We start from the raw sequence: 72,089 nt of genomic DNA, 5'->3' as shown, positions 1-72,089 counted from the left end.
ACACCTTGTAACACAGGTAAGAACCCCTTCTTAGAATGATCCATATTGAACTTCTTCAATATCTTATCAAGGTATGTGCTTTGTGAAAGACCTATGAGGCGTTTTGATCTATCTCTATAGATTTTGATGCCTAATATATAAGCAGCTTCTCCAAGGTCCTTCATTGAAAAACTCTTATTCAAGTAGGCCTTGATGCTGTCCAAGAGTTCTATATCATTTCCCATCAATAGTATGTCATCTACAATTAATATGAGAAATGCTACAGAGCTCCCACTCACTTTCTTGTAAACGCAGGCTTCTCCATAAGTCTGTGTAAACCCAAACGCTTTGATCATCTCATCAAAGCGAATGTTCCAACTCCGAGATGCTTGCACCAGCCCATAAATCGAGCGTTGGAGCTTGCACACCTTGTCAGCATTCTTAGGATCGACAAAACCTTCCGGCTGCATCATATACAATTCTTCCTTAAGGAAACCATTAAGGAATGCCGTTTTGACGTCCATTTGCCATATCTCATAATCGTAGAATGCGGCAATTGCTAACATGATTCGGACGGACTTTAGCTTCGCTACCGGTGAGAAAGTCTCATCGTAGTCAACCCCTTGAACTTGTCGATAACCCTTAGCGACAAGCCGAGCTTTATAGATGGTCACATTACCATCCGCGTCTGTCTTCTTCTTAAAGATCCATTTATTCTCTATGGCTCGCCATTCAACGGGCAAGTCAGTCAAAGTCCATACTTCGTTTTCATACATGGATCCTATCTCGGATTTCATGGCTTCTAGCCATTTGTCGGAATCCGGGCCCGCCATCGCTTCTTCATAGTTCAAAGGTTCACCGTTGTCCAACAACATGATTTCCAAGACAGGGTTGCCATATCACTCTGGTGCGGAACGTGTCCTTGTGGACCTTCGAATCTCAGTAGGAGCTTGATCAGAAGTATCTTGATCATCATCATTAACTTCCTCTCTAGTCGGTGCAGGCACCTCAGGAACATTTTCTTGAGTTGCGCCATTTGCCGGTTCAAGAGGTAAAACTTCATCAAGCTCTACTTTCCTCCCACTTACTTCTTTCGAGAGAAACTCTTTCTCTAGAAAGGACCCATTCTTGGCAACAAAGATCTTGCCTTCGGATCTGAGGTAGAAGGTGTACCCAATAGTTTCTTTTGGGTATCCTATGAAGACGCATTTTTCCGACTTGGGTTCGAGCTTCTCAGGTTGAAGTTTCTTCACATAAGCATCGCATCCCCAAACTTTTAGAAACGACAGCTTAGGTTTCTTCCCAAACCATAATTCATACGGTGTCGTCTCAACGGATTTCAACGGAGCCCTATTTAAAGTGAATGTGGCAGTCTCTAAAGCATAGCCCCAAAAAGATAGCGGTAAATCGGCAAGAGACATCATAGATCGCACCATATCTAATAGAGTGCGATTACGACGTTCGGACACACCGTTACGCTGAGGTGTTCCAGGCGGTGTGAGTTCTGAAACTATTCCACATTTCCTTAAGTGTGTGCCAAATTCATGACTCAAGTATTCTCCTCCACGATCTGATCGTAGAAACTTGATTTTCCTGTCACGTTGATTCTCAACCTCACTCTGAAATTCCTTGAACTTTTCAAAGGTTTCAGACTTGTGTTTCATTAAGTAGACATATCCATATCTACTCAAGTCATCAGTGAGGGTGAGAACATAACGATATCCACCGCGAGCCTCAACACTCATTGGACCGCACACATCAGTATGTATGATTTCCAGTAAGTCGGTTGCTCGCTCCATTGTTCCTGAGAACGGAGTCTTGGTCATTTTACCCATAAGGCATGGTTCGCACGTGTCAAATGATTCATAATCAAGAGACTCTAAAAGTCCATCTGCATGGAGCTTCTTCATGCGTTTGACACCTATGTGACCAAGGCGGCAGTGTCACAAGTATGTGGAACTATCATTATCAACCTTACCTCTTTTGGTACTCACATTATGAACATATGTAGCATTACGTTTGAGACTCAATAAGAATAAACCATTCACCATAGGAGCATGACCATAAAACATATCTCTCATATAAATGGAACAACCATTATTCTCAGATTTAACTGAGTAGCCATCTCGAATTAAACGAGATCCCGATACAATGTTCATGCTCAAAGCTGGCACTAAATAACAATTATTGAGGTTTAAAACTAATCCCGTAGGTAAATGTAGAGGCAGCGTGCCGACGGCGATCACATCGACCTTGGAACCATTCCCGACGCGCATCGTCACCTCGTCCTTTGCCAGTCTCCGTTTATTCCGCAGCTCCTGCTGTGAGTTACAAATATGAGCAACGGCACCGGTATCAAATACCCAGGAGTCACTACGAGTACTGGTAAGGTACACATCAATTACATGTATATCAAATATACCTTTTGTTTTGCCGGCCTTCTTGTCCGCTAAGTATTTGGGGCAGTTCCGTTTCCAGTGACCCTTCCCTTTGCAATAAAAGCACTCCGTCTCAGGCTTGGGTCCATTCTTCGGCTTCTTCCCGGCAGCTTGCTTGCCGGGCGCGGCTACTTCCTTGCCGTCCTTCTTGGAGTTCTTTTTACCCTTGCCTTTCTTGAACTTAGTGGTTTTATTGACCATCAACACTTGATGTTCCTTCTTGACTTCTACCTCCGCTGATTTCAGCATTGAGAACAACTCAGGAATGGTCTTTTGCATCCCCTGCATGTTGAAGTTCATCACAAAGCTCTTGTAGCTTGGTGGAAGCGACTGGAGGATTCTGTCAATGACCGCATCATCCGGGAGATTAACTCCCAGCTGAGACAAGCGGTTATGCAACCCAGACATAGTGAGTATGTGCTCACTGACAGAACTATTTACCTCCATCTTACAGCTGAAGAACTTATCGGAGACTTCATATCTCTCGATCCGGGCATGAGCTTGAAAAACCATTTTCAGCTCTTCGAACATCTCGTATGCTCCATGTCTCTCAAAACGCTTTTGGAGCCCCAGCTCTAAGCTGTAAAGCATGCCGCACTGAACGAGGGAGTAGTCGTCAACACGTGTCTGCCAAGCGTTCATAACGTCTTGGTTCTGTGGGACGGGTGGATCACCTAGCGGTGCTTGTAGGACATAATCTTTCTTGGCAGCTATGAGGATGATCCTCAGGTTCCGGACCCAGTCCGTATAGTTGCTGCCATCGTCTTTCAGCTTGGTTTTCTCTAGGAACGCGTTGAAGTTGAGGACTATGTTGGCCATTTGATCTACAAGACATATTGCAAAGATTTTAGACTAAGTTCATGATAATTAAGTTCATCTAATCAAATTATTAATGAACTCCCACTTAGATTAGACATCCCTCTAGTCATCTAAGTATTACATGATCCGAGTTGACTAGGCCGTGTCCGATCATCACGTGAGACGGACTAGTCAACGTCGGTGAACATCTTCATGTTGATCGTATCTTCTATATGACTCATGCGCGACCTTTCGGTCTTCTGTGTTCCGAGGCCATGTCTGTACATGCTAGGCTCGTCAAGTTAACCCCAAGTGTTTTGCATGTGTTCCGAGGCCATGTCTGTACATGCTAGGCTCGTCAACACCCGTTGTATGTGAACGTAAGGATCCATCACACCCGATCATCACGGCGTGCTTAGAAACGACGAACTTTAGGAACGGTGCACAGTTAGGGGAGAACACTTCTTGAAATTGTTATGAGGGATCATCTTATTTACTACCGCCGTTCTAAGTAAACAAGATGCAAAAACATGATAAACATCACATGCAATCAAATAATAATCGTGACATGATATGGCCAATATCACATAGCTCCTTTGATCTCCATCTTGGGGCTCCATGATCATCTTGTCACCGGCTTGACACCATGATCTCCATCATCATGATCTCCATCATCGTGTCTCCATGAAGTTGCTCGCCAACTATTACTTCTACTACTATGGCTAACGCGTTTAGCAATAAAGTAAAGTAATTTACATGGCGTTTCTTGATGACACGCAGGTCATATAAAAGAATAAAGACAACTCCTATGGCTCCTGCCGGTTGTCATACTCATCGACATGCAAGTCGTGATTCCTATTACAATAGCATGAACATCTCATACATCACATATAGATCATTCATCATTCATCACAACTTTGGCCATATCATATCACAAACCACTTGCTGCAAAAACAAGTTAGACGTCCTCTAATTGTTGTTGCAAGTTTTACGTGGCTGATTTAGGGTTCTAGCAAGAACGTCTTCTTACCTACGTTAAAGCCACAACGTGATTTGTCAACTTCTATTTACCCTTCATAAGGACCCTGTTCATCGAATCCGCTCCAACTAAAGTGGGAGAGACAGACACCCGCCAGCCACCTTATGCAACTAGTGCATGTTAGTCGGTGGAACCGGTCTCACGTAAGCGTACGTGTAAAGTTGGTCCGGGCCGCTTCATCCCACAATACCGCTGAAGCAAGAAAAGACTAGTAACGGAAAGAAAGTTGACAAATCTACGCCCACAACTGATTGTGTTCTACTCGCGCAAGAAGAACTACGCATAGACCTAGCTCATGATGCCACTGTTGGGGAACGTTGCAGAAAACAAAAAAATTTCCTACTCGTTTCACCAAGATCTATCTAGGATTTCATCTAGCAACGAGTCTCCTCCTTCTTGATCCAGCAAGGGGGAAGGAGAGGTTGATGAAGATCCAGCAGCACGACGGCGTGGTGGTGGATGCAGGGCGTCACAGTAGCAGGGCTTCGCCTATACTACGCGATAGAGACGTAACGGGGAGAGAGGGAGGCGCCAGGGGCTGTGGTATGAAATCCCTCCTCTCCCCCACTATATATAGGAGGGCCAAGGGGGGGTGGTGCGCAGCCTAGGAGATCTGATCTCCTAGGTGCGGCGGCCAGGGGAGTGTTTCCCTCCCCCCCAAGGCACCTCGGGGTGCCTTCCACCACTTGGACTCCTCCTTGGTCCATGTAGGCCAAGGCGCACCCCCTACAGCCCATGTGGCCCTCCGGGACAGGTGGCCCCACCCGGTGGGCCCACGGGACCCCTCCGGTGGTCCCGATACAATACCGATAACCCCGAAACTTGTCCCGATGCCCGAAACAGCACTTCCTATATATAATTCTTTACCTCCGGACCATTCCGGAACTCCTCGTGACGTCCGGGATCTCATCCGGGACTCCGAACAACATTCGGGTTCCTGCATATACATATCTACACAACCCTAGCGTCACCGAACCTTAAGTGTGTAGACCCTACGGGTTCGGGAGACAAGCAGACCTGACCGAGACGACTCTCCGGTCAATAACCAACAGCGGGATCTGGATACCCATGTTGGCTCCCACATGCTCCACGATGATCTCATCGGATGAACCACGATGTCGAGGATTCAATCAACCCCGTATGCAATTCCCTTTGTCAATCGATATGTTACTTGCCCGAGGTTCGATCGTCGGTATCCCAATACCTCGTTCAATCTCGTTACCGGCAAGTCACTTTACTCGTACCGTAATGCATAATCCCGTGACCAGACACTTGGTCACTCTGAGCTCATTATGATGATGCATTAACGAGTGGGCCCAGTGATACCTCTCCGTCATACGGAGTGACAAATCCCAGTCTTGATCCATGTCAACCCAATAGACACTTTCGGAGATACCCGTAGTGTACCTTTATAGTCACCCAGTTACGTTGTGACGTTTGGCATACCCAAAGCACTCCTACGGTATCCGGGAGTTACACGATCTCATGGTCTAAGGAAAAGATACTTTGACATTGGAAAACTCTAGCAAACGAACTATACGATCTTGTGCTATGTTTAGGATTGGGTCTTGTCCATCACATCATTCTCCTAATGATGTGATCTCGTTATCAATGACATCCAATGTCCATAGTCAGGAAACCATGACTATCTGTTGATCAACGAGCTAGTCAACTAGAGGCTTACTAGGGACATGTTGGTGTCTGTTATTCACACATGTATTACGATTTCCAGATAATACAATTATAGCATGAATAAAGACAATTATCATGAACAAGGAAATATAATAATAATGCTTTTATTATTGCCTCTAGGGCATATTTCCAACACCTTCTTCTTCTCCTGTAATGGGACCGAGTTCTGCTCACAGACCGCCTTCTTGAGTGTGTTGGGGCTGATCATATTTCGCACCTCGCCTATCTGAGGCTCGGTGAAGTCGGCAGCTGGAGGCGTCTCCTGAGAGCTGAACTGCAGACGACGCCTGTTGCAACTTGGCTTCTCCGCGGTACCAGCTAGATCACGCACGTCTTTTGTTGGGTTGGGTTCTTGAGAAGGAGGCCCCATGAAGTCGCCACCGTACCCATGATCGGCAAAGTACTGATCGACGTTGGCAAATGTATCTTCGTCGTCGTCGTTCTGATCCTGTGCCATATGCATGTTTGGATCCAGTGGCATAGGGATGTCCGGCACCGTTGTGGCGGTCTTGCCATGGGGCCGACTTGGCGCCGGCACGACTGGCGGTGTTTTCTTTGGGGTGGTGTCCCCAGCCCCCAAACGAATCTGGCTCTTTGGCCAAAGCAGGGGCCAGCTCAGGCAGGCGCTGAGGGTCATCACGTCATCATCGTCGGCCCCGACGGGTCGAATCGGAGGTAACAACTTGTCGCAGCCTGGCAGCATCCGAACCAGTTGAACCCTAAACAAGTTGGGTGGCATCTTGGTACCGTGGAACAAGGGGTTGCCCGGTTGAACGATTTTGCCCTTGGCAACATCGACCAACTCGTTGTTCACGAAGTGTAGGAGAGTGCACGGAACGTCGGCGGCGCCCTGCGAAAACATTTAGGGCGTCAGGGATGCCCAGTCAAAGGCAAGGAGATGAAGTCCTCGGCCGAGAGAGGCTTAATTAGTTACCCTGATGATGGCATCGAGCTCGGCTAATGTCGAGGCACCGCCAACGGCGGGCGTGCAGTTGACGGAGGGGCCGCTTGCTGCAGAGGTGCCGGCCGACGAACACCTGGGTGCATTAAGCTCCCGTGCCGGCGTCGGAGACACCAATGCCGCCTCCGCCGGAGACACCAATGGCCCCGCCATCGCGTTCTGCGAGTTGCTGGCCGTGAAGCTAGGAATCGGGGGCGGCCCCTGTTGGCCGCCCGCAATCCATGCACTAATCCCCTAGATCAAGGTAGGCACAATGGCGGTGATCGTCGCTCCGAGTTGTTGTTGCACTTGCTCTTGGAGAATCTCCATAATCCGCGCCACGTGTGCCCTGAGTTCTTGAACCTCGCGCGCCTGACTTTCCGAGCTGGTCTTTTTCTCCTTTCGCCCACCAGTGTTATAGTATGACGACCATTTTGTCGACAAGCCTTTGCCGGCTACACGACCAGCTGACGTCGGCTTACTGAGCTTATCCTTGTTCTTCATTACATTCAACGCCCTATTTAGAGTGGTGTCCCAAGGGTTGCTCTTAGTCGACCCCGGGCTACTGCTTTCAGTCGCCTGCGGAAGGAATGTGAACCATTTAGAAATTTGGCTTCATTAATTAGAATGCAACCATATGGAGCTAATTACGCTTGGGTGTATTCCTTACCAGAACAAGCTCAAGCGCCCTGGTCTTGGGATCCGTGGTAAGCTCGTTTGTTTTCGGGTCCTTGTACCGGGCCCTGACAAAGTTCCTGGTCTGCTTGTCACCGTATTTATCGAAGAGGGGCGGTAGGCCTTGCTCGGCACGGTCCGCCTCCTCCTTGTCCCATATATGCTCCGCCACTCTGTAACCGCCGGGACCGAGTGTGTGTTCCCCTAAGCTCAGCTCCCGCATTTCTTTCCCCCACTTACTTGATTCGGAGCTTGCGGTGCTCGAGCAATTGATCTTGAAGTCGTTGTAGTCATCTTCGGTGATCGAAGGATTTTTCTCCTTGATCTTCTCATAACTCTCACCTTTCTCGATCATTCTTTTCACATTGCTTTTCCAAGTAGACAGGGCCGTGCTCATCTTCGTGAGGGCAGCATTGTTCACTTTATTCCCTTTGAGGCTTGTGTTTTCAAATTCAGTGGGGAACTTGTATCGTTCGTGCAGCTTCGTGAAGAGGAGGTTGCGCAAATTCCCTCGGTCAGGATGCCTGAGGTTCTCGGTGTTGATCGAGACGGTGCTCCGGAGAATGCACCCGAGCTGAAGTGAGTACCCCTTGACTATTCGTTCGGGCGCCGTTGGATTCCCGTTGGAGTCCACTTCAGTAACTTCCTCCTTGAGGGTGCGGAGCACGGTCGGGCACCGGTCCTTCCGTTGCCTCTTCGGTTGGCTGCCATCTGTGCGTGCGCCGCCATCATCAGTGGTGGCATCCTCGGCGGCACCATTAGTGGTGGCATCAGTGGGGTCATCCTCCGCGGTACCATTAGTGGTCTCAGGATCGGTGGGGAAGGCAGCGTCCTCATACAAGTGAGGTTGTTCCTCCATCTCCTGGGACAGCTCCCAGAATTTCTTGCCGCCCGAACCCCCGGCCTCATCGTTGTTGGCCATGTTTCTCTATAAATAGGAACAAAGTTTGGTCAAAAAGTTGGTTATTGTCAAGGAACAAGATCATGGTCTCATCATTTAGGGTTTGTCGACACCGAGGCATCCTAAAAGCTAAACTTTTATCATTGAGGGTTTTTCGACGCCGAGGCACCCTAAAAGCCTAAGCTTTCATCATTTTGGTTTTTATCGACACCGAGGCACCCTAAAAGCCATGCATTAGTCACAAGTACGCCGGGGCACTTGATCCTACTTAATTAACTACTAAGATACCCCAGCCCATGCATTAGTCACAAGTACCCCATATGTCCTATTTTTAGCAAAGTCATGCTAAAATTCACGGAAAATTTCAACATGACCTTTGCTGAAAATAGGACATATGGAGTACCCGAATTTGCCGGAACGGAAGTTAATCGACATTCCAGCAAACTCAAGGGCCTCCCAGGGTACCTGCAAAAGCATCACGACACGATGGTCGGAGACATGACCTTTGCCTAACAGTTCTGAACTCCTGCCAAAACTGAACACAACATATATATACCAAGCATCTTGCCAGCTAGTAGACCATCATTTGTCAGGCCAAATTGAGGCCAAACAGAAAACAAATGTGGGCATGGCACAAAGTCCATGACCTAGAACAGGAGACATACCAAGCACTAAATGAGGACAGAAACAGACATTTAGAACAATTAGTTATTAGCTAAAATGTCTTGCTTGAATGCATCACAATTTATTCACTACTCCAAGGAGTACTATTTCTCACAATCCCAAGGAGAATAACTGGCAACAGAAAACAAAACACTTATGGTAGTATGTTGATGTCCAGCCAATGCACAGAAGTTAAAGGCACCCATTTAACACCGAAACAACATTTTTTTGGACCAACACTCTTAACACTGGAGAATGAAAACTGAACTCAGTCATTACTCATTAATACAACTTTTTTGGTAGCAAAGTAGATTGACAGCTCTTGCATAAGAGAACAGGAAAGTAGTGATTGTATAATAAATCATATAACTTACAGGAGGGGTTATCCGATATTCTGGCTTTATAACAACTTGTATGCCCACTGCAGCGAAACAATGAATTACGTTAGTAACCATGAACTGTTCTCAATAACAGTACAGAAGGGCATAATATTGGGCAATTTGTTAGTCTGGCATGGTAGCAATAGTAAAATATATACAAGCAGGCACTCCCTTCTCTGTATACCAATTCAAAGTGCAACCAATGTCTCACAATATTTTTCAATTTTCAGCATGACCCCCTTCTTCGCGAGGAAGCATGCTCTGACAAGCTAAGTTATGTTACACATGTAATGGCCAAATTGGGGGAAATTACTAGCTAAACAAGTTTAAGCGCACACACATGCTGGCTACAAGAGAAATGATAGGGTTAAAAGACCAACAAACAAACTCGTGTAAAACTACCTCAGTTTCAGGTCTAGATTGTTCAATTCCACTTTCCACTCACGAAACCACTCTCAGTTCGATCGAACGAAAGATCACTAGTGGCCAAAACTGAAGAAAAAACTGAATAAAAGCATGACTTGCATACAGAGCACATACCAAGCAGCGGCCTAAAATAGCAAGCATCAAATTAGTAGCAGTATCAAACTGGAAAAAGTACATCCATCGATTTCTAAGAATCGGTAGCATTACCAAATTATCAACTAGCACTAAGCAGCAAGCAGCAAGAAGCAAAAGGGCACTGATTTAGTACCATTGACAGTTCACAACAGCAAAAATCTGAGACGTACTAACACGAGCTATCAATCACAGTAGCAAAACAAATCCATTCGTCCATCTATTCAATATGCAACAGCAACAACCACCCATCCGGCTAACAAACAGAGGGGTGGGAAACAGGGAGATGAGAGGCACCTGTTCTCGAAGGAGATGTGGGCGGCTGGTCGAAGCATGGGTGATGGGAGGGCCGGGGGCTTGTCGAAGCAGAGCAGCAACGATGGGGGGGCGGTGGGAGGCGGCCAGGCAAGGCCTAGCGCTGGCGATGCTGAGAGGAAGGGGCCGGCGATGCTGACCGGGCCGGCGAGGCAGGATCGCCCTGGCGGCGGCGTGGATCCTCCCTCGAAGGCTCGAACCCTAGCCGCTGTGGGAGGGAGGAGCGGGGTGGCAAAGGAGACGACTGTGGGGGCGTGGGGACTGCGGAGCGGGAGGAGGAGCCCGACGAGGTGGACGGGGCGGTGTGCGGGTCACCGGCGACGAGGGGGAGGAAGGGGAGAGGGAGGCGGCGGGGCGCGGTGGAGGGAGGGAGAGGGAACTGGCGAGGGGGAGAGGGAAGGGGGGATCACGCGAAGGGGGAGAGGGAAGGGGGGATCGGGCACAATACTAATGGCGCACCACCCCTCGGTGCGCCATAAGTACATCCATACTAATGGCGCACCTCACCGTGGTGCGCCATTAGTATTTTTTTATAAGACAGCAATAATTTTTTAAACTTGTTTAAATCATAACAGTAATATTTTTTTATAAGACAGTAACAGTAATATTTTTTTTATAAGACAGTAGTATTTTTTTAAAAAATATCATCAAACAGTAATGCTGGTGGAGCAGGGGAGGGTGCGCGGGGTGCGAGGGGTCGGCGGCGGCGTTTGAGTAGGGGAATCGAGGGTGCGGGGGGTCGGCGGCGGCGGCCGGTGGACCGGGGGGTGCTCGGCGGCGAGGGGGACCGGATCTGGCGAGGTGGGATGCGATCGAAATGGAGGGGGATCGAGATCGAGTGTCCATGAAATTTAAAAATATTCATGATAGTTCAAAAAGTGCCCATGAAATACAATCGAGAAATGAAGGCTACGATTTAAATACAATCGAACTTAGCTAGCTATCTGTTCACAATCTTCTTGCCCTTCTTTTTCGCAAATGGAGTTCTTCTGTGGAACGGAAGTCCTTTAGGTAGGGTGGTCCTGCTTCTTCTTGTGGTGTATGCTGCTACTTCATCATCGTCATCATGTTCGATCCTCGGGTCGTCGTACTTTTCGAAGTCTTGCTCATTGGCTACTCCATCCATTCCGATGATCTTCCTTTTGCCTCTCATCACGACAACACGACTGGGCTTTGACGGGTCGGTAGTGAAGAAGCATTGGTCCACTTGGGAAGCCAGTACCCATGGCTCATTTTTTGCGGTGACGTTTGCGCCCACGGTCTTGGATTTGGCTTCGGGTATAACCATGGTGGTGAAATACCGGTCTTCTTTTAGGACGCTCTTGGCCCATCTGACACAGAACATCGGGACCTTCTCTCCAGCGTAGCTCAGCTCCCAGATCTCCTCGATCCTTCCGTAGTATCTGTCCTTGTCGTTACCGGTGTAGGATTCCATCGTTACCCCGGAGTTCTGATAACCATCGCTCTTCATGTCCTTGGCCTCGGTGTAGAATGTGTACCGGTTGATATCGTACGCCTCATAGGTCATCAGGTTGTGCTCGGCGCCCTGTGACAAGGCGAATATGAGTTGTTCTTCCGCGGAAGAATGCTCATGTAAAGGGTACGACAGAAGCTTCTGCTTGAACCAATGAGTGAAACATGAGTTGTGCTCTTTGAGTATATCTCCGTCCGTCCTCTGTTGGCCTCGGTCATTGTACGTCTTCTTAATAAAGGTTTTGTGTTGTACCACCCAAGGATCGACCACGTCTATGTGTTGTAGCGCGACTAGGTTTGCTCTTTCAAAGTCGGCGAGTCGACCCTCGAAGTCGACATGCATTTCGCGACGACCCTCACGGTGACCCAATCCAGCGACCCTGTCGAGGTGCCTGTTGACGGGCAGGCCAACGGGGTTCTTGATGCCTAGATAATTCGTGTAGTAGGAGATGCACTCTTCGGTCAGAAAGCCCCTGGCTATGCTTCCCTCTGGACGTGACATGTTGCGAACGTATCCTTTGATGACACCATTCATCCTTTCGAACGGCATCATGCTGTGCAGGAACGTCGGCCCGAGTTGGATGATATCGTCCATGATATGGACCAACAGATGCACCATAACATCGAAGAATGTGGGCGGGAAGTACATCTCAAGCTCGCATAGTATCACCACGATCTCTTCCTGTAGCCTTCTGAGTTGCCTCACGCCAACAGACTTCCGAGAGATGACGTCGAAAAAGTTGCATAGGCCAAATAGGGTTTCACGGACGTGCGCGTCCATGATCCCACGGATTGCAACTGGAAGTATATGCGTCATCAGCACGTGACAGTCGTGAGACTTCATCCCGCTGAACTTCAGCTTCGCTGGGTCTAGGTATCTACTTATCTTCCCCGCGTAACCGTAAGGAAGTTTTACTCCTACGAGGCAGGTGAAAAAATGCTCGATCTCCTCCTGACTTAGAGTGAAGCACGCGGGAGGGTAGTCATTTCTGGTCTTCTTGGCCTTCTTGCCTTTGCGACCACTTTCCGTGTCCTGCTTCGCCTCATCATCATCATCATCATCATGATCATCATATATAGCGTGAAGCTCCTGCCTGATGCCCATTGATTTCAAGTCTGCCCTTGCTTTCGGCCCATCTTTGGTCCTCTCTGGCATGTTGAGCAGGGTACCAAGCAGACTCTCGCACACGTTCTTCGTGATATGCATGACATCAAGGCTGTGAGGCACACGGTGGATCTTCCAGTACGGCAAGTCCCAGAAAACAGACCTCGTTTTCCATACCTTCAGCAGCGGCTCTGGCACCTTTCGCTTCTTTCCCGGCTCTGGCGCCTTTTGCTTCTTTCCCAGCAGTGGGCAGTCTTTCCAATTTTTCAACAGCTCGTCTATTTCCTCGCCGCTTCTCATACGCGGGCGTCCTCGGGGTTCGGTTTCACCATTGAACAGATCCTTGCATTTTCTCCACGGTTCATCGTCGCGAAGCCACCTTCGATGTCCCATGAACACGGTTTTCGAAGACCCGGGATCTCTATCTAGCTGGCGATACGTTGTGTCATCCATGCACCTGACGCATCCAGAAAATTCGTGGACCACCTGCCCCGCGACATATCCGTAACCGAGATAGTCGTGCACCGTCATGAGCAGCGTCGCTCTCATAGGGAAATATTCTTTCTCTGCAGCGTCCCACGTATTGGCTGGCGTTTTCCACAGCGTGTCAAGCTCCTCTTTCAGCAGCCCCAGATAGAGATTGATGTCGTTCCCTGGTTGTTTCGGTCCTTCAATTAGCATACTCATGTGAATGTACTTCCTCTTCATGCACAACCAGGGGGGAAGGTTGTACATCCACACAAACACAGGCCAGGTGCCATGTGTGCTTCTCTGGCTGCCAAACGGATTGACTCCATCGGTGCTTGCGCCCAGCACGATGTTCCTTGGATCGTTCCCAAATTCTGGGTCTTCGAAGTTCAACGCTTGCCACTGGCTCGCATCCTTAGGGTGACTAAGCATCTTGTCTTTTTTATCTATCTCCGGATCATTTGCCTCATCTTCTCGCTTCTTCTCCTCCCTATCCGTGTGCCAACGCAGGAGCTTTGCTACCTTAGGGTCCGCAAAATACCGCTGCAGACGAGGAGTGATCGGAAAGTACCACACCACTTTTCGAGGAGCTATCTTCCTCTTCTTGTATCGAGTGACGCCGCACACCGGACATATGGTAGACTCTGCGTGCTCGTCCCGATTAATGATGCAATTGTTCATGCACACATGGTATTTCACGTGCGGTAAATCCAGAGGACACACGATTTTCTTCGCCTCCTCCAAACTGGTCGGGCACTTGTTCCCCTCGGGAAGACGTTCGTGCCAGAATGACATGTTCTCGTCGAAGCATGCGTCGGTCATTTTGTGTTTTACCTTCATCTCCAGAGCCATGAGCGTTACTTTCAGGCGGGTATCCTCGGGCCTGCATCCTTCATACAATGGAGTAACCGCGTCTAACTCAAGTTGATCCATCTTGGCTTTCTCTCGGGCGGCAGCTCTTGCGTTATCCGTCTGCTTGAGAAGCAGCTCTTGAATATGAGGGCCCTGCACCCAGCCCATCGATGGTCCGGCGTTGTCTGCTCCGCCGGCATCATCATCTTCATGATCATGCCCGTCGTCTGCTCCGACATCTTCCTCATCATCATGTCCTGCATCTTCTACATGATGACTGTGTACAGCATCACCGTCGTGATCATCTCCTGGGGATTCTTCATCTTCTCGCCCGCCCGAGCCGCGGTGGTTGTCTTGCTGCCCTTCCTCATTTCTTGCCCGGCCCCCATGGACGACTTCGTAGTCATCTTCATCACCTTGCCACCGATAGCCATCCATGAAACCACGCAAGAGCAGGTGGTCCCGCACCTGCCCGGATTCCGGGTCCGCAATAAGGCTCTTCAGCTTGCATCTTCGACATGGACATCTTATCTCCGTCTCGTTCTTTTGAAGCATCTCGGCCTTCGCAGACCTCAAAAACCTATTCACGATGCCTTCGGTCATCATGCGGACCATGGTCGCCTGCGGGGTAGAGCAAAACGATATTTTAGAACCAAGAAAAAATTTGGCATGACTTTCCCTAAAAATAGGACCAAAAAGAATGCATAATGCCAAAATTCTCGCCGAAACGGAAATGAATCAACATTCCGGCAAAATATTGGCAACTATCGTATTTCAAATACCGGTACACCTCCAAACACAAACACATATGCAACACCACAAACATATGCAACACCACGAACATACATAGATCTAGTTAGGCCATAAAAAGTGCATGTGCACATTGTTGTAGGGAGAACAACATAAATATAGCTTCCCCCCTTACTTAACTATCAAAACAAGGTAATTTAACCACTTAAATTGAATGAATCTATGGTGGAAATGAGGTGAAAAAGAGGAGGCACCCGAGACAAGGAGGAGGTGGAGAGAATGGAGTGGGGAGAAAGTGAGTGTGGGTAGGAGAGGCTGTCCAAAATATCTTGTTGCTGCCCACTTACTAATGGCGCACCAACTCTAAATGCGCCATTAGTAATCCAGGTTACTAATGGCGCACCTTCTGGTGGTGCGCCATTAGTAGTTTTGCAAAAAAAACATACTAATGGCGCACTACCCCAAAGTGCGCCATTACTAGTTTAAACTAGTAATGGCGCACGGTGGAACAGTGCGCCATTAGTAGTTTTGCAAAAAAAGGAATAAAAAATATAATAAAAAAAACAACATTAGTGGCGCACTTTTCGGCGGGTGCGCCATTACTAGTTACAACTAGTAATGGCGCACTGTGTCTGGATGCGCCATTAGTATGTTTGGACAGGCGCACTAGTTAAAAAAAATTGATACTAATGGCGCACCCTGGGACAGGTGCGCCATTAGTAGTTTCAACTCTAATGGCGTATCAGAAGGTGGTGCGCCATTAGTATGTACTAATGGCGCACCGCTTGTCTGGTGCGCCATTAGTGTCAATCCCATCTATAGCCCTTTTTCTAGTAGTGTCATGATGATGCTATATTTTATCTATCTAGAATGAAAGACAGACTGAAGGGCGTGCTTACACATTTGAAGGTGCATTAAAATGTGCAACAGCAAGGTTTGCCCACCTTCTTGGAAGAGGGCCTCTTGTTGGATAATGTGCTATTGAAGCTGGACTATATAAAGTGCTACGTGACTGAAGTAAAGCCTGGATTCAATGAATTTTCCCTGGAGAATGTCCTAGGAGACTTTGATCAACATAGGACCTTGGGAGAAACACTTTTACATCACATCCAGTGGCCACGAAAGGGAATATACTTCATGGATGAGGTCCGTGAATCCCCGCAAAGAGCAACCAATGTAGCCCCTCAACCGGTGACACTCTCCTTGCCACAACAGTTCTCATGTGCATCCCACAAGGAACCTAATATTCGTAATCCGATGGCTGATGCATCAACCTGTGATCAGACCGCTCGACTTTGTGCCGTACAGGCCATGTCATCATCCGCCCAGAGCAGCCGTTGGCAAGGCCTACAACTGATGAAGACACACCACCCGTTCAGATGCCGGCCGCTGAAGCAGCGGGGGGGGGGGGGGGGGGAATCAGCTGCACCACATGCTCAACAGACCAACCTGGTGGAACGGACTGCTAAGCAGTCTGATGCTTCGAAACCGCCTCCTAAGCAATGTGTAGGTCCAAAACCAACTGCTCATCAGTCCGTCGGTCCGAAGCCGCATGATCAGCATACCAATCCGTCAGCATTGCCTACTCAGCAAACCAACGCGTTGCCACGGCCTCCTCAGCACACTGAGAAGTTGGCACCACCTACATAGAAATCCGACATAGCTTCAACGCATGGTCAGCAGTGTGATGCCTCTGCTCCTCCAACCCAGCAGTACGTCACAGCAGCACCGTTAGCTCAGCAGTCCGGCATAGATAAACCGTCTGCTAACAGTCTGATGAAGCTTTACCATCTGCTCGGAAGTCTGCCTTTTAGCCAACCAGACCTTGGAGCAGAAGGGCTTCAAGTACCAAGAAGGAAGTGGGCAAAAAAGGCTACACTCGTGAGGAAGCGCGCCCCGAGAGCGAAGAGGAAAGAGAATGATTTCCTCTTACTTAAAGCACTCATCGCCCAGAACCAAATTAACAATAAGTTGTTCGAATCGGATAGTAATATTATTTCTGACGGCATGGATGGTGAAGAAATAGCTTTAGTGCTTGCTAAAAATAAATCAGACGTATTGGAAGCACGCATTTACGTCCATGGCCAGCCATTTCTTGTTGGCGAGTACTTTGATGAGTGTGGCTCTAGTTGCCGCGAGTTACATAAATATTGCATAGATCAAATGTTAGCAGGCCATCATGTTCTGCTAGTCTGCTACAACAGAGATCATTTCCGACACGATGCTGATTCCATCAGTGTGACTTTCACGGACTTACATCTCTTCTTCAATTTCGACGAGCTTGATGCCACTGTTGTTAGATGCCTGATTTTGTAAGTACTTAATAAACTCTAATCAACTTCTTCATACAATGCTATAAAAGATCAACAGCTAACTGCATTTTATTCCCCTCAGGGAATTGGATGTGCAGAGAAGAAAGAGGGAGAGTGTGTCTTTCATATATCCTGCATTAGCAAATGGCACAACATTACATGGTAAGGATGGACGGGAGTTGGTAATTAACACGGTCACCCGTATCTTCGAAAACACGTCCCATGAAGAATCATTTCTCTAGCCATATCATGAACGGTAAGTCAAAGAAACAATGACACATACACTGATTGTCTCTCAAATTTTGACAAAATTCATAAGTTCATGGCTTTCTTAATATGTGGCAATCACTGGATCTTGATATTGATTGTTCCAAATAAGAACACAATTTACTACATGGATTCTCTCAAAGAGTCAACAAATGCCCAGGATCTGACGCATCTTTAGCAATTCATGGATAGGTATTAAATTCTATGATGTTGAAATTAATTTGCATTTATATATGGTTTAATAATTGATGTTGTCAAAATTCACTGGTAGAAAAAGGGCCTATAGTCCCGGTTCGTAAGGGCCTTTAGTCCCGGTTCCTGAACCGGGACTAAAGTGTCGGTACTAATACCTCCCCCCTTTAGTCCCGGTTCAATCCAGAACCGGGACTAAAGGCCCTCCACGTGGGCAGTGCGCAGAGCCCAGTCAGGAGACCCTTTGGTCCCGGTTGGTGGCACCAACCGGGACCAATAGGCATCCACGCGTCAGCATTTCTGTGGCTGGGTTTTTTTTTGAAAGGGGGGGGGTTGGGGGTTTTGGGGGGTTAATTTAGGTGTTTCATATATTATGTTGGCTAGCTATAATTACTAGAGAGAAGTGTCCTCTCTTATGTCCGTGCTTGGTCGACGCTACGTACTATACATACGTATAGAGAGGACTAGACACGCTGGCTAGCTAGTAAGCAAACGAAGGAAACAGAAGATCGTGATGAACATATATGCATACAGAGAGAAGTGATATCCACCACCTCTCCTTCTCCGAGAGATTGGTCGAACAACAAGTTCTCGTATATCTATCTGACACTACCGGCTACATATATACAGTAATTATCTCTTACAAATATAATCATACAGACTCAGGGTCAACATAGAATTCTCCGTCTTCAGGGATCACGTGGTCAAGAAAGAATGCCGCCAATTCCTCTTGAATTCCTCGCATGCGAGCTGGTGCTAGGAGTTCATCCCGCTTCCGAAACATCTAATTTAAAGAAGGGGGTCAATACATATATATATGAATGAATGAAACTCAACACAAATGATGGTAATAAAATAAAATTGTGAATGTTGTTATTTACGTACTTCATATTGTTCGTCAGTGTAGCACCGCTCACAGGTCGTGTGGCGGATGGACTCGCAAACATAGTATCCACAGAAATCATTCCCTTGTTCCTGCCACAACCACTTTACAAGAAATAGAGGTTAATCAAACTGATAAGCAAGAATGCCAAATGGTATTGATGAAACTAGCGCTTGAATGACTAGTAGATGCGCTTAAAATGCTACTATAGCTAGTACTTACTTTCGGGTGTCTAAATTGCAGCTCCTTCGGCAGTCCCGGAGCTTTTCTGGTGAATTTTCTCCAAACCCTGCTGGACAAAGAAAACAATTACTTGATATATCAGGAAATGAACAAAGTTGCTGATATGGTGGATAATGATCGATTTAATTTACTTCTCGAGTATTTGAGTCATGTCTGCATAGTCCTTGGGATCTTTTCGTCTTGAGTCTAAGACGGTTACTAGTCCCTGCTCAAGCTTAATATGTAGGAGAATATAGTGGAAACTGCACACGCATGCATAACTCATCAATTACATTACTATAACCTTAACTAATATATAAGGGAAACCGAATACGCACAAGACAGTAACACTCACTTGAAGTTGTAAGGAAAGAGTATTATATCTTTGTTTTGATTTATTATCAACGATTCTAGCATGCTGGCCTCGGTTTCTGCGGCATGAAATTTAACCTGAGTTGCATCTATGAGATATGTGTTAATGAACCCAATATCACCGACTTGTCTTTTCTTCAATTCGATGATCTTCAATCTGCATAATATAGTGAGGATGATTATAAATACATGCAATGAAAGAGCTAAGCTATAGAGAGAAATTAATGACAGAAGTAGTACTACTTACAGACAGCAGCAGGTGACAGTTGCTTTATCGAGGGCCAATTGATTGAAAAACTGATAGAACTCCTCAAATGGAACAGGCAACAGATCAATTCCAACGAGGTCATGCTCCTTTTTAACTTTCAAATACAAAGTACTCCTCCCCCCAGAGTCTCTGCAGATTTTCAAGTACCAATCATGAAATCTTCGCATCATCGTTGATAGAGATCTTTCATCTTTGACGAGAGGCTTCCCGTACTCGTATCTTTGTATCTGCACATCCATGGGTTCATAATGTACATCGTCGGGCAGGTAATCTGCAAGATTGCTATAACCGGGCACCATCCTCGGATCATTAGCGACGTTGTGGCTAGGCACCTTAAGAGGGGGGCACGATTGCTTCGCTTGTTCACCGAGCTGGGCAATTTGTTTCCAAGCTCGTCGTTCTTTCAGCCTTTGATCACTGACAGTACTTCCGGACCGCTCCGCTTCGGCAAATTCCTTTCCAATAATGCGGTCATAGTTTCCTTTCGGCGAATCAGACTTCGGTGGTTTTGTCAGGGCAGCCAGAGTGCGCTTCACTTTCACCCGATCTACCTTCTCCTCCGGAGGTGGATGTTTCTTTGCTTTCACCCCTTCAAAGAATTTCTTCACTTCTTCTCGCGCGATCTCGGCGTTCTCCTCCTGGGTCCTCTCGTATGGTAACTTCTCTGGAGTCTTCAGAGAAGGACCGAATCTGTATGTCCTCCCGCCTCTGGTTGTACTGCTAGACGCCGACCGAGCAGACGTAGCGGTTATCTTCTTTACTTGCTTAAGAGGCGAAGGAGAAGGACTACGACGCGCCGGAGCAGCTGGAGCGGCGGCAGGTCTCTTCCGCCCTTGCTGACGAGGCGGAGAAGGAGGAGGCTGGCTGCTCGGGCGAGTCGGCGCAGGCAGAGAAGGAGGCGGAGTGCCGCCGCGCGCCGGAGAAGGAGTCGGCCGAGGGCCCTGATCGTCACTCGCCGGAGGAGGAGGCGGTGGAGGCGGAGTGCCCTGACTCGCCGGAGGAGGAGGAGGCGGTGGCGTCCAGTTCGGAAGGTTGATGAGCTCCTTCCGCCATAGGCATGGAGTCTTCAGAGCAGACCCCAGCCGAGTCTCCCCTTCACCGGTAGGGTGGTCAAGCTGGAGGTCCTCAAATCCCTCCGTTATCTCATCCACCATCACCCTAGCATATCCTTCTGGAATCGGCCGGCAGTGAAAAGTTGCGCCGGGTTCAGTAGGAAAAACAGAGCAAACAGCCGCCTTGACCTTCAAATTCATCCATTGCGTCATAAGGTGGCAATTTTGAGACTCTGTTATAGCATCCACGGGATAGCTGGCAGGAGCCGTCAAGGCATGCTCCGGCTGAAGCAGCTCGGTGGAAGCCACGCTGCTTCTGTGCTGAGATGGCGGGGTAGCTTCGGGGGAGGCTTCGGCAGTATGTTTGCTGCAATTTGCTTCTCGTTCCTCTATCGCTTGTACCCTTGCGTGCAGCGCCTGCAGTTCGGTCTGCTGCACTTTTTTCCTCCTCTCATGGGATTTGTAACCGCCTACGTCCGGAAACCCAACCTTCCACGGAACGGAGCCTGGCGTGCCTCGTGTCCGTCCAGGGTGCTCAGGATTCCCGAGGGCCATTGTGAGCTCATCGTGCTCTCTGTCTGCAAAGAACGTCCCTTCCTGCGCTGCTTGGATATACTGCTTAAGCTTACTGACTGGTATGTCCATTTGTTCGTTCGTCCAAATGCACTTCCCTGTTTCAGGGTCCAAGGTTCCGCCAGCCCCGAAGAACCAAGTCCGACGACGGTCTGGCCAGTTAATTGTCTCTGGTTCGATCCCTTTATGAACCAGATCATTCTCAGTCTTGGACCACTTAGGCCGGGCTACGAGGTAGCCACCTGACCCGTGCGATGGTGAAGCTTCTTCTTCGCAGCATTTTGCTTGTTTGTCGCCGACATCTCCTTACTCTTTTCCGATGTCTTGTGGGCCACAAATGCGGGCCAGTGATCTCTGATATTCTCATATCTGCCCTTAAATTCTGGTGTCTCATTATTTTCGACAAACTTATTCAGCTCTTTCTTCCACCTCCTGAATAGTTCTGCCATCCTCTTCAGAGCAAAAGACTTGATTAATTTCTCTTTAACTGGGTTCTCTGGATTATCCTCGGGCGGTAGGGTGAAATTTGACTTCAGCTCAGTCCAAAGATCATTTTTCTGCATATCATTGACATAAGAGACCTCAGGGTCTTCTGTAGCCGGCTTAAACCATTGCTGGATGCTTATCGGGATCTTGTCCCTAACCAGAACCCCGCACTGAGCAACAAATGCGCTCTTTGTCCGGAGGGGTTCAATAGGTTGGCCGTCGGGCGCGATTGCTATGATCTCAAACTTTTCATCCGAGCTCAACTTTTTCTTCTGGCCTCGTCTCTTTACCGAAGTTGTGCTCGATCCGGAGGGCTAGAAAAAAGAACAAAGACTTAATTAATATGTGTACATACCAAAACAATGAATGCATCAATCAGCTAGTCAGCATAGGCTTAACTAATATATATACCTGGCCGGACTCGGTTCGGTCACCGGAGCCGTCCTCATGTTCTTCTTCTTGCACCGGCATTAGGTCACCGTAGCCAGCTTGTTCACCCTCTCCTTCCAGACCATCGGTTTCGTTGAGAAACAACGAGATGGCATCACTTCCTTCTGCGATTATGTCCCTCAACAACGCTTCTTTTGTTGCTTCGTCTAGGGCGGTGTCCATAGTTTCTACAAATATTTACAACATGGCAATTATTATTCAAACATGATAGATGGATATATTAGTGCCAAACGTAGAACTAGCTACCTAATCATAGTAAGCTATCGGGAGGGGGTATATATCGACAACGACGACACTACATCTATGTCCCTCGACGACCCTCGTTCCGGATAAAAAAAAGAGGAAGAAGAAGAAAAATAAGAGGTTGCGTAGTGTCAAAGGATTCAACAAAACCATGTCTTCATCATTAGGCGAAAGTAACATGTGCATGATGGTACGAAGCTCTTCAAAGTTGTTCTGGAACGGACTCCCAGATAGGATAATCTGCCTTTTGGTACAAAGTTCAGCAAGAGCCTTCCGAATATCGCTATTTGGAAGGCCTTTGCTGAATTGGTACCAAAAGGCGGATTATTCTATCCGGGACTCCATTCCAAAACAACTTTGCAGAACTTCGTACCGACATGCCCTGGTTACTTCCGGCTAATGATGAAGGCATGGATTTCTTCAATACTTTGACACTAGGAAACCTCTCTCGACCCCTCGGCGATCCTCGACCCCTCGAACCCTCGACGACCCTGGAACCCTCGACCCCTAGACGACCCTCTTCTTCCTCTCATGTTCAAGAGGATCGCCGAGGGGTCGGGAGGTCGCCTAGTGTCAAAGGATTCAACAAAACCATGTCTTCATCATTAGGCGAAAGTAACATGTGCATGATGGTACGAAGCTCTTCAAAGTTGTTCTGGAACGGAGTCCCAGATAGGATAATTCGCTTTTTTGTACAAAGTTCAGCAAGAGCCTTCCGAATATCGCTATTTGGAAGGCCTTTGCTGAATTCGTACCAAAAAGCAGATTATTCTATCCGGGACTCCATTCCAGAATAACTTTGCAGAACTTCGTACAAACATGCCCTGGTTACTTCCGGCTAATGATGAAGGCATGGATTTTCTTCAATACTTTGACACTAGGAAACCTCTCTCTACTTCCGGCTAATAAGAAGAAGAAGAAAAAGAAGAAGAAAAGAAGAAAAAAAAGAGGAGAAGAAGAAAGTAATAGTGGAGAAAAGAGAAAATAGAATATATTCTATTTTCTCTTCTTCTCCACTATTCCTTTCTTCTTCTCCTCTTCTTTTTCTTCTTTTTTCTTCTTCTTATTTATTTCTCCTCTTCTTTTCGGTAGAGGAAACCCTAAATAGCTAGCAAGTATCGTGGGTGTGAGATACATGTGGCCTTCGGTGTCGGACACTACATCCACGTCCCACAAGTGATGTGGGCGTCGAAGCCTGCGCCACTTGTGGGATGTGGGTGTAGTGTCCGACACCGACGGTACATGTATCTCACACCGACGATACTTTCTATTTAGGGTTTCTCCTCTACCGCTCCCCGATAAAATAAAGAGGAAGAAGAAGAAGAAAAAAGAAGAAAAGAAAGAATAGAGGAGAAGACTTCCTCTTCTTCCTCTCCTCTTCTTCTCCCTCTTCTTCCCCTTCTTCCCCTTCTTCCTCGCCTCTCTCATGAATGTCCGACGTTCTCGACCCCCCCATGTGTCGAAGAAAAAAAGAAGAAAAAAAAGAAGAGAAGAAGAAAGGAATAGAGGAGAAAAGAGAAATTTTCTCTTCTTCTCCTCTATTCCTTTCTTCTTCTCCTCTTCCTTTTCTTCCTCTCCTCGTCTTCTCCTTCTTCTTCTCCTTCTTTCTCTACTTATTTTCCTTTTCCTTATTTTACTTTTTCCTCTCCAATAACATCATCATATATATGAAAAAATGCATATATGAAAAAAAACATCATCATATATCATCAACAGAAAAAAAACATCATCATATCATCAACAGAAAAAAACATCATCAACATCATCATATCATCAACAGGAAAAAAACATCATAAACATCACCATCTTATTTAGTTCTCTCGACCTCTCCGCTCATGTTGAAATTATCGGGGAGGGGTATATCGACCCCCACCCCCCTCATCATGCATATATAGCTACCACATACATATATACATTGAAAAAAATTACATATATGCAACAAAAACATTAATACACAAATGAACAAAAAAATACATATATGAACAAAAACATGCTGTGAACAAAAACATTAATGTAATAAATCTAATAAGAAATTAATCTAATAAAAACATGCTTTGAGTCGGATGGGCGCGGCGGCTCACAGCGGGGGCTCTGGCGATGGCGACGGCGGGGGAGGCAGGGGGGATGATGGCGACGGCGTCGGCGGGCGGGGGCGGGCCGCGGGAAGGGGCTAGGGCGCGGGGCAGGGGACGGCGCGGCGACGACGTGGTCGGCGGCAGGGGCGGCGCGGCGACGGCACCGGAGGCAGGGGCGGCGCGGCGACGGCGTCGAGGGTAGGGGCGGCGCAGCGACGGCGTCGGGGGTAGGGGCGGTGCGGCGACGGCGTCGGAGGCAGGGGCGATGATGGTGACGGCGACGAGGAGCAGCGCTGGGGCGTCGGGCACGAACTGACGGTGAAGTTGTAAAATTTTCCCAAGTCCAGCTTATATACCAAAAGCATTGGTCCCGGTTGGTGCTACGACCCGGGACTAATGCACCCCTTTAGTCCCGGTTGGTGCCACCAACCGGGACCAAAGGCCAATTTTCGGCAGCCCAAAGGGCGGGAAGCGGCGGCCTTTGGTCCCGGTTGGTGGCACCAACCGGGACTAAAGGGGGGAATTTGTCCCGGTTGGTGCCACGAACCGGGACCAATGCCCCCTTTAGTCCCGGTTGGTGCCACCAACCGGAACCAATACCCTTGTGCTGCCCCGCGCCCATAAGTTTAGTCCCACATCGCTAGTTGAGAGGGCTCGGGAGTGGTTTATAAGCGCTACTGCGCCCACCCTCCCGAGCTCCTCTCAACTGCAGGCTTTCGGGCCTAATCTGTCACTGGTTTGCCTGTGGGCCTATTGGGACTTCTGCGGGCCTGAATCCTGGGCCATGTAGGGTTTCTAGTCGTATTCAGGCCGTGGAGGCCCGGTAGGTGGCATTTCTTTTTGGTTTTTTCTATTTTATTTCTATATTTTTTTGGTTTTTTATTTTTTTTATTTCTACTTAAAACTAAATACTTACAGTTTTTTAGTGATTTCTTTTTGCTTTTAGGTCACAAAAATTATAAACTTTCTGTTAGTGCCATTAGTTTTAAATTTTAAATAGTTTAAATTTGAATTTTTAAAAATTTGTGTGATTCACTAGTTTATGAATAACTTTACTATAAAATTAGAATTTTTTTTCTATTTATTTTTTATTTCTACTTAAAACGAAATACTTACAGTTTTTTAGTGATTTCTTTTTGCTTTTAGGTCACAAAAATTATAAACTTTCTGTTAGTGCCATTAGTTTTAAATTTTAAATAGTTTAAATTTGAATTTTTAAAAATTTGTGTGAATCACTAGTTTATGAATAACTTTACTATAAAATTAGAATTTTTTTCTATTTATTTTTTATTTCTACTTAAAACTAAATACTTACAGTTTTTTAGTGATTTCTTTTTGCTTTTAGGTCACAAAAATTATAAACTTTCTGTTAGTGCCATTAGTTTTAAATTTTAAATAGTTTCAATTTGAATTTTTAAAAATTTGTGTGAATCACTAGTTTATGAATAACTTTACTATAAAATTAGAATTATTTTCTATTTATTTTTTATTTCTACTTAAAACTATTTTTGTAGTTCATTCTGTTTGCTATTAGTTCATTCTTTGAGCTAAATGACTCTGAAATTGGAAAGCATTTCAAAATGAACTCTGAAAAGGTTGAAAGTTGGCATGGTCTCATCATTTCACCCACATAGCATGTTCCAAAAAGTAGAGAGGGTTACGACAAAAACTTGATGCACTTCGTGTACAAAATGGACAATCACTTGCAAAGTATCAAAGTTTCAAACCATAAGACATGAAAGCATTTCAAATGAACTCTGAAAAAGTTGAAAGTTGGGATGGTATCATAATTTCACCCACATAGCATTTGCTTATTGCGGGAGAAAGTCTTCACTTTTTCTTCGCTTGTGTCATTTTCTTATTGCGCCGTAACCATGGATAATCTTCATTTTTTCTCAGGATGCTTGGGTCAGCCTTGACATTGAAGGGAGGAATTTCATGAAACTTTTCATAATCTTCAGACATGTCTGTCTTGCCATCCACTCCCAGGATGTCCCTTTTTCCTGAAAGAACTATGTGGCGCTTTGGCTCATCGTATGATGTATTCGCTTCCTTATCTTTCCTTTTTCTCGGTTTGGTAGACATGTCCTTCACATAGATAACCTGTGCCACATCATTGGCTAGGACGAACGGTTCGTCAGTGTACCCAAGATTTTTCAGATCCACTGTTGTCATTCCGTACTGTGGGTCTACCTGTACCCCGCCGCTTAACAGATTGACCCATTTGCACTTAAACAAAGGGACCTTAAAATCAGGTCCGTAGTCAAGTTCCCATATGTCCACTATGTAACCATAATATGTGTCCTTTCCGCTCTCGGTTGCTGCATCAAAGCGGACACCGCTGTTTTGGTTGGTGCTCTTTTGATCTTGGGCGATCGTGTAAAATGTATTCCCATTTATCTCGTATCCTTTGTAAGTCAATACAGTCAAAGATGGTCCCCTGGACAACAAGTAGAACTCATCACAAACAGTGTTGTCACCTCTGAGACGTGTTTCCAACCAACTGCTGAAAGTCCTGATGTGTTCACATGTAATCCAGTCGTCGCACTGCTCCGGGTGTTTGGAGCGCAGACTGTTCTTGTGTTCATCGACATACGGGGTCACCAAGGTAGAGTTCTGTAGAACTGTGTAGTGTGCTTGAGACCAAGAATATCTGTCCCTGCATATTATTGAGTCTCTTCCTAGAGTGCCTTTTCCAGTCAGTCTCCCCTCATACCGCGATTTAGGGAGACCTATCTTTTTAAGGCCAGGAATGAAGTCAACACAAAACCCGATAACATCCTCTGTTTGATGGCCCATGGAGATGCTTCCTTCTGGCCTAGCGCGGTTACGTACATATTTCTTTAGGACTCCCATGAACCTCTCAAAAGGGAACATATTGTGTAGAAATACGGGCCCCAGGATGACAATCTCGTCGACTAGATGAACTAGGACGTGCGTCATGATATTGAAGAAGGATGGTGGGAACACCAGCTCGAAACTGACAAGACATTGCGCCACATCACTCCTTAGCCTTGGTACGATTTCTGGATCGATCACCTTCTGAGAGATTGCATTGAGGAATGCACATATCTTCACAATGGCTAATCGAACGTTTTCCGGTAGAAGCCCCCTCAATGCAACCGGAAGCAGTTGTGTCATAATCACGTGGCAGTCATGAGACTTTAGGTTCTGAAACTTTTTCTCTGGCATATTTATTATTCCCTTTATATTCGACGAGAAGCCAGTCGTGACCTTCATACTGAGCAGGCATTCAAAGAAGATTTCTTTCTCTTCTTTCGTAAGAGCGTAGCTGGCAGGACCTTTATACTGCTTCGGAGGCATGTCGTCTTTTTCGTGCAAACGTTGCAGGTCCTCTCGTGCCTCGGGTGTATCTTTTGTCTTCCCATACACGCCCAAGAAGCCTAGCAGGTTCACGCAAAGGTTCTTCGTCACGTGCATCACGTCGATTGAGGAGCGGACCTCTAGGTCTTTCCAGTAGGGTAGGTCCCAAAATATAGATTTCTTCTTCCACATGGGTGCATGTCCCTCAGCGTCATTCGGAACAGCTACTCCACCGGGACCATTTCCAAAGATTACGTAGTGTAAATCATTGACCATAGCAAGCACGTGAACACCGGTGCGCATGGCGGGCTTCTTCCGGTGATCTGCCTCGCCTTTGAAATGCTTGCCTTTCTTTCAACATTGATGGTTGGTCGGAAGAAATCGACGATGACCCAGGTACACATTCTTCCTGCATTTGTCCAGGTATATACTTTCAGTGTCATCTAAACAGTGCGTGCATGCGTGGTATCCTTTGTTTTTCTATCCTGAAAGGTTACTGAGAGCGGGCCAATCGTTGATGGTCACGAACAGCAACGCCTTAAGGTTAAATTCCTCCTGTCTGTGCTCATCCCACATACGTACACCGTTTCCATTCCACAGCTGTAAAAATTCTTCAACTAATGGCCTTAGGTACACATCAATTTCGTTGCCGGGTTGCTTAGGGCCTTGGATGAGAACTGGCATCATAATGAACTTCCGCTTCATGCACATCCAAGGAGGAAGGTTATACATACATAGAGTCACGGGCCAGGTGCTGTGATTGCTGCTCTGCTCCCCGAAAGGATTAATGCCATCCGCGCTTAAAGCAAACAATACATTCCTTGGGTCCTTTGCAAACTCATCCCAGTACTTTCTCTCGATTTTTCTCCACTGCGACCCGTCAGTGTGTGCTCTCAACTTCCCATCTTTCTTTCGGTTCTCACTGTGCCATCGCCTCAACTTGGCATGCTCTTCGTTTCTGAACAGACGTTTCAACCGTGGTATTATAGGAGCATACCACATCACCTTCGCAGGAACCCTCTTCCTGAGGGGCTCGCCGTCAACATCACCAGGGTCATCTCGTCTGATCTTATACCGCAACGCACCGCATACTGGGCATGCGTTCAGATCCTTGTATGCACCGCGGTAGAGGATGCAGTCATTAGGGCATGCATGTATCTTCTTCACCTCCAATCCTAGATGGCATACGACCTTCTTTGCTACGTATGTACTGTCGGGCAATTCGTTATCGTTTGGAAGCTTATTCTTCAATATTTTCAGTAGCTTCTCAAATCCTTTGTCAGCCACAGCATTCTCTGCCTTCCACTGCAGCAATTCCAGTACGGTACCGAGCTTTGTGTTGCCGTCTTCGCAATTGGGGTATAACCCTTTTTTGTGATCCTCTAACATGCGATCGAACTTCAGCTTCTCCTTTTGACTAATGCATTGCATCCTTGCATCGACAATGACCCGGCGGAGATCATCATCATCGGGCACATCGTCTGGTTCCTCTTGATCTTCAGCAGCTTCACCCGTGGCAGCATCATTGGGCACATCGTCTGGTTCCTCTTGATCTTCACCAGCTCCCCCCGTTGCAGCATCACCGTATTCAGGGGGCACATTGTTGTCATCGTACTCTTCTTCTTCGCCGTCTTCCATCATAACCCCTATTTCTCCGTGCCTCGTCCAAACATTATAGTGTGGCATGAAACCCTTGTAAAGCAGGTGGGAGTGAAGGATTTTCCAGTTAGAGTAAGACCTCATATTCCCACATTCAGTGCATGGACAACACATAAAACCATTCTGCTTGTTTGCCTCAGCCGCATCGAGAAACTCATGCACGCCCTTAATGTACCCGCGGGTGTGTCTGTCATCGTACATCCATTGCCGGTTCATCTGCGTGCATTATATATAATTAAGTGTCCAAATTAATAGAAGTTCATCATCACATTAAAATCAAAGTGCATACATAGTTCTCATCTAACAACATATAGCTCTCCAGAGCATCTAATTAATTAAACCATAGATTGAAACTATGTAAAACATTTCAATGCGAAAACAAATGCGATCATAATCACAACCAAGGTAACAATTGATCCAACGGCATAATGATACCAAGCCACGGTATGAATGGCATATTTTCTAATCTTTCTAATCTTCAAGCGCATTGCATCCATCTTGATCTTGTGATCATCGACGACATCCGCAACATGCAACTCCAATATCATCTTCTCCTCCTCAATTTTTTTTATTTTTTCCTTCAACAAATTGTTTTCTTCTTCAACTAAATTTAACCTCTCGACAATAGGGTCGGTTGGCATTTCCGATTCACATACATCCTAGATAAATAAAATCTATGTCACGTTGGTCGGCATAATTTTCATAAACAATAAATGAACCAATAGTTATGAAGATAATATACATACCAAATCCGAATCATAGACAGGACGAGGGCCGACGGGGGCGAATACCAAAACCATCGCACTATATAAGATGCAATAATAAATGTAAGAAAATGATACAAGTATCTACCTAAACAGACAAGTAAAAATATTTTCCCTTTCAGAAAGAAGATAAGAACAAGAGGCTCACCACGGTGGTGTCGGTGATGAGATCAGCGCGGGTGATCGACGGCGGTGAAGACGGGGACGGGGCGTGACGGACCGCTAAATCTAGACAAATCTCAAGGAAAATGGAGCTTGGAGGTCGAGCTTCCGGAGGAGAAAGTTTAAGTAGTGTGGCTCGGGCATTCCATCGAACACCTCATGTGCATAGGAGGTGAGCTAGAGCACCACAAACCCCTCCCCTCGCCGGCCAGAGAAAAACAGAGCACTGAAGTGCTCTACTCGCTGGCGAGGGTATATATAGGAACCTCATTGGTCCCGGTTTGTGGCAAGAACCGGGACTAAAGGGGAGCCTTTGGTCCCGGTTCATGCCACCAACCGGGACCAATGGTGGTGGGCCAGGAGCGAGGCCCATTGGTCCCGGTTCGTCCCACCAACCGGGACCAAAAGGTCCAGACGAACCGGGACCAATGGCCCACGTGGCCCGGCCGGCCCCCTGGGCTCACGAATCGGGACCAATGCCCACATTAGTCCCGGTTCTACACTGAACCGGGACTAAGGGGCTGAGCCGGCCTGGACCATAGCCCTGTTTTCTACTAGTGATTCATCTTCATTTGAAGTGTGCTCGCATTGTGAAAAGCTAAACCTGGGAACCTGTTTAAGAGGGAACTACCTCTGCAGCACGAGATCGTTTCTCCGGTAACACACTGAAATCGGTTATTTTCGGAAAATTTATTCAATAGTCTGCAAATACATTTTCTTACGCTAGTCGAAAGTTCAAGCTTCTAGACAAACCACTCTCGATTTCTGTCGAAAGAAAAAAAAATACATCTAACACCGGTTAGGTTGTTCCTAACAAGGCAAATGCATGACTAATTCTGTAGAAAAAATGTTAGTGTGCTCAGCAACAAGCAGGCACCAACCTTTGTTGATACTATGTTTGCAGACATATGATCTCCATCTGCAAATCTGCTGATAGTTGTGAAGATGCTCTCGAATTAGTACAAGTAAGTCTATCTTAATTAATATCTTTACTCCACTCACATGGCACATTCTGATCTTAAAAATACTGCATCTTATCTTAGAATTGAGGACCCCTGAATCGCTCCCCGCCGGTGAATTGCTGATGGTTCGGAGATTTATCAGTGACTTCTTCATGAATCACTACATCAATCCCACTGGTGATATTGAAGATTTCAGCATGCCTTCTCCTGAAACATCGAGTAAGAGTTAGCTTCTAAATATATTTGCATGGATACATTGTGTTCCATCTGATGAGGTCTTCGTATTTCGTGCACTATGATTAATTATGTAATACATATATATGTTGACAAATCATTGGAATTTAGCTATCATTTGTTCAATTGCAATTGTTACGAAATCTGGTGAATGTTCTTTCTGTGGATACTATTTGTTCAATTGCATATTGTGGCGAATTTGCTTTTTTGCATGCTGATTCAAGTGGGATATTTTAGTTTTAAGCTGGCAATTGCTCCGCACACGGTTCAACTAAATGAGTGTGTGTGATCCACATCGAAAAGCATACGTCAATCGTAGTTGAACCGGCAGTGATACACAACAGATCGCAGACAATTTGCAGCACTACTACGTGTGTGTAGGAGCTCCAGAACCGTTTGGGATACCACATTGTCGCACACGAGAGCTCAGAGTAAACTATGCCCGATGTAAAATACAATCCCATTCGTAATTTTTTTTAGGAAACATGTGGGATCACAAATGAAAATCACACGTCACTCTTACTGCAACCGTCGGTGTTACACAACAAATCATAAACGGTCTCCATCACTTGTATGTGTGCAAAGGGGCTCCTGAACCGTTTGTGATAAAACATTATCCACACGGAATTGTTCAGAAATGTGTGTGATGGAGTCATGCATGGCAGACGAGGTCTGCAGAAAACTCGTGTGCGATGGGGCACATATGGCACATAGTTCATATGTTGATTCGTGTGCCTTACATACTCTTTCTCAAATGGTTCATTACGACACACCGCTTGGTTTCAGTGCATCATTAGAAACGTTTAACTATCAATCCCACACATGTGAAAGAATTTAGTGTGTTCTGCGTCACATACGATTACATTTGGCAAGGCCTCTGCATCATAGCTCCCTATCCTTGACAGTTTTTGGGTCATGTGGGAAGGAGCCCCTCTATCGCACACACTCACTTGGCGACGGTTCAAAATACCGTCGTGGAAAAGGATTAAAAACCGTTTATATAGCACCTCGTTTACCAGTGTAGGAAGGTAGGGCAGGTTTGTTCCTTTTGCGGGTGCCCGGCTATTTCCCCGAGGTAGATTTGCTTCCTTGCTCCTATATCCAGCCCATGATTGGGTGAGGTTCTGGCCGCTTTTTCAATCTCTACCTGCTCGGTGGAAGGTTCTCGTTCAATGCTTTCCGAGAACATGGAGGGAGCTTGCCAAGTCACGAAATTTACTAAGTGATGTTTGTTGACATATCAACGCAAGTCCTCGTACCGCACAATTTAGAACATATCCATATACTCATAGAAAAAAACTTGCTTCTCTTATCAATCAGGCACGACAATTCTCATAACGGAAATAAAACAACCTGTACAGGTGGCTCACATTGATAATTCTCACCACGTTGATGTCTTCCTCTACTACGATTTGGCAGTGTCATACACTTGGCCTGTTGAGAGACGAGAAGGAGGTAGGGGAGCACTGTATCAGGTTGTGTTATGTGCTAGGTGTTAGAAATCGTGGTGCCATGTGTGCACAAAGCATGATGAAGCAATGGCATGGTGAAGCAGGTGCGCCGACCTTGGCAAAGCACCATACGAAGGCGCGGGGATGGTATCTCGGTTAGCTCGATACCATCATCACATCAGAGCAATTTCTCGACCATGCACAAACAGCTTAGCGATGTGAGGATGACCAACTAGCACACCTTCCAACGATGGTGGCGACGATCTTCTTTGGGCTGAGCAGTTGCGAGAGCGACAACCTTGGCTCTTTTCGGTGATGGGGAGGTGCGAGCTCGGTAGGGGAGTAGTGATGTTATCTACAGTTGTGCCCCTTCGAAAGACCCGTGTGAAGGACATATGGGGAGGGGTGGCGGGAGGGAGCCAACGGGAAGGAGAAGAGGCGGGTCTTGGAGGGTCGACGATGGGATGGGAGGAGCCTGGCGACGTCGGCCCTCCACTCATGGGGGAGAGAATGCATGGGGGAGAGGAAGCTGATTGGTGAGGAAACCCAGGGCACTGGACTTTGTACCCCATGTCGAATCCCCAAACTGCTCCACAAACACAGAAAATATCCCACCTTTGCCCTCTATGAAAATATCCAACAACTCATGTCAATTTGTAAATTATCCAAAGCAAAACGCATTGGATGGCCCAGAATAAAAAATCGCGGAGAAGGCTCTATTTTCTGCTCGTCTCTAAATATGGGATTTTCCCGAGAAATCACTCTTTCAAATCTTAAAGCAACCATCAAGAACACATAGCTAGATTACAAAATTAAGGGTACACATACACAACTAAGGAACACATTTTCCCTTTGTGATTAGTGCATACATACAAAAACCAAGTCCATTACCAAGGATCAATTGACAGTCGCACAACATAAAGATCTCATTTGCATCGATAAAATACAATTGTGCAAGTCACTAGAGAATCAATCAATTAAGCAAGTTTTCGTTTTCACCTAACTGCTTCTTTTTGCAATATAGAACAAAATAAAATAACTCCCCACTACAACAGAACATAGCACGAATAATTTGCAGGGCAACCCAAAAGATCAACATGACCAAAATATAATGAACAATAATTTGCACATAGTAGACCTTTCATGAGCATAAGTTCGATGAGGGAAAATAACACATGAATAAGTGCAAGCCAAAATATCTTGTATTAGTGCCATATCTTGCAAGAAGGAGATAAAAAAAGTAGCACTCTTTTTTGTTAAAAAAAGCACTCGGCTAGCAGTATCAGATGAGACGTAGAAAAGTTCACATCGAGATATCATCTAGGAGAATCCGTGCTTAAGCAGGGGTCATCGGAGAACATGGGGGTGTGCAGCACCAGAGTGGAGGAAGATGACGTCGCCAAGATGCCGAGGGTTGATTTGCGAATGGGAGCTTGGGGAAGACAAGAACTGGACACCTTGTGAGAGGCGGGGTAGATGTCAACCCTCCATGACCAGGTAGAAGAACTCACAACCATTGGATCTTGGCTATGGGCGGCCTACCCAGCCACCCATAGCTATAGGACATACAGATCAATAGACTTTTTTTACACCATAGACTTGAAGACATGAGACATGCCAGGACTGAGTACTTTGGTACATTATGGCCCACCTGCATGCAGATGTATTCACTTTTGTATTCTAGAGCGTATTATGGAAAAAAATAACCAACATAGATCCCAAGCTAAGTAATATCACTCAGATTTACAATCGCTAGTAAAAGGTAAAATGCAATTTGGCAAACCAAAATACTCAATGAGAACTATTAGAGTACTACTCTTATTACATAACTGTATTTTCGCACATTAGGCATTGTTTTTGGGACATTCTTGTAAATATGTAAGCCAAATGGACTAGGCAGGCTGGAAATTTAATGAGCAAGTAAAGGAGGAGGATGGGGCGTCGTCATGGCCACTATCTTGTCCGGTAAGGACGAGGATTTGTTACACTCTCTCTTGCACTCATCCATGGTGGTGTAGTAGACGTCATTTAGCAAACAATGGAAGCAAGGTCCACCCTCGATGCAGTCGTTGGGATCTCTATGAACGCATAGCCCGTATGGTATATTGATCTTCTTGCTATCCGTGCCAACCATAGTTTGGCCTGTGTTCATAGAATAATAACAAACAGACAATCATGGTCATGCAATTATTTTAGAGTACTTTAAACAAAGGACACAATAGATTAGACAAGAAGGAAAACAAAAAGGTCTTTTCTAGCTATACTACGTCAATACTTCCAGTGAGGAGAGGAGAAGTGCAGAAAATTAAGCGTTGTGTAGATAAAGAAATATTGGTGTGCTATCTGCCTTACATTGAGAAACACTAGGGTTGCAAGTGCAAGGATGTGAAACGCGTACTTGTCCATACCCCACCAGATACTACACTATCTAGGCAGGCACACGTTCACTTTGTTTATCGATGAGAAATGGTTTGCTACCAATCAACACATTACTCGATCATGTATATATAGAGAGACTAAGAGAAGAGATAACCGGTCATCCCAATCTCATGTACTAAACAACAAGCAATAAAATCGGAATTATTTAAAATCTTTCCAGAATATATACCCCCATTAAAAGAATAAATCAAGTAGCATTTATTTCTCTTTTTTAGACAAGTTTCCTAATTTTGGTCGCAAAATATTTGTACGGGCTAAGTCGGATTTACCTCCTATGTTTATAATTGTATATTTCTAAATTGTAATTAATTGTCCATTATTTATTGCCCTGTATGGTGCCGTGCTTTTAGCATTTTTTTCTTTTGAAAAAATGGTGTACTACTTTTAGGAATAGCCTTAATTAGGTCAAGATTTTGAATTTGATATTTAAGGGATTTTTTACACTCTATATTTTACCGATTTTCCTTACGCCACTCTAGATTTTGACATTTCACTTTTGGACGCGGCTAGGGAGCGCACCCGCGCTCGTTTGTGTGATCGAGCACATTTTACCTTTTAGGAAGGAACCACCTGGTCTGCCGCATGACCGCATGATTATGTAATAAACAAAGATCTACAAAAGAAATCAGCCAAGATCTTTGTGGCGTGCATTTATTTGGGGTTCCGTTTTTTTAAAAGCCATAACTTCTGATTCGAGTAGCAAAATTCAGATCTGTTTTCACCATTGGGATTCTCACGACGAGTTCTTCAAAACTAGATCTCATGCGGATAGGTTTCGTCGAACTTTTTTTGTGAGCAACCTTAGGTGCAATGGAGGCAACTTTAGTTCTATAGGGAAGTAACTTCTTCTTTTTGGCATAGTAGAACGGCCTATGATATTGGTTTGTATCAAAACGAGAAAACACACACAAAACATGAGGTACATTTAGTGTCACATACAAGCAACTTCACAACACTATGTGTACCTATGAATTTTTCCAACTTTCCTATCATTGCTGCTCAGTTGCCTATTGTTAATGGTCAGTTGCCCATTGTTGATACTTAGTTGCCTAAAAATACGATGAAATTGCCTACCATTGATGCTCAGTTGCCTACTATTTGAAAATAGTTGCCTACAATTACAACTCAGTTGCCTAATTTTGTAAAATAGTTGCCTAAAATAGTGTGAAGTTGTTTATTATTGCTTTCTCTAAGTTGCCTAAAAACACTCTGAAGTTGCCTATCGGTGATACTTAGTTGCCTACAATTACAACCCAGATGCCTAACTTTGTAAAATAGTTTCCTACAATAGTGTGAAAAGTTTCTTATTATTGTTTTCTCTAAGTGGCCTACAAACACTCTGAAATTACCCACGAGTGATACTTAGTTGCCTGCCATTGCTATTTTGGTTGCTTATAATACATTGAAAGTTGCCCGTCAGTGTTACTAAGTTGCCTATCTATGACACTAAGTCGCTTACCATACTGAAAAGTGTTGTACACAACGACGGATGATGTTAAGCTACTCTCTAGTCATGGCAGACAACTTAGGATAATGTTAGCCTACCTAGGAAACTAGGTTACCTACAATACTATCAAATATTGGAGGCAAAACTAATTACCGTAGAATACTTTCTAGCTAAGGTAGGAACTTAGAGGACAAACTAGTTAACTTGGTAGTCATGGTAGGCAGCTTTGATCTGATTTTCAATGATAGGAAGTTTATCTTTGCCTACAATAAAACAGTTTATATTTGCCTTGGTGTGCAATATTGTTTATGCAGGACAATTGTTCACTTCAAGAGCGATGGCCATGTCACGGATGTATAGCTCGCGCCACCATTATAATGCGCTAGCATCTGACCATGCCATGATGCTCGACGAATATATGTGCAAACCACCGTTTTTAGGGCCCAATTTACATCAACATGACATGGTTGATTCTCACGTCCGCGCAGCTTAACGCGCCTTCGATTGCCTTGCCCGTCCGCGCTGACTTACAATGCCGCGGCCGGTTCATCTATCTTCTCCTGCGGCCGACTCGGCGGTGATTGATTTTAGATTCACTGGGTGATCAACAACTCCGCGGTGGATAATTTCTGGCTTACATATCAGGTGAAATCCATCTAGTATATTTTTATAATTACATATTGCTTTCTTTAAAAGAGCAATTACTCTGGCTTGCATGTTCTCTAATGCAGGACAAGTTGTCACTTCAAAAAGGACTGCTATATAACTGAGCTGCTGAATGACTCATATCAGTTTATATCACGGTCAAATATGAAGAATCCCAAGACAACTCCTCGAGCCTCCTTGAGACTCGGGGGCTACGATGACATGATTCAGTAAATGTTGCCAGTTTAAGCAGATTCAAGAACTCTGAGTCATTGGAGTTTAAGCAGATATTTTTTTAAATGAGTGAAATCAATTTTTTTGGTGTGGGGAAATATGTTAAATGGGTTATTTCAAATACATTCGAATGATTATTTAAAATATATGAAATTGGTACTAATGAAATAGATGAAACATATTTCAGTGTGTTTGTCAAGTTGTTTATTCAATGTGCGAAACTAATATTTGTGAAATTCAACTAGAACTGAAATATGAATGCTATAAACTTCAAATTGTTCAAAATATATCCAAGATCGTTCTTGTTTGAAAGGTCTTGTCACTCTGAATTCAAATATATAATTTTTTCCAAAAACAGAGTTTAGATTCAAAGTATATTTATCATCCAAATTTTTTCCAAAGAAATTAAATAGAGGTCTTGCGATGGGAGAGAGAGGAGGATAATATATGTACCATGCATGCAAAGGTCCTATCCCCTGACAAAAGCTGTTGCATGTAAAGGGACCCACATTTGTATTACCAATGTATAGAGTTGGGGCTGCAATTACTAGTTTATACAGACAAAGGCTGCATGGATCTTGACGAAATGGACAAAGGGTGGATCCAACACCGGTACATCCCGCCTCCGGTAAAATTACTTATTCGGGTGGACAACTGGATGGGAGGAGCCTGGTGTCGTCGGCGCTCCACTCATCGGGGAGAGAATGCATGAGGGAGAGGAAGATGATTGGGGAGAAAACCCAGGGTAGTGGACTTTATACCCCATGTCGAATCTCAAAACTGCCTCACAAATACAAAAAATATCCCACCTTTGCCATCTATGAAAATACCCAACAACTCATATCGATTTATAAATTATCCGAAGCAAAACGCATTGGATCTGCCCCTCTCTAACTATGGGATTGCCTAGAGAAATCACTCTTTCAAATCATAAAGCAGCCATCAAGAGCACATAGCGAGATTTAAAAATTAACGGTACCAATACACAACTATGGAAGACATTTTCCCTTTGTGATTAGTGCATACATACACAAACCAAGTCCAGTACCAAGGATCAACTGACAGTCGCACAACATAAGGATCTCATTTGCATCGACAAAATACAATTGTGCAACTCACTAGAGAATCAATCAATTAAGGAAGTTTTCGTTTTCAGGTGACTGCTTATTTTTGCAATATAAAATAAAATAAAACAATTCCCCACTGCACCATAACATAAAACAAATAATTTGCGCCACAAAACGAAAGATCAACATGAGCAAAATATAATGAACAATAATTTGCACATAGTAGATCTTTCATGAGCATAAGTTCTATGAGAGAAAATAACACATGAATAAGTGCAAGCCAAAGTATCTTACAAGAACCAGATAAAAAAAGAAGAACTCTTTTTTCTCTTTTTTGAAAAAAAAACTCGGCTAGTAGTATGAGTTGAGACCTCGAGTTCACATCGAGATATCATCTAGGAAAATCCGTGCTCAAGCCGGGGTCATCGGAGAACATGTGGGTGTGCGTCACCAAAGTGGAGGATGATTACGTCGCCAAAGACGCCGAGGGATGATTTGGGAATGGGAGCTTGGGGAAGACAAGAACAGGACACCTTGTGAGAGGCAGGGTAGATGTCAACCCTCCATGACTAGGTAGAAGAACTCACGGTCGCTGGATCATGGCTACGGGCGGCCTACCCAGTCACCCTTAGCAATAGGACACACAGATCAATAGACTTTCTTTTACACCATAGACTCGAAGAGAGGAGATATGCCGGGACTGAGTACTTTGGTACAGTATGGCCCACTTGCAGATATATTCACTTTTGTATTCTAGAACGTATATATGGAAAAAAAATAACCAACATGGATCCCAAGCTAAGTAATATCGCTCAGATTTACAATCGCAATTAAAAGTTAGCTAGAATGCAATTTGCCAAACCAAAATACTCAGCGAGAACTATTAGAGTACTACTCTTATTACATAATTGTATTTTCACACATCAGGCATTGTTTTTTGGGACATTCTTGTAAATATGTATGCCAAATGGACTAGGCAGGCTGCAAAATTAATGAGCAGGTAAAGGAGCAGGATGGGGCATCGTCAAGGCCCCTATCGTGTCCTGTAAGGACGAGGATTTGTAACATTCTATCTTGCACTCATCCATGGTGGAGTAGTAGACATCATTTAGCAAACAATGGAAGCAAGGTGCACCCTCGTTGCAGCCGTTTGGACCTACATGAACGCATAGGCCGTATGGTAGATTGATCTTCCTGCTATGCGTGCCACCTGTAGTTTGGTCTGTGTATCATAGAATAATAAGAAACAAACAATCATGGTCATGCAATTATTTCAGAGTAGTATAAACAAAGGACACAACACATTACACAAGAAGGAAAACAGAAAGGCATTCACTAGCTATACTATGTCAATACTTTCGGTGAGTAGAGGAGAAGAGCAGAAAATTAAGCTTGATGCAGATAAAGAAATATTGGTGTGCTATCTGCCTTACATTGAGAAAAAGTTGCAGAGCATACGAGATGTAGAAACACTAGGGTTGCAAGTGCAAGGATGTGAATCGCATACTTGCCCATACCCCACCCAATACTACACTATCTAGGTAGGCACACGTTCACTTTGTTTATCGATGAGAAATGGTTTGCTACCAATCAACACATTACTGGATCATGTATATATAGAGAGACTAAGAGAAGAGATAACCGGTCATCCCAATCCCATGTAGTAAACAACAAGCAATATTCAGAATTATTTAAAATCTTTCCATAATATATACCGCCATTAAAAGAATAAATCAAGTAGCATTTATTTCTGGTCGCAAAATATTGTACGGGCTATGTCGGATTTACCTCATATGTTTATAATTGTATATTTCTAAATTGTAATTAATTGTCCATTATTTATTGCTTTGTATGGTGTAATGCTTTTAGCATTTTTTTCTTTTGAGAAAATGGTGTACTACTTTTAGGAATAGCCTTAATTAGGTCAAGATTTTGAATGAGATATTTAAGGGATTTTTTACTCTATATTTTGCCGATTTTACTTATGCCACTCTAGATTTTTTTACATTTCAGTTTTGGACATGGCTAGGGAGCGCACCGGCGCTCGTTTGTGTGATCGGGCACATTTTACCTTTTAGGAAGGAACCACTTGGTCTACCGCATGACCGCGTGATTCTGTAATAAACAAGGATCTAGAAAGGAAATCAGCCAAGATCTTTGTGGCGTGCATTTATTTGGGGTTCAGTTTTTTTAAAAGCCATAACGTTTGATTCGAGCACCAAAATTTTGATTTGTTTTCATCGTTGGATTTCTCAGGACGAGTTCTTCAAAACTAGAGCTCATACGGGTAGGTTTCGTCGAACTTTTTTTGTGAGAAACTTTAGGTGCAATGGAGGCAACTTTAGTTCTATAGGGAAGCAACTTCCTCTTTTTGGCATAGTAGAACTACCTATTATGTTGGTTTGTAACAAAACGAGAAAACACAAAGAAAATGAGGCACATTTAGTGTCACATACAAGCAACTTCACAACACTATGCGTACCTGTGAATTTTTCCAACTATACTATGATTGCTGCTCAGTTGCCTATTGTTAATGGTCAGTTGCCTATTGTTGATGCTTAGTTGCTTAAAAATATGATGAAATTGCCTACCATTCATGCTCAGTTGTCTACTATTTGAAATTAGTTGCCTACAATGGTGTGAAGTTGTTTATTATTGCTTTCTCTAAGTTCCCTAGAAACACTCTGAAGTTGCCTATCGGTGATATTTAGTTGTCTACAATTACAGCTCAGTTGCCTAACTTTGTAAAATAGGTGCCTACAATAGTGTGAAAAGTTGCTTATCATTATTTTCTCTATGTTGCCTATAAACACTCTGAAGTTACCCGTGGGTGATACTTAGTTGCCTGCCATTGCTATTTCAGTTGGCTATAATACATTAAAAGTTGCCCATCAGTGTTACTAAGTTTCCTATCTATGAAACTAAGTCGCTTACCATACTGAAAAGTGTTGTACGCAACTAAGGATGATGTTAAGCTACTCTCTAGTCATGGCAGGCAACTTAGGATAATGCTAGCCTACCTAGGAAACTAGGTTACCCACAATACTATCAAATTGGAGGCGAAACTAATTACTGTAGAATACTTTCTAGCTATGGTAGAAACTTAGAGGTCAAACTAGTTAACTTGGTAGTCATGTTAGGCATCTTCAAACTGATTTTCGACGATAGGAAGTCATACTACGCACACTAACAAAAAGTTGCTTTCCTATAGCACTAAAGTTGTCTCTGTAGCACCCAAAGTTGCTCTAACTAAAATTTCCTCCAAACATACCCATATCGGATCTGGTTTTGAAGAACTCATCGCGAGAAACACAACCATGAAAGCGGATTTGGATTCCGACGCTCAAATCAAAAGCTATGGATTTTCAAAATTTTTGAAACCACAAATAAATGCATGCCCGTGAGATGTTGTAAGTAATCGGGCTGGAGGCGTATGTAGGACCAGGTGTCATGTGAGCTGCATAATTGGTTTAATTTTAATTCAAACTCCTTAATCGGATGGCTAGAACCGCATGCGCTCGCAACGGCGGAAAAGTGCAGCTGCACTTTCTAGTATTTGGGTTCACTTTTGCCACTCTTAGTTTTTGGAAATTATCACAATTGTCATTCTGTGGCTACAGCAAAATTTCCATCTCAATACTATTGAAGCTCGGGAATGTGAGTTTGAAAGGTTTCCTCAATGCTTTACTGATGTCATCAACTTACAGAAGATTAAATCAACGGGCCTTGATTATAACGAGAACCACTCTGGCAGATTGTGTCTAAAATGGAGCTCCACTGATGGAATTAATGGTGAGAAGCAGGTGCATAACATGGAGGAATTACCCCCGTTGGAATCTCCAACATTTGACAGTAGAAAATTATGGAGGTGCATCTTGTCCTATCTGGCTCCGGTCTAATCTCCTGCCAATGTTACGTTCACTTGGAATCGTTGAATGTTGTAGCATTCAAAGCATAACATTCTTTGAACCACTTTGTCATGAAGAAGTGTCGGATAACCTTCATCCTTTTGGAGAGCTATATACTTATATATTAACAATTGTAGCTCCCTCACATCTATTGGTTGTTGTATGACTTCTCTCTTCTATAATGCAAAGGCAGAGCTCCTGCCGTTCATGTCAAAAACATCTATTGGAATGTCTGAAGCAAGCAGCAGCAGTGGTATCATGTCATTCTCATCCCTTGCTAGACTAATTACTTATTGATGCAGAGGATTATTGAGTCTTGATGAATTCCTGGCACCAGCTTATCTGACTGTTGTAAAGTACATGACATCCCTGTTCGGTTGCTGTGAACTACCCTTTTGCATAGCTATTAGAAATTGATCGCATAGTGTTGGTTCGTAGCACTCTGTATATTATCATTGTTGTCGTCAGTATTCAATTTACAGCTATTATCTGTGGAACAACTTAGAACTTAGTGAGGAAGATATGTAGTATTTGAGTGGAGAAATCTGATGAATAATTTGTGTTGAAATCTCTGGGTACGCATCTGGCTGGTATTTTGAATGTTGCAAGGTAGTACATAGAATTCCGCAAATGTTTTATCGTTCACTGATAACGCGTCTCGGTTTGGCTTCAGTGTGCTCCAGGACTGAATAAACACTTCAAATTACCAGCACAGCCGCCGGGCCGGAGATGGGAGACTGGAGTGTTGGATGATCATACTCTGTGCTACATACATTAAGCTACCTGAAGCCTTTACCGCAGCATATAAGCAGCAGTGCCTCGACTAGGTGGCATTCATGATTTTACTGAAGATTTATCGTGCATGTTTCTCTAGTCACCTAGCTACTACTCTGTTTCCTGCGTTCCTACATCAAATTCGAATACTGTATGAACCTAGTTCCAAACTTCAGCCCGAAATCAGGAGAATCGAGCAAGTGCCATCTCCGTCAGAACACCCTGCATCCACGAATCATTCATGGTAATCAAGAGACTGAGAGTCTGCGACACGAGAGAAAGACAAAGAGGTTCAGACTTGGGAGCAACATTCATCATATCAAAGTGGTTGGCTGGCTTCCGGTTTAGCTTTTGAGGTGTTCTCCACCTCTGAGTCAGAAAGAAAGAAAGAAAGAAAGAAAGAAAGAAAAAAATCTCTACAAAAGATATTAATGAGAAGAAAGAAAAACAGCATAGGTTTCCCAAAAATATGCGCCCACTTGCCGTCTTAGCATCCACTTGTCCAACTAGTACAAATTAACAGTCTCTTCTTCTCCTCTAATTTAGCATCCACTTTTGCTCTACTTTAGACTTTAGAGCTGACACTGCAGCTGCTACCGCAGAAGTCACGGGTGGGTGTCCTCTAGATATCATTCATGTACCAACTTTAAGTTCAGTCCAAGAACGGCAATTATTGAGATCGACAATAACTGCGACTATTTGCCAACCAAACCAAGAGGGGCATGGCAATGGCAAAGGGGGTCATGACTTTGCTATGCCCATTTCTGGCCATCGTGTCGATCGGCATGGCAACCAACAGCGACAAGGCCACGTTGCTTGCTTTCAAAGCTCAGGCCAGTGATGGTGTCTCACTGGCCTCCTAGAACGTCAACACCAGCTTATGTAGCTGGGAAGGCGTTGCGTGCAGCCACCGGAGGCCAACACGGGTGGTGGCGCTCAGATTGAACATCACCGAGCTCGCTGGAGCACTCTCCCCAGCCATCGGGAACCTCACATTCCTACGGATGCTCGGCCTGCGCTCCAACTCGCTCCATGTGGACATTCCCGCAAGCCTCGGCCGCCTCCTTCGCCTGCAGAGGCTCGTCTTGGAAGACAACTCATTCTCCGGCACTCACGCTGCAGGTGGGAGTGGGGTTTAGTTGGACTAGTTATCCCATCCCACTTAAATTGCTATAATGGGCTCCCATTGAAGATAAACAAAATTAAATGGGCTAGCTTCATTAGCCCATTGGGAACCCACTTAACCCACTTACCCTTGCCCTTACACTCTCGTGGACAGAGGAACAAAGGAAGCGCCCAGCCTCCTCCCCTTCGTCACAACCGCCAGCGCTCCCTGGTCAGGCAGCCCCCTCCCCTTCGTCACAACCACCAGCGCTCCCTGGTCAGGCCACCCTCCCCTTCGTCTCAACCGCCAGCGCTCCCTGGTCAGGCCGCCCTCCCCTTCGTCATTAGCGCCGGTGCTCGCAGGCAGGCTGCCCCTCCCTTCGAATCAGGTCGTGGAAGTGGCCGAGGAGGCCCTCTATCTTGGCATGCTCGTGCCAGCGCTAGGCACTGTCGGATGCGGACGCGGAGGCGTGGACTCGCACGCCCTACTCTACCCCGCTCCTTCGAATCTGGCCCCGAAGTGCTCGAGGAGGCGCTCGAGCTCGTCATGCTTGCCGGCGACGTCGGGCCCCTCCATCCTCCTGATGCCCTCGCTGTCGCCGCCATGAGCCTCTCCACCCTCTTCCACGCAATCGTTCGGGTCCAGGTAATCTCTCCTTCCAAACCTGCCATCTGCTCCTCCCCGTCAATTCGGTTAGTCGCCAGGTGCATCGCCTCACTGAGAAATCACCTTGTATATTCCTTTTCAAGACTGTACATAATTTGTTCTGTTATAGGGCTTTGTTATAAAAACTGATTTGACTTAGTATTATTTTTCTCTAGGTTGTTGCCCCTTCTGGTTGTGAATGGATCTGAGGGTTAACATGATGCAGTATCTTTTCAAAAGATGATACATTATCTTCATATAATAAAAGAAAGGAAGTTGGAGAAGTTATTATTGAAGAGGAATTCAGTGGCATGTGGTTCTCAAGAGATAAAATGGAAAAGAAGTGCAGCTCTCATGCCTACACTATTTAATCAGGTATCATATGCAAATTTTCAAGCATACTGCATTCAGATATGACATTTGAATATAAAAACTGAGAAATCTTTTTATAAAATGGAACCATAATGAACGTCGCGTTTAATCTTTAGAAATTTTGTTTTTTTTGTTAGAATGTTCCCTTTCAAGACTGTAATATGACAAATCACCTCCTTAGTTGGTGGCTGTATTCATGATGCAGCCCTTGATGGTTCAGATTTCCCAAAGGAGAAGAAGGAGGTGCCAAAAGAGGATGGGAGCAACAAGTATGATTCGAAGAGTATGTTTTGTTGCATATCTTCTATGGAATGCTGTTGCTAGTAACAAAGCATGCCTTCTCTTTAGTTCCTTTATATGGAAGTAGCATCAAATTGGGACATGTGAACTCTTTTGACACTTTGTGGGTCTCTTTAGTCTCTCCGGTTAATATAACATTCATTATTATATTTAACATTATTTTTCTTTCACCTGGAGATTCGTTCTTTCTAGTTGTTTAGAAATGACAAATAGATGTAGCTCAGTCTGAGCATGAGTGATAGCAGTCTTGCAGCTAATGTTTACCATGCAAATTTTACTTGGAAGAAATGTTGATGGTTGTTTCTATGTTTTCAGTGGAATCAGTTTTCTTCACCCCATGGGAGAAGTCGAAGTGGTATTCTCAGGAGTTCCCACCAACTGGTTTGATGTATGTTGGAACAGGTATTCTCGCCCGATGTGGTTATCCAACATGTTAGTCCGTTACATGATTCATTATTTACACATTACTACTTTATTGACGGATGTTAGTGTTAGGAACTGAGAATACTTTTTACTCTATGATGACCACGTCCAGTCAAGACTGAAATTGACACATCTTTCTTCCATCTATATGTTAGATGGATAGTTTTAATTTAGTTAGTTCATGTGTGCTTGGCAATTCAACCAGTTATATTTGAGACTTAGGTCGGACAATCACATATGCACTTCGGAATTTCTCCTAGGTTCCCGCCTCCCAAGCATTCTATTTGTGAATATTGAATAATAGTGCAGTAGGAGTAGTAAATGATCTGCAGTTGATGTTATGCATATTGGGGAGATGAAACTAAAAATGGCATTATACACACCATCAATGTTTAACGTGTGGACATCGGGATCCAGTATTCCGTATGCATCTTCGCCGTGGTCGTTGGCTGAAAACATTTTTCTGGCACAAATGAGTAAGCAAAAGAGATGGATCCTTTTTATGTACAAGGTGGTACCACAAAAACATACCAATTTGATTATGAGTGGTTTGGACCGCACCTGGGACGGTTCCATCCCTGGACTAATGTCATTACGTTGGATCGGTAGAGGTGTCTTGCCATAAGAAGGATCTGTACCTGAATCAACAATAGAAGGGCAAAATGAAGAATAAATAAACACCGGATAATTTAGCACCATTAATAAATTAGACAACTAACCCTTTTTTTAAACACTCTTCTGGCATACGCAGGTTGTCGATTGTACTGAGTTGGGGGTTCTCATCCAGTGACATTTGTGTGAGTGTCAGTCTTCTTGAATTCCGTTGCATCTGGTACGCATCATTTCTATGCAACCAATCGGACTCATTGTCCACATTGTCTCTGTTGACATGAACGGAATTTGGTACTGCACCCCCTGCACTTGGTATGTTCTGTAGTTGTGTGATTGTGTTAGGCTTAGAACTCGAGCTCACATGAGAGAGACAGAGGAAGACGATGCTATTTTGTGCCGCGTTCAACCTCGCAGCGTTTCTTCTCTATTCCTCTTCTTATTCAGTGATTACAAAGCTCCTAACCGAAAGCGAAAAGCAAGGACACGTTCGGGTCATGAGCGCTGCCATCCCAACGCTCCCCGCGCGTAGCCCGCGATGCGGCCATGACCGACTACTTCGTGCCATCCCACGATCGGGTCATGGCTGCGGAGAATCCTAACAAACTACGGCCGATGCGTAGCTCAGCTTATTTGCTAACTGAAAGAAAACAACACTCTGTCGAAGTCTGACAAAGAAACTACAGCTATGACTGACGAAACTGAAAAAGTTCAGCAACTGTTAACTGACAATCTCCCCCTTAATCAGTTGCTGATGTTGATCATGCCCAGCTTCTCCCGCAGCTCCTGAAACTTCACCCGAGGCAGAGCCTTGGTCATGATGTCAGCCAGTTGCTCCCCGGTGTGGATGTAGTCGACGGCGATCCTTCCATCTTGCACACACTCGCGAATGAAATGAAACCGCGTCTCGATGTGCTTGGTTCTGTCATGGAAGACAGGATTCTTGCAAAGTTGGATCGCTGATTTTTGTCGATGAGCAGTGGTGTTGCACTCCCCGGGTCTCCTAGCAGATCACCAAGCATTCTCCTGTGCACGCGCCTGTGGTTGCCGCCATGTACTCAGCTTCACACGACGAGAGGGCGATCACCTTCTGCTTCTAGGACTGCCAGCTGATCACACTCTTGCCAAAGACAAACACTGTTCCAGAGGTGCTCTTTCTGTCATCAACATCGCAGGCAAAATCCGCATCACTGTACCCAACCAGCTGCGGCTCCGGCTGAACTTTCTTGTAGCTGCACCCATAGTTCAGAGTGCCTACAACGTATCGCAGCAGCTGCTTCACCGCCGCCCAGTGCTCTGTTGTGGGTGCTTCCATGAACCTGCTGACAAAACCGACCGCAAATGAAATGTCCGGCCGTGAGTGCACCAGGTAGCGGAGACTTCCGACGATGCTGCGATAGAGCTTTCTGTCCACTGGCGGGCTCGAGCTTTCCTTGCTCAGCTTCAGGCGCGGCTCCATTGGAATGTGAACTGGATTGCAGCCCGTCAGTTCGGCCTTATCCACGATCTTAACCGCATAGCTTGCCTGCTTGAGGGTGATCGCATCGTCTCCCTGGTGCACCTCGATGCCGAGGTAGTAGCTCAACAGCCCGAGGTCGCACGGACTGCATCTGATGCTTGAACTACGTGATGGCCTCCATGCTTGACCCGGTGACGACGAGATCGTCGACGTAGACGCCCAGCAGCAGCCGCTCGTTGCCCCTGCACCTCATGTACACGGCGTGCTCCAATGGGCTCTTCTGAAATCCGAGCGACACCAGTGTGTCGTCCAGCTTGATGTTCCAACCGCGCGGCGCCTGATAGAGCCCGTACAACGCTTTGCTCAGACGAAGCACCTTATCTTCCTTGCCAGGGCACTCAAAGCCAGGCGGCTGCACGACGTATACCTCCTCCTGTAGCTCTCCATTGAGGAAGGCGGATTTGACGTCCAGATGATGCACCTCCCAGCCTGCCTGTGCAGCGATTGCAAGTAGTAGCCGCACGGACTCGAGCCGCGCGACCGGAGCGAACACCTCGTCGTAGTCCACGCCCGGCCGTTGCGCATATCCCTTCGCGACAAGCCTTGCCTTGTTCTTGATGACCTCGCAGGCGGAGTTCTTCTTCAGTTTGAACACCCACTTGAGCCCAATGGCTTGCTTGCCGGCGAGGAGCGTGGCGAGCGTCCACGTCTTGTTCTCGTCGATGGACTGGAGCTCATCCAGCATGGCTGCCCTCCAGGCTGCGTGTGGCTCTGCCTCCTCGAATGTGTTGGGCTCCTCTCCGGCCACAAGGAGCAGCTCGGCCGGATCGAAAGTCACTGGCTCAGCTTCCTCAAGGACGGTGTCGACCGTCGACCATGCGGTAGCGACGTGGCGCCTCACAGGTGCCCAAAACGGTGTCCGGCATGGCTCCAGGAGGAGGTGAGATGTAGCCATCCCCCACGCCCTTTCCCTTGTACACCACAGGTTCAGGAGTGTGGGCGTGTACCGGCGTGTCTCCGCGCACCGCGCACGCGGGTGATGCACCCCCAGACGGAGTGTGGGCGCGCACCGGCGTGTCTGGACTCGCCCGGGTCATGGATGTTGCCCTTTCCTGCTCCGGCTGCTGTGTCAGGGCCACCGTGGGGGTGAACTCGATGAAAAAAGTGCCCTCCCCCGGAGTCGCTGTCTACCAGTCCCAGCACGCCGACTCGTCGAAAACGGCGTCGCAAGTGACGTGCACTAGCTTGCCCACGAGGTCGTCCAGCTTCTTGAGGCCTGGCCGTGTCACCTTGGCGTGTGCGACGCACCCAAACGTGCGGAAGTAGTTCACTGCTAGCTTGTCACCGAGCCAGGCTTCATATGGCGTCATGCCACGCACCGCCTTCGTGGGCGCGCAGTTCAGCGGGTGGACGGCGGTGGTCACCGCCTCCCCCCAGAACTCGTTCGGCACTCCTTTCGCCTTCAGAAGACACCGTGCCGTCCCGACGATGGTCTGGTTCCGGCGCTCTACGACGCCGTTTTGCTGCGGCGAGTACGGGGCAGTGAGCTGCCGGCGTACGCCACGGTCAGCACAGTACTCCCCGAACTCTGCTGAGGTGAACTTACCGCCCCTGTCCGTTCGGAGCGCGCGCAGCTTGACGGAGGTCTCGACCTCAACGCCTGCCTGCCAGCGCTTGATCACCGTGGGTGCCTCGTCTTTCCTGCTTAGGAGCACGATCCACATGTAGCGTGACTTTTCATCCACGAGCAACAGGAAATACCTTTTCCCTCCACGCGTTGGTGGCGAGATCGGGCCGCACAGATCACCGTGGAACAAATCCAGGCGATCGCCAGCTCTGTAGTTCGCCTCCGTGGGGAACAGGGCGCGGCGCTGCTTGCCGACAAGGCAGCTGTCGCAGACCTGATCGGCATGCTCGACCAGGGGCATGCCGCGCACCATGCCGTCCTGGGCCAGCTTCCGCAGGCGTCGAAGTTCAGGTGGCCGTAGCGCGCGTGCCAGCGCCACGCGTCCTCACCGGCCATGGCCGTTAAGCACACGGGTCGCGTGACCTCCAGCTCGACGGTGTAGAGGCGGTTCCTCGATCTGTACACCTTGGCGATGATGTTCTCCTGACGGTCGCGCACCACCATCATGCCGCTCCGCACCAGAGCGGTGCAACCCGCCTCGTCCAGCTGTCCGACGGAGATGATCGAGGTACGCAGTCGAGGTATGTAGTATAACTTTGAAAGCACGCGGTGACGCCCTCTGTGAGCGACGAAGACCACTGTCCCGCGCCCCTCGATCTCGACCACCGACCCGTCACCGAAACGAACTGTGCCAGCGACGTGGCGATCTAGCTCCGAAAAGACGGTGGAGTTGCCCGTCATGTGGTTTGATGCGCCGGTGTCCAGATGCCAGAGAGGTTCCTTGGCGTCGCCAACGGCCCCGAGGCTGACCTCAGCGCCCTCCTCATGGAGATGCACGAGCTGATTGCCGCGCGTGTCCAATTCAGGCGCAAGCAGCGGCGTCACCTGCGCCATGAGGAGTGTCGGATCCTCGTCCTCTGCCGCCGCGAGGTGCGCCTCGCCGCCGCCCTCGTCCTTCATCTTCTTGCAGCACTCGCGAACCCAGTGGCCGCTAATACCACAGTAGCGACAGTTGCCGGAGCAGATGGGTCCAGCTTTTCCACCGCCCGGGCGGGCGGCAGCCTTGCCGCGGTCGTCGTGGCCCTTTCCGCGCCCCTTCTTGCCGTCGTGCCCCCCCCCCCCCCCCGCTAGAGGACCCGCCTGGTTCACCGTGCCCGATCCGCGCGTCCCACACCTCTCGAGTGAGCAGCTCGTACCGCTCCTCGGCCTCCTCCTCGGCGTCCTCCTCCTCGGCGTCCAGCTCGTACCGCTCCTCGGCCGCCTTGAAGCGACTGATGATTTCCTCGATCGACGTCGTGTCCAGGTCGACCAGGTTGTCGATGGAGACCGCGAGCTGCGAGTACCGCTTGGGCACGATTCGCAGCCACTTCTGGATCACGCGCTTGTCGCTGATGGCGTCTCCAAGCTCGCCGAGGCGCGCGCACAGCCCTGTCAGGAGCATGGCTAAATCATCAATGGACTCACCGGGTTTGTGTCGCAGCTGATCAAACTCCCCCCGCAGGGTCTGGCCTTCACGTCTCGGACGCGCACGGAGCCCACGCGCATGGCACGGATCGCCTCCCACAGCTCCTGGGAGGTCTGGTGCTTGCGCAGCATGGGCAGCATCTCAGGGGGCACCGATCGGAGGATGAACTCCATCGCGCCCTTGTCGTTGCGGTACCCGTACTCGTCGACAAGATCCTCCGCGCCTAGGATCGCGCGCCACATCCCTCTTTCCTGCATCCCGACCTCCATGAGGAGGCTCCACTCAGCGTAGTTCGTGCGGGTCAATGGTGGCACGTTGGCGTGACCCGACACGACCGGAGCGAACTGCCTCGCCACCGCCAGCTCGCGCCCTTGGCCGGCTGCGGGCTTTGGGGAGCCTTTGCTGCCGTCGCCATCGGCGTCCCCCACCTTCTTCTTGCCATCATCACCTGCCATCCCAGGATCATAGCAACGCGGCTCTGATGCCACTTGTTAGGCTTAGAACTTGAGCTCACACGAGAGAGACAGAGGAAGACGATGATATTTTGTGTCGCGTTCAACCTCGCAGCTTTTCTGCTCTATTCCTCTTCTTATTCAGTGATTACAAATCTCCTAACCGAAAACGAAAAGCAAGGACACGTCCGGGTCGTGAGCACTGCCATCCCAACGCTCCCCACGCGTAGCCCGCGATGCGGCCATGACCGTCTACTTCGTGCCATCCCACGATCGGGTCAGGGCCGCGGAGAATCCTAACAAACTACGGCCGAGGCGCAGCTCGGCTTATTTGCTAACTGAAAGAAAACAACACTCTGTCGAAGTCTGACAGAGAAACTACAGCTATGACTGACGAAACTGAAAAAGTTCAGCAACTGTTAACTGACAGACTGCAAATTGTCCGGTAGCCGGTACTTGTGTTACAATGTTACTTCCATCAAGGACGGCAGCAATATGCTTATTTTGCTCGCGGGCTTGTTGTTGTCGCTTTAATATTTCCTCTCTATTTTGTGCATATTACTCCTTTTCCATCCGATTCTTAATCTCATTACGGCCTGAGTAGATGAAGAATAGATCATTATACAACAATATAACTGGGGCATGTAGGATGAAGTTCATCTTCATTACCTTGTGATACAGCCAGCTGCGTTTGTGCCCCACTGATCTCGGCAGAGGCAATTTTCTACTGTTTGTAGGCCTCACGCCGTCTCTTATTAATCTCATCCTTATTTTGTGCATACCGCTCTCTGTCCCTCTGCTTTTTTACTTCTTTAGCGTCTGCAATCAATGGCACAATCCAACAGTTGAGCTTAAAAAACTTAATTTGGCTGCTTGTGTGTTGCTTATATCCTGGAACGGGTTGCGCGTCCCATTGGGATTGGCCGGGGCCAGTTTTTGTAGAAAATGTGATTTTTTTCCATCACCTCCAAATCACCCCAAATTTGTTCTACATTATCAAATAGATGTGCCAAACATGTCTATGAAAGAAATTTGGAAAAAATGTATCCTACAAGGCCCCCTTAAGGTGTAGACCGATATTTTAATCAGTTAGTCTAGAGGGCAGAATAAATTCAAATAAAAATCTAAAAAATTTAAAACCTTGAAAACCTAGCTAGGTTTGTGAAACATATGAAGTGTGCAAAATTATAGGTGATTTAGAGAAGGTCGAAGAAATCACGCTAAAACACGAGGGACCATTTGGTCTCACTTAAGCCAGTTTTTGTAGAAAATGTGATTTTTTCCACCACCTCCAAATCACCCCAAATTTGTTCTACATGCTCAAATAGATGTTCCAAACATGTCTACGATAGAAATTTGGAAAAAAAAACGTATCGTACAATGCCCGCTTAAGGTGTAGAACGAAGCTTTGATCAGTCAGTCTAGAGGGCAGAATAAATTCAAAACAATTACGAAATTGTAAAACCTTGAAAACTTAGCTATGTTTTTGCAATATATCAAGTGTGCCAAATTATAGGTGATTTAGAGAAGGTAAAAAAATCACGCTAAAACACGAGGGACCATTTGGTCCCACTTAAGCTAGTTTTTTTAGAAAATGTGATTTTTTTCCACCACCTCCAAATCACCCCAAATTTGTTTTAAATTCTCAAATAGATGTGCCAAGCATGTCTATGAAATAAATTTGGAAAAAATGTATCCTGCAACGCCCCCTTAAGGTGTAGACCGATGTTTTGATCAGTCAGTCTAGAGGGCAGAATAAATTCAAATAAAATTAAAAAAAATTGAAACCTTGAAAACCTAGGTATGTTTGTGCAACATATAAAGTGTGCAAAATTATAGGTGATTTAGAGAAGGTCAAAAACTCACGCTAAAACACGAGGGACCGGTCTCACCTAAGCCAGTTTTTGTAGAAAATGTGATTTTTTCTACCACCTCCAAATCACCCCAAATTTGTTATACATTATCAAATAGTTGTGCCAAAAATGCCTATGAATTTTTTTTGGAAAAAATGTATCCTACAACACCCCCATAAGTTGTAGACAGATATTTTAATCAGTTAGTCTAGAGGGCAGAATAAATTCAAATAAAAATCTAAAACCTTGAAAACCTAGCTATGTTTTTGCAACATATCAAGTGTGCAAAATTATAGGTGATTTCGAGAAGGTCGAAAAAAGCAGGCTTAAACACGAGGGGCCATTTGGTCTCACTTACGCCAATTTTGTAGAAAATGTGATTTTTTCACCACCTCCAAATCACCCCAAATTTGTTTTACATTCTAAAATAGATGTGCCAAGCATGTCTACGAAAGAAATTTGGAAACAATGTATCCTGCAACGCCCCCTTAAGGTGTAGACCGATGTTTTGATTAGTCAGTCTAGAGGGCAGAATAAATTCAAAAATTTTTTTTAAAAAATTAAAACCTAGCTTTGTTTGTGGAACATATGAAGTGTGCAAAATTATAGGTGATTTAGAGAAGGTCGAAAAAATCACGCTAAAACACGATGGACCATTTGGTCTCACTTCAGCCAGTTTTTGTAGAAAATGTGATTTTTTCCACCACCTCCAAATCACCCCAAATTTGTTCTACATGCTCAAATAGATGTTCCAAACATGTCTATGATAGAAATTTGGAAAAAAACATATCGTACAATGCCCGCTTAAGGTGTAGAACGAAGGTTTGATCAGTGAGTCTAGAGGGCAGAATAAATTGAAAACAATTACGAAATTGTGAAACCATGAAAACCTAGCTACGTTTTTGCAACATATCAACTGTGCAAAATTATAGGTGATTTAGAGAAGGTCGAAAAAATCACGCTAAAACACGAGGGACCGGTCTCACTTAAGCCAGTTTTTGTAGAAAATGTGATTTTTTCCACCACCTCCAAATCATCCCAAATTTGTTCGACATTATCAAATAGATGTGCCAAACATGTCTATGAAAGAAATTTCGAAAAAATGTATCTTACAACGCCCCCTTAAGGTGTAGACCGATATTTTAATCAGTTGATCTAGAGGGCAGAATAAATTCAAATAAAATTTAAAAAAATTTAAAACCTAGCTTTGTTTGTGGAACATATGAAGTGTGCATAATTATAGGTGATTTAGAGAAGGTAGAAAAAATCATGCTAAAACACGAGGGACCATTTGGTCCCACTTAAGCCAGTTTTTGTAGAAAATGTGATTTTTTTCGATCAGTTAGTCTAGAGGGCAGAGTAAATTCAAATAAAATTTAAAAAAATTTAAAACCTTGAAAACCTAGCTATGTTTATGCAACATATGAAGTGTGCCAAATTATAGGTGATTGAGCGAAGGTCGAAAAAATCACGCTAAAACATGAGGGACCATTTGGTCTCACTTAAGCCAGTTTTTGTAGAAAATGTGATTTTTTCCACCACCTCCAAATCACTCCAAATTTGTTCTACATGCTCAAATAGATGTTCCAAACATGTCTATGAAAGAAATTTGGAAAAAACGTATCATACAATTCCCGCTTAAGGTGTAGACGGAAGGTTTGATCAGTTAGTCTAGAGGGTAGAATAAATTCAAATAAAAATCTAAAAAATCTATAACCTTGCAAACCTAGCTATGTTTGTGCAACATATCAAGTGTGCAAAATTATACGTGATTTTGCGAAGGTCGAAAATTCATGCTAAAACACGAGCGACCGGTCTCACTTAAGCCAGTTTTTGTAGAAAATGTGATTTTTCCACCACGTCCAAATCACCCCAAATTTGTTCTACATTATCAAATAGATGTGCCAAACATGTCTATGAAAGAAATTTGGAAAAAAAAGTATCCTACAACGCCCCCTTAAGGTGTAGACTGATATTTTAATCAGTTAGTCTAGAGGGCAGAATAAATTCAAATAGAAATCTAAAAAAAATCTAAAACCATAAAAACCTAGCTATGTTTGTGCAACATATCAAGTGTGAAAAATTATAGGTGATTCCAAGAAGGTCGAAAAAAGCAGGCTTAAACACGATGGACCATTTGGTCTCACTTAAGCCAGTTTTTGTAGAAAATGTGATTTTTTCCACCACCTCAAAATCACCCCAAATTTGTTCTGCATGTTTAAATAGATGTGCCAATCATGTCTATGAAAGAAATTTGGAAAAAATGTATCCTACAACGCCCCCTTAAGGTGTAGACCAAAGGTTTGACGTCTAGAGGGCACAATAAATTGAAAAAATTTAAAAAATTGTAAAACCTTGAAAACCTAGCTATGTTTTTAGAGAAGGTCTAAAAAATCACGCTAAAACACGACGGACCATTTGGTCTCACTTAAGCCAGTTTCTGTAGAAAATGTGATTTTTTTCCACCACCTCCAAATCACCTCAAATTTGTTTTACATTCTAAAATAGATGTGCCAAGCATGTCTATGAAAGAAATTTGGAAAAAATGTATCCTGCAACACCCCCTTAAGGTGTAGACCGATGTTTTGATCAGTTAGTCTAGAGGGCAGAATAAATTCTAATAAAAATCTAAAAAATCTAAAACAAAGATAGCTTAGCTATGTTTGTGCAACATATGAAGTGTGCAAAATTATAGGTGATTTAGAGAAGGTCGAAAAAATCACGCTTAAACACGAGGGACCATTTGGTCTCTCAGTTAAGCCAGTTTTTGTAAAGAATGTGATTTTTGCCACCACCTCCAAATCACCCCAAATTTGTTCTACATGCTCAAATGGATGTTCCAAACATGTCTATGAGAGAAATTTGGAAAAAACATATCGTACAATGCCCGCTTTTGGTGTAGACCGAAGGTTTGATCAGTCAGTCTAGAGGGCAGAATAAATTGAAATTTTTTAAAAAATTGTAAAACCTTGAAAACCTAGCTATGTTTTTGCAACATATCAAGTGTGCAAAATTATAGGTGATTTAGAGAAGGTTGAAAAAATCACGATAAAACACGAGGGACCGGTCTCACTTAAGCCAGTTTTTGTAGAAAATGTGATTTTTTTCCACCACCTCCAAATCACCCCAAATTTGTTATACATTATCAAATAGTTGTGACAAACATGCCTATGAAAGAAATTTGAAAAAAATGTATCCTGCAACGCCCCCTTAAGGTGTAGACTGATGTTTTGATCAGTCAGTCTAGAGGGCAGAATAAATTTAAATAAAATTTTAAAAAATTTAAAACCTTGAAACCTAGCTATGTTTGTGCAACATATGAATTGTGCAAAATTATATGTGATTTAGAAAAGGTCGAAAAAATCACGCTAAAACACGAGGGACCATTTGGTCTCACTTAAGCCAGTTTTTGTAGAAAATGTGATTTTTTCCACCACTTCCAAATCACCCCAAATTTGTTCCACATGCTCAAATAGATGTTCCAAACATGTCTATGATAGAAATTTGGAAAAAAACGTATCGTACAATGCCCGCTTAAGGTGTAGAACGAAGGTTTGATCAGTCAGTCTAGAGGGCAGAATAAATTGAAAACAATTACGAAACTGTAAAACCTTGAAAACCTAGCTATGTTTTTGCAAGATATCAAGTGTGCAAAATTATAGGTGATTTACAGAAGGTCAAAAAATCATGCTAAAACATGAGGGACCATTTGGTCCCACTTAAGCCAGTTTTTGTAGAAAATGTGATTTTTTTTCCAGCACCTCAAAATCACCCCAAATTTGTTCTGCATGTTTAAATAGATGTGCCAATCATGTCTGTGAAAGAAATTTGGAAAAACTGTATCGTACGACGCCCTCTTAAGGTGTAGACCGAAGGTTTGACTAGTCAGTCTAGAGGGCAGAATAAATTGAAAAAATTTAAAAAATTGTAAAACCTTGAAAACCTAGCGATGTTTTTGCAAAATATCAAGTGTACAAAATTATAGGTGATTTAGAGAAGGTCAAAAAATCACATAAAAGACGACAGACCATTTGGTCTCACTTAAGCCAGTTTCTGTAGAAAATGTGATTTTTTCCACCACCTCCAAATCACCTCAAATTTGTTTTACATTCTAAAATAGATGTGCCAAGCATGTCTATGAAAGAAATTTGGAAAAAAAGCATCCTGCAACGCCCCCTTAAGGTGTAGACCGATGTTTTGATCAGTCAGTCTAGAGGGCAGAATAAATTGAATTTTTTTAAAAAAAATTGTAAAACCATGAAAACCTAGCTATGTTTTTGCAACATATCAAGTGTGCAAAATTATAGGTGATTTAGAGAAGGTCGAAAAATCACGCTAAAACACGAGGGACCGGTCTCACTTAAGACAATATTTGTAGAAAATGTGATTTTTTCCACCACCTCCAAATCACCCCAAATTTGTTTTACGTTATCAAATATATGTGCCAAACATGTCTATGAAAGAAATTTGGAAAAAATGTATCCTACAACGTCCCCTTAAGGTGTAGACCGAAGGTTTGATCAATTAGTCTAGAGGGCAGAATAAATTGAATTTTTTTAAAAAATTATAAAACCTTGAAAAGCTAGCGATGTTTTTGCAAAATATCAAATGTGCAAAATTATAGGTGATTTAGAGATGGTCAAAAAAATCACGCTAAAACATGAGGGACCATTTGGTCTCAGTAAAGCCAGTTTCTGTAGAAAATGTGATTTTTTTTCCACCACCTCCAAATCACCCCAAATTTGTTTTACATTCTAAATTAGATGTGCCAAGCATGTCTATGAAAGAAATTTAGAAAAAATGTATCCTGCAACGCCACCTTAATGTGTAGACCGATGTTTTGATTAGTTAGTTTAGAGGGTAGAATAAATTCAAATAAAATTTAAAAAATTTAAAACCTAGCTTTGTTTGTGGAACGTATGAAGTGTGCAAAATTATAGGTGATTTAGAGAAGGTCAAAAAAATCACGCTAAAACACGAGGGACCATTTGGTCCCACTTAAGCCAGTTTTTGTAGAAAATGTGATTTTTTTCCACCACCTCCAAATCACCCCAAATTTGTTTTAAATTCTCAAATAGATGTGCCAAGCATGTCTATGAAATAAATTTGGAAAAAATGTATCGTGCAACGCCCCCTTAAGGTGTAGGCCGGTGTTTCGATCAGTTAGTCTAGAGGGCAGAATAAATTCAAATAAAATTTAAAAAAATTTAAAACCTTGAAAACCTAGCTATGTTTATGAAACATATGATGTGTGCATAATTATAGGTGATTTAAAGAAGGTCGAAAAAATCACGCTAAAACACGAGGGACCATTTGGTCTCACTTAAGCCAGTTTTTGTAGAAAATGTGATTTTTTCCACCACCTCCAAATCACCCCAAATTTGTTCTACATTATCAAATAGATGTGCCAAACATGTCTATGAGAGAAATTTCGAAAAAAATGTATCGTACAACGCCCCCTTAAGGTGTAGACTGATATTTTAAACAGTTAGTCTAGAGGGCAGGATAAATTCAAATAGAAATCTAAAAAATCTAAAATCTTAAAAACCTAGATATGTTTTTGCAACATATCAAGTGCACAAAATTATAGGTGATTTCAAGAAGGTCGAAAAAAGCAGGCTTAAACACGAGGGACCATTTGGTCTCACTTAAGCCAGTTTTTGTAGAAAATGTGATTTTTCCACCACGTCAAAATCACCCCAAATTTGTTCTGCTTGTTTAAATAGATGTGCCAATCATGTCCATGAAAGAAATTTGGAAAAAATGTATCCTACGACGCCCCCTTAAGGTGTAGACCAAAGGTTTGACTAGTCAGTCTAGAGGGCAGAATAAATTGAAAAAATTTAAAAAATTGTAAAACCTTGAAAACCTAGCGATGTTTTTGCAAAATATCAAGTGTACAAAATTATAGGAGATTTAGAGAAGGTCAAAAAAATCACGCTAAAAGACGACGGACCATTTGGTCTCACTTAAGCCAGTTTTTGTAGAAAATGTGATTTTTTTCCACCACCTCAAAATCACCTCAAATTTGTTTTACATTCTAAAATAGATGTGCCTATCATGTCTATGAAAGAAATTTGGAAAAAATGTATCCTGCAACGCCCCCTTAAGGTGTAGACTGATGTTTTGATCAGTCAGTCTAGAGGACATGACGAGGAGTCTCGAAATGGTCGAGACATAAAGATTGATATATTGGACGGCTATATTCGGACACTGGAAGTGTTCCGGGTGATTTCGGAGAAAACCGGAGAGCCGGAGGGTTACGGGAACCCCCCCCCCTGGGAGAAGTAATGGGCCATATGGGCCTTAGTGGAGAGAGAGAGGGGCAGCCAGGGTGGGCCGCGCGCCTCCTCCCCCCCTGGTCCGAATTGGACTAGGAGAGGGGGGCGGCGCCCCCCTTTCCTTCTCCCTCCCCACTTCCTTTCCCCCTCCTAGTAGGAGTCCTACTCCTACCAGGAGGAGGACTCCTCCTTGGCGCGCCAATAGGGCCGGCCGGCCTCCTCCCCTTGCTCCTTTATATACGGGGGCAGGGGGCACCCCTAGACACAAGTTGCTCCACGTGATCGTTTTCTTAGCCGTGTGCGGTGCCCCCTTCCACCATAATCCTCGATAATATTGTAGCAGTGCTTAGGCGAAGCCCTGCGACGGTAGAACATCAATATCATCACCACGCCGTCGTGCTGACGGAACTATTCCCCATAACTTTGCTGTGTCGGAGTCCGGGGATCATCATCGAGCTGAACGTGTGCTAAAACTCGGAGGTGCCGTAGTTTCGGTGCTTGATCGGTCGGGCCGTGAAGACGTACGACTACATCAACCGCATTGTGCAAACGCTTCCGCTATCGGTCTACAAGGGTACGTAGATCACACTCTACCCTCTCGTTGCTATGCATCACCATGATCTTGTGTGTGCGTAGGAAATTTTTTGAAATTACTATGTTCCCCAACAATAAGTGTCACAAATAACCCTAGAGTTTGTACTAGAATAACACCTTAAGACACAAATCAACCAAAACCCTAATGTCACCTAGATACTCCAACGTCACCTCAAGTATCTGTGGGTATGATTATACGATATGCGTCACACAATCTCAGATTCATCTATTCAACCAACACATAGGACCTCAAAGAGTGCCCCAAAGTTTCTACCAGAGAATCACGACAAAAACGTGTGCCAACCCCTATGCATAGGTTCATGGGCGGAACCCGCAAGTTGATCACCAAAACATACATCAAGTGAATCACGTGGTATCCCATTGTCACAACAGATACGCACGGAAAGATATACATCAAGTGTTCTCAAATCTTTAAAGACTCAATCCGATAAGATTACTTTAAAGCGGAAACTGAATTCATTATAAGAGAGAACAGGGGGACGAGAAACATAAGATCCAACTATAATAGAAAAGCTCGCGATACATCAAGATCGTGCCACCTCAAGAACACGAGAGAGAGAGAGATCAAACACATAGCTACTGGTACATACCCTCAGCCCCGAGGGAGAACTACTCCCTCCTCGTCATGGAGAGCACCGGGATGATGAAGATGGCCACCAGAGAACGGTTCCCCCTCCGGCAGGGTGCCGGAACGGGTCTAGATTGGTTTTCGGTGGCTACGGAGGCTTCTTGCGGCGGTACTCCCGATCTATTGTGATCTCGGATGTTTTTATGGTATATGGAGATATATAGGCAGAAGAAGTACGTCAGGGGGGCCACGAGGGGCCAATGAGGGTGGAGGGCGCGCCCAGGGGGGTCGGCGCGCCTCCCTACCTCGTGGCCTCCTCGAAACTTCCCTTACGTGCACTTCAAGTCTTCTGGGCTTCTTTCCTTCCAAAAATGGGTTCCGTGAAGTTTCAGGTCAATTGGACTCCGTTTGGTTTTCCTTTTCTTCGAAACCCTAAAACAAGGTAAAAACAAAAACTGGCACTGGGCTCTGGGTTAATAGGTTAGTCCCAAAAAATGATATAAAAGTGTATAATAAAGCCCATAAACATCCAAAACAGTAGATAATATAGCATGGAGCAATCAAAAATTATAGATACGTTGGAGACGTATCAGGTATCGCGGCATAGCAATAGAGCGAGCAACTAGCAAGCAAAGATAGAAGTGATTTCGAGGGTATGGCCATCTTGCCTGAGATCCCGCAAGGAAGGAGAATGGGTCCATGAAGAAGACAAACGGATGTAGTCGAACGGATCCTCACAAATGCGACATTATCGGAACTAACACGAAGAAGCAACACCGGAAAGAAGCAAACATCATAGTAAACAACCACCACATAAGCATGGCATGATGCACAATCAAGTATGATGCATGTCCGGTTTAAAGAGGCATGGCATGGCAAAGTGCACAAGCAAAACTACAAGTTAAGTGGAGCTCAATATGCAACGCGTTGCATATTGACGACACCACAACAATTATTTCGTTCTCTCCCGTTTAAGTACTCAACAACATTAAATGTTTGTTAGCATGGCAAGGGGTGAAGCATATGAAAAACTACCTATCTAGGCAAGTTTGAATGAGACCGGAAATAACAAACAACAATTACGGAAAATCCTCAGTTGCATATATTAGGTTTGGTATTGTTCTGCCCTAAACCATATTTTAGAGTTGTTAAACATGCAAAGTAAAGCCACCATGTTAAACTAGGCATTTTTCTACCCCATTTAAATATAAAGTTTGTTAGGTTTGGAGCTACGGTTATTTAGTTATGAATTAAATCATTTTAGCATGGCATTTAATCAAATTAATGCAAAAAACATGTTAAACATTTTAAACATGGATGAAAGTTGCATATTATGAAACTAGATAAAATTCTAGTCAAGTTTCGTATATAACATGTTCTATTTGGATGCATGGACATTTAGTTATGAGCATTCTAATATGTTGGCATTTGCTGTAAATATGCATGCATTGGAAAAATGATAAATTCGCAGAATGGAAAAAAATGTCTATGGGCCGAAACACAGCAGGGTGGCCCAACAGGAGGGAAAGAAAAAAGGAGGGGCGCGGGGTGCCCTCACCATGGGCTTCAGCCCGGTCGGGAAGAGGCTTGGCAGGCCGATTGCTGGGCCATGAGGAGGGGCGCGGTCCACGTGCGGTCAAAGCACGGTGGCTGTAACTTTTCGAGTAGATGATTTTTCATATAAAAAACTTTTTCATCCGAGTTCGTACGCAAAAGTTATGCCCATTTCACAAATTCTCGAGAGATTTCGCAAATAAAGTCAAAATTCATATCTGTAAATTTTCACAACAACTAGACCACATATCACATGGGAAACTTATTTTCTTTTATTTTTTTGACATTTCCATTATTTTTTTTAATTTTTTTAAAACTGAAAAGGCGGTCCACCGGGGGGGGGGGGGTGCATTCGGTGGAAGTGGTGGCCAAGTTAGTAATGGCGCACCGTGGGAGTGGTGCGCCATTGCTAGTTCAACTAGTAATGGCGCACCACTCCCACGGTGCGCCATTAGTAGTTTTGAAAAAATTAAAAAAAAAGTTTTTTTACTAATGGCGCACCGTGGATGTGGTGCGCCATTAGTATTTGGACACTAATGGCGCACCAACACATGGTGCGACATTAGTATATAGTAATGGCGCACCACATGTCTGGTGCGCCATTAGTGTCAATTCCATCTATAGCCCTTTTCCTAGTAGTGACACATAGGACCTCAAAGAGTGCCCCAAAGTTTCTACCAGAGAATCACGACGAAAACGTGTGCCAACCCCTATGCATAGGTTCATGGGCGGAACCCGCAAGTTGATCTCCAAAACATACATCAAGTGAATCATGTGGTATCCCATTGTCACCACAGATACGCACGACAATACATACATCAAGTGTTCTCAAATCTTTAAAGACTCAATCCGATAAGATTACTCCAAAGGGGAAACTCAATTCATTACAAGAGAAAAGAGGGGGAGGAGAAACATAAGATCCAACTATAATAGCAAAGCTCGCGATACATAAAGATTGTGCCACCTCAAGAACACGAGAGAGAGAGAGATCAAACACATAGCTACTGGTACATACCCTCATCCCCGAGGGAGAACTACTCCCTCCTCGTCATGGAGAGCACCGGGATGATGAAGATGGCCACCGGAGAAGGGTTCCCCCTCCGGCAGGATGCCGGAACGGGTCTAGATTGGTTTTCGATGGCTACGGAGGCTTCTTGCGGCGGAACTCCTGATCTATTGTGCTCTTGGATATTTTTAGGGTATATGGAGATATATAGGCGGAAGAAGTACGTCAGGGGGCCACGCGGGGCCCACAAGGGTGGAGGGTGCGCCCAGGGGGGTGGGAGCGACCCCCTACCTCGTGGCCTCCTCGAAGCTTCCCTTATGTGCACTTCAAGTCTTATGGGCTTCTTTCCTTCCAAAAATGGGTTCCGTGAAGTTTCAGGTCAATTGGACTCCGTTTGGTTTTCCTTTTCTTCGAAACCCTAAAACAAGGTAAAAACAGAAACTCGCACTAGGCTCTGGGTTAATAGGTTAGTCCCCAAAAATTGATATAAAAGTGTATAATAAAGCCCATAAACATCCAGAACAGTAGATAATATAGCATGGAGCAATCAAAAATTATAGATACGTTGGAGACGTATCAGCATCCCCAAGCATAATTCCTGCTCGTCCTCGAGTAGGTAAATGATAAAAACAGAATTTTTGATGCGGAGTGCTACTAGGCATAATTTCAATGTAATTCTTCTTAATTGTGGCATGAATATTCAAATCCGAAAGATTCAAGACAAAAGTTCATATTGACATAAAAATGATAATACTTCAAGCATATTAACTAAGCAATTATGTCTTCTCAAAATAACATGGCCAAAGAAAGTTCATCGCTAGAAAATCATATAGTTTAGTCATGCTCCATTTCCGTCACACAAGAATGCTCTCATCATGCACAACCCTGATGACAAGCCAAGCAATTGTTTCATACTTTAGTAATCTCAAACCTATAAACTTTCATGCAATACATGAGCGCGAGCCATGGATATAGCACTATGGGTGGAATAGAATATAATGAGGGGGTTATATGAAGAAGACAAAAAGGAGAAAGTCTCACATCAACGAGGCTAATCAATGGGCTATGGAGATGCCCATCGATTGATGTTAATGCAAGGAGTAGGGATTTCCATGCAACGAATGCACTACAGCTATAAATGTATGAAAGCTCAACAAAAGAAACTAAGTGGGTGTGCATCCAACTTGCTTGCTCACGAAGACCTAGGGCACTTGAGGAGGCCCATTGTTGGAATATACAAGCCAAGTTCTATAATGAAAATTTCCCACTAGTATATGGAAGTGACAAAACAAGAGACTCTCTATCATGAAGATCATGGTGCTACTTTGAAGCACAAGCGTGGTAAAGGATAGTAGCATTGTCCCTCCTCTCTTTTTCTCTCATTTTTTTCATTTTTTGGGCCTTCTCTTTTTTATGGCCTTTATCTTTTTGGGGCCTTCTCTTTTTTATGGCCTTTCTCTTCTTTTTTTATTCCTCACTTGGGACAATGCTCTGGAAAATGATGATCATCACACTTCTATTTGTTTACAATTCAATGATTACAACTCGATACTAGAACAAAGTATGACTCTATATGAATGCCTCCGGCTGTGTACCGGGATATGCAATGACTCATGAGTGACATGTATGAAACAATTATGAACGGTGGCTTTGCCACAAATACGATGTCAACTACATGATCATGCTAAGCAATATGACGATGATGAATGTGTCATGATAAACGGAATGGTGGAAAGTTGCATGGAAATATATCTCGGAATGGCTATGGAAATGCCATAATAGGTAGGTATGGTGGCTGTTTTGAGGAAGATATAAGGAGGTTTATGTGTGACAGAGCGTATCGTATCACGGGGTTTGGATGCACCGACGAAGTTTGCACCAACTCTCAGACTTTCCCCAAGTCTTCCCAACAGTTCTACTTGGCACAAACACTAACTAAAAGCATAAAACCACATCTAAACAGAGGCTAGATGAATTATTTATTACTAAACAGGAACAAAAAGCAAGGAATAAAAATAAAATTGGGTTGCCTCCCAACAAGCACTATCGTTTAACGCCCCTAGCTAGGCATGATGATTTCAATGATGCTCACATAAAGGATAAGAATTGTAACATAAAGAGAGCATCATGAAGAATATGACTAGCACATTTAAGCCTAACCCACTTCCTATGCATAGGGATTTTGTGAGCAAACAACTTGTGGGAACAAGAATCAACTTGCATAGGAAAGCAAAACAAGCATAACTTCAAAACTTTAAGCACATAGAGAGGAAACTTGATATTATTGCAATTCCTACAAGCGTATATTCCTCCCTCATAATAATTTTCAGTAGCATCATGAATGAATTCAACAATATAACAAGCACCTAAGGTATTCTTTTCATGGTCTACAAGCATAGAAATTTTATTACTCTCCACATAAGCAAAATTCTTCTCATGAATAATAGTGGGAGCAAACTCAACAAAATAACTATCATGTGATTGAAAATTAAGATCAAGATAACAAGTTTCATGGTTATCATTATTCTTTAAAGCATACGTGTCATCAAAATAATCATCATAGATAGGAGGCATGCTTTCATCACAATAAATTTGCTCATCAAAACTTGGGGAACAAAATATATCATCTTCATCAAACATAGCTTCCCCAAGCTTGTGGTTTTGCATATCATTAGCATCATGGATATTCAAGGAATTCATACTAACAACATTGCAATCATGCTCATCATTCAAATATTTAGTGCCAAACATTTTATAGATTTCCATCATACACACGAAAGATATTAAAAAGGTGAAGCGTATGAGACAAACTCAATTCCATTTTTTTTATAGTTTTCTTGTATAAACTAACCTAGTGATAAAAACAAGAAACTAAAAGACTCGATTGCAAGATCTAAAGATATACCTTCAAGCACTCACCTCCCCGGCAACGGCCCCAGAAAAGAGCTTGATGGCTACTACACAACCTTCTTCTTGTAGACGTTGTTGGGCCTCCAAGTGCAGAGGTTTGTAGGACAGTAGCAAATTTCCCTCAAGTGGATGACCTAAGATTTATCAATCCGTTGGAGGCATAGGATGAAGATGGTCTCTCTCAAGCAACCCCGCAACCAAATAACAAAGAGTCTTTGTGTCCACAACACACCCAATACAATGGTAAATTGTATAGGTGCACTAGTTCGGCGAAGACATGGTGATACAAGTGGTATATGGATAGTAGATAAAGTTTTTGTAATCTGAAAAATATAAAAATAGCAAGGTAACAAGTGGAAAAAGTGAGCGTAAACGGTATTGCAATGCTAGGAAACAAGGACCAGGTTTCAAACTTTCGCTAGTGCATGTTCCCTCAACAATACTAACATAATTAGATCACATAAATAGCCCTCAACATGCAACAAAGAGTCACTCCAAAGTCACTAATAGCGGAGAACAAACGAAGAGATTATGGTAGGGTACGAAACCACCTCAAAGTTATTCTTTCCAATCAATCCGTTGGGCTATTCCTATAAGTGTCACAAATAACCCTAGAGTTTGTACTAGAATAACAGCTTAAGACACAAATCAACCAAAACCCTAATGTCACCTAGATACTCCAATGTCACCTCAAGTATCCGTGGGTATGATTATACGATATGCGTCACACAATCTCAGATTCATCTATTCAACCAACACATAGGACCTCAAAGAGTGCCCCAAAGTTTCTACCAGAGAATCACGACGAAAACGTGTGCCAACCCCTATGCATAGGTTCATGGGCAGAACCCGCAAGTTGATCACCAAAACATACATCAAGTGAATCACGTGGTATCCCATTGTCACCACAGATACGCACGGCAAGACATACATCAAGTGTTCTCAAATCTTTAAAGACTCAATCCGATAAGATTACTTTAAAGGGGAAACTCAATTCATTACAAGAGAGAAGAGGGGGAGGAGAAACATAAGATCCAACTATAATAGCAAAGCTCACGATACATCAAGATCGTGCCACCTCAAGAACACGAGAGAGAGAGAGAGAGATCAAACACATAGCTACTGGTACATACCCTCAACCCCGAGGGAGAACTACTCCATCCTCGTCATGGAGAGCACCGGGATGATGAAGATGGCCAGCGGAGAAGGGTTCCCCCTCCGGCAGGGTGCCGGAATTGGTCTAGATTGGTTTTCGGTGGCTACGGAGGCTTCTGGCGGCGGAACTCCCGATCTATTGTGATCTCGGATGTTTTTATGGTATATGGAGATATATAGGCGGAAGAAGTACGTCAGGGGGGCCACGAGGGGCCCATGAGGGTGGAGGCCGCGCCCAGTGGGTGGGCGCGCCTCCCTACCTCGTGGCCTCCTCGAAACTTCCCTTACGTGCACTTCAAGTCTTCTCGGCTTCTTTCCTTCCAAAAATGGGTTCCGTGAAGTTTCAGGTCAATTGGAGTTCATTTGGCTTTCCTTTTCTTCGAAACCCTAAAACATGGTAAAAACAGAAACTGGCACTGGGCTCTGGGTTAATAGGTTAGTCCCAAAAATGATATAGAAGTGTATAATAAAGCCCATAAACATCCAAAAGAGTAGATAATATAGCATGGAGCAATCAAAAATTATAGATACGTTGGAGACGTATCAGGTATCGCGGCATAGCAATAGAGCGAGCAACTAGGAAGCAAAGATAGAAGCTATTTCGAGGTATGGCCATCTTGCCTGAGATCCCGCAAGGAAGAAGAACGGGTGCATGAAGAAGACAAACGGACGTAGTCGAACGGATCCTCACAAACGCGACATTATCGGAACTAACACGAAGAAGCAACATCGGAAAGAAGCAAACATCATAGTAAACAACCACCACATAAGAATGGCATGATGCACAATCAAGTATGATGCATGTCCAGTTTAAAGAGGCATGGCATGGCAAATTGCACAAGCAAATCTACAAGTTAAGTGGAGCTCAATATGCAACGAGTTGCATATTGATGACACCACAACAATTATTTAGTTCTCTCCCATTTAAGTACTCAAAAACATTAAATGTTTGTTAGCATGGCTAGGGGTGAAGCATATGAAAAACTACCTATCTAGGCAAGTTTGAATGAGACCGGAAATAACAAACAACAATTCCGGAAAATCCTCATTTGCATATATTAGGTTTGGTATTGTTCTGCCCTAAACCATATTTTACAGTTGTTAAACATGCAAAGTAAAGCCACCATGTTAAACTAGGCATTTTTTTACCCCATTTAAATATAAAGTTTGTTAGGTTTGGAGCTACGGTTATTTAGTTATGAATCAAATCATTTTAGCATGGAATTTAAGCAAATTAAAGCAAACAACATGTTAAACATTTTAAACATGGATGAAAGTTGCATATTATGAAACTAGATGAAATTCTAGTCAAGTTTCATATGTAACATGATCTATTTGGATGCATGGACATTTACTTATGAGCATTCTAATATGATGGCATTTGCTGTAAATATGCATGCACTGGAAAAATGATAAATTCGCAGAACGGAAAAAAATTTCTATGGGACAAAACACAGCAGGGTGGCCCAACAGGAGGAAAAAAAAGGAGGGGCACGGGGTGCCCTCACCATGAGCTTCAGCCCGGTCGGGAAGAGGCTTGGCAGGCCGATTGCTGGGCCATGAGGAGGGGCGCGGTCCACGTGCGGTCAATGCATGGTGGCTATGCGTGTGCTCGCCCGCACACGCGCGTGTAGGAAGGCGTGTCCATGGCGCAGGGCTCTGGCGAGCCTGGCTTGACACGGGAAGCGAAGACGACACCGGGGACGGGCCGCACCAGAGGAGCTCGTCCAGATCCGGCGAGGAATGGTAGAGGCACGCGCCGGCAAGGGGTGCCTAAGGCGTGGCGACGATAGGAGATCCTGCGGGACGAAGGATCGGGTGAGAGGGAGTGCGAGGGGGAAAACGAGAAGAGGAGAGGGAGCGGGATCACCGAGGAGGTTCTTCGGTAGAGCTTGACGGCGACGAGGTCTCCGGTGGCCGGCGGCGAAGCTGGTAGTGTGCGGCGCAGATGCGGGGGCAGTTGCCTCGATCCAGATTGGATCGAGCACCTGTGGGGGAGTAGCGGCGGCGCTTCAGATAGAGATGGGCTCGTCCAGGCCCAGATCTGGCCCGGCGCGGGCCAGCGGCGGGCTCCGCGAGCGGCAGTGAAGTAGGGCGCAGGGGGGAATGCGAGGCGCGCTGGGATTGGCTGGGAGGCGGTTCGTGGGGGAGGCTGGCCAATGGCTGGCCGCCAAGCGTCAGGAGCGAGGTGGCACCGCCGGATTCAAGGAAGGGGGGGGTTTGGCTGCGGCTATGAGGTAGGGGATGGGCTAGGGAAGCCCAAAAATGGCAAGGGGGCTGCTTAAATAGGGTAGGGGTCTAGGGTTAGGGGAACTAGTCCGTTTTCGGACCATTAGATCTCGATCGGATGACTTCGGACGCGAGGAGGGGTAGGTGGGCTGCAGGTGGGCTGTGCAGAAGGCAAATGGCTGAGAAGAGAGGAGAGAGGGAGGCCCGACAACAGTTTCAGAGACCAAAAATGTCCGACGTTAGACCAACTATATTGTTGCTATAGTTATCCATTGGGGCATCAAACGCACTCCGAACGCGATGAAACTTGGCAGGCATCCCACCTACAACAAAACAAGACCGCACGCCAAATCTCGTCCCATTCCGAGAACATTTTCCTGGCCACTTATAAAATAATATTTCGGACATGCCACGGGCGCGTGCAAGTGTGTCTTGGCTCAGAATGGACAACGGAAGGAACTGGGGAACCCGGACGAATGCAAGTTTTGAAAACATGATGATACAATGCGGATGATGACATGGCAAGATGTGACACGCAAGCAAAAGACAAGGCAACATCGGCGAATAACTGGAAGACACCTGGCGCAACGGTCTTGGGGCGTCACCCATGAGTGCATGGAGGATGCTGGTTATTGCGTGATAACACCGCACAAGAGTAGCAGTGCATCAGTTGACCCCAGCGACACTGAGACTGCAGCTGCTCATGATGATGCTATATTTGATCTATCTAGAATGAAAGACAGACTGAAGGGCGTGCTTACACATTTGAAGGTGCATTAAAATGTGCAACAGCAAGGTTTGCCCACCTTCTTGGAAGAGGGCCTCTTGTTGGATAATGTGCTATTGAAGCTGGACTATATAAAGTGCTACGTGACTGAAGTAAAGCCTGGATTCAATGAATTTTCCCTGGAGAATGTCCTAGGAGACTTTGATCAACATAGGACCTTGGGAGAAACACTTTTACATCACATCCAGTGGCCACGAAAGGGAATATACTTCATGGATGAGGTCCGTGAATCCCCGCAAAGAGCAACCAATGTCGCCCCTCAACCGGTGACACTCTCCTTGCCACAACAGTTCTCATGTGCATCCCACAAGGAACCTAATACTCGTAATCCGACGGCTGATGCATCAACCTGTGATCAGACCGCTCGATTTTGTGCCGTACAGGCCATGTCATCATCCGCCCAGAGCAGCCGTTGGCAAGGCCTACAACTGATGAAGACACACCACCCGTTCAGATGCCGGCCGCTGAAGCAGCAGGGGGGGGGGAGAACCAGCTGCACCACATGCTCAGCAGACCAACCTGGTGGAACGGACTGCTAAGCAGTCTGATGCTTCGAAACCGCCTCCTAAGTAATGTGTAGGTCCAAAACAAACTGCTGATCAGTCCGTCGGTCCGAAGCCGCATGATCAGCATACCAATGCGTCAGCATTGCCTACTCAGCAAACCAACGCGTTGGCACGGCCTCCTCAGCACACTGAGAAGTTGGCACCACCTACATAGAAATCCGACATAGCTTCAACGCATGGTCAGCAGTGTGATGCCTCTGCTCCTCCAACCCAGCAGTACGTCACAGCAGCACCGTCAGCTCAGCAGTCCGGCATAGATAAACCGTCTGCTAACAGTCTGATGAAGCTTTACCATCTACTGGGCAGTCTGCCTTTTAGCCAACCAGACCTTGGAGCAGAAGAGCTTCAAGTACCAAGAAGGAAGCGGGCAAAAAAGGCTACACCCGTGAGGAAGCGCGCCCCGAGACCGAAGAGGAAAGAGAATGATTTCCCCTTACTTAAAGCACTCATCGCCCAGAACCAAATTAACAATAAGTTGTTCGAATCGGATAGTAATATTATTTCTGACGGCATGGATGGTGAAGAAATAGCTTTAGTGCTTGCTAAAAAAAATCAGACGTATTGGAAGCACGCATTTACGTCCATGGCCAGCCATTACTTGTTGGCGAGTACTTTGA

General features: G+C 45.0%; 1 protein-coding gene and 1 pseudogene across 1 annotated transcript; both read right to left on the bottom strand.

The window, feature by feature from the left end:
- Positions 1-47,689: 47,689 nt before the first annotated feature.
- On the bottom strand, positions 47,690-48,404 carry LOC147962915 (secreted RxLR effector protein 161-like). Its single transcript, XM_087527735.1, has 2 exons — positions 48,082-48,404; positions 47,690-47,867 (listed from the first exon to the last, which is right to left on the bottom strand). Exons 1-2 carry the CDS (start codon positions 48,402-48,404, stop codon positions 47,690-47,692), a joined length of 501 nt encoding a protein of 166 aa, XP_087383861.1.
- Positions 48,405-50,109: 1,705 nt separating this feature from the next.
- LOC147962914 (uncharacterized) lies at positions 50,110-51,951 on the bottom strand (annotated as a pseudogene).
- Positions 51,952-72,089: the final 20,138 nt, after the last annotated feature.

The sequence above is a fragment of the Triticum urartu genome, chromosome 6A, assembly GCF_056163025.1.
Source record: "Triticum urartu cultivar PI428250 chromosome 6A, HENAU_Tu73, whole genome shotgun sequence".
Lineage (NCBI taxonomy): Eukaryota > Viridiplantae > Streptophyta > Magnoliopsida > Poales > Poaceae > Triticum > Triticum urartu.
Note: the sequence above shows the minus strand (reverse complement) of the source record. Positions and strands in the feature narration are given on the sequence as shown.

What these genes read in the sequence shown, in the direction of transcription:
- LOC147962915 (XM_087527735.1), bottom strand. Translation starts at nt 48,404, where the DNA reads ATGGAGCCGCGCCTGAAGCTGAGCAAGGAAAGCTCGAGCCCGCCAGTG. An exon ending in AAGAGCACCTCTGGAACAGT is followed by an intron (nt 47,868 to 48,081) that starts GTTTGTCTTTGG and finishes CTTCCATGACAG; the next exon opens with AACCAAGCACATCGAGACGC.